This window comes from Lepisosteus platostomus, chromosome 7 (genome assembly GCF_059453375.1).
Source record: "Lepisosteus platostomus isolate fLepPlt1 chromosome 7, fLepPlt1.hap1, whole genome shotgun sequence".
Classification (NCBI taxonomy): Eukaryota; Metazoa; Chordata; class Actinopteri; order Semionotiformes; family Lepisosteidae; genus Lepisosteus; species Lepisosteus platostomus.
Window position 1 is genome coordinate 6,410,494 of NC_142617.1, and position 71,200 is coordinate 6,481,693.

General features: G+C 42.6%; 4 protein-coding genes across 12 annotated transcripts in view; 1 reads left to right on the top strand and 3 right to left on the bottom strand.

Moving 5' to 3' along the window:
* Positions 1-3,818: 3,818 nt before the first annotated feature.
* On the bottom strand, positions 3,819-18,898 carry LOC148658021 (uncharacterized). The gene is made up of 11 exons (XM_088638880.1): positions 18,329-18,898; positions 16,319-16,439; positions 15,620-15,727; positions 15,049-15,085; positions 12,875-14,679; positions 12,532-12,562; positions 10,596-12,379; positions 10,255-10,312; positions 7,955-9,750; positions 7,037-7,073; positions 3,819-6,120 (listed from the first exon to the last, which is right to left on the bottom strand). The coding sequence occupies exons 1-11, from the start codon at positions 18,427-18,429 to the stop codon at positions 4,598-4,600; spliced, it is 7,401 nt and encodes a 2,466-aa protein (XP_088495006.1). The 5' UTR covers positions 18,430-18,898; the 3' UTR covers positions 3,819-4,597.
* Positions 18,899-19,735: 837 nt separating this feature from the next.
* On the bottom strand, positions 19,736-26,753 carry thap12a (THAP domain containing 12a). The gene is made up of 5 exons (XM_088638881.1): positions 26,451-26,753; positions 24,277-24,397; positions 23,949-24,056; positions 23,286-23,322; positions 19,736-23,185 (listed from the first exon to the last, which is right to left on the bottom strand). Exons 1-5 carry the CDS (start codon positions 26,537-26,539, stop codon positions 21,303-21,305), a joined length of 2,238 nt encoding a protein of 745 aa, XP_088495007.1. The 5' UTR covers positions 26,540-26,753; the 3' UTR covers positions 19,736-21,302.
* A 1,133-nt stretch (positions 26,754-27,886) lies between these two features.
* On the top strand, positions 27,887-45,976 carry emsy (EMSY transcriptional repressor, BRCA2 interacting). Of its 7 annotated transcripts, none has more exons than XM_088638883.1 (20): positions 27,887-28,095; positions 29,703-29,811; positions 30,319-30,418; positions 30,694-30,768; positions 31,289-31,464; positions 31,563-31,721; positions 32,208-32,497; positions 32,948-33,182; positions 33,790-34,011; positions 34,371-34,520; positions 35,059-35,268; positions 35,541-35,674; positions 36,305-36,484; positions 36,726-36,930; positions 37,531-37,695; positions 38,218-38,373; positions 39,725-39,921; positions 41,258-41,863; positions 42,123-42,548; positions 43,577-45,976. In XM_088638883.1, the coding sequence occupies exons 1-20, from the start codon at positions 28,093-28,095 to the stop codon at positions 43,772-43,774; spliced, it is 3,996 nt and encodes a 1,331-aa protein (XP_088495009.1). In that variant the 5' UTR covers positions 27,887-28,092; the 3' UTR covers positions 43,775-45,976. The 7 variants fall into 7 exon arrangements, with proteins under 7 accessions (XP_088495009.1, XP_088495014.1, XP_088495010.1 ...); XM_088638888.1 differs by having other exon boundaries at positions 41,258-41,710; XM_088638884.1 differs by having other exon boundaries at positions 39,740-39,921.
* A 25,095-nt stretch (positions 45,977-71,071) lies between these two features.
* Positions 71,072-71,200, bottom strand: part of lrrc32 (leucine rich repeat containing 32) — a 16,286-nt gene continuing 16,157 nt past the window's right edge. For all 3 annotated transcript variants that reach the window (XM_088638891.1, XM_088638890.1, XM_088638892.1), the window contains one exon: positions 71,072-71,200. This exon is cut by the window's right edge and continues 4,350 nt beyond it. The gene's annotated coding sequence lies outside the window, so the exon portion shown is untranslated.

The window sequence follows — 71,200 nt, forward strand, 5'->3', positions numbered from 1 at the left end:
ATTCACCGCCATCTCTCGTACAGGAACCCCCTGCCGAAATGCATCTCCCAGTTTTGTTTATGCGCTCTTCCTGCTGGTGGAAGAAGTTCCAATCGGACACGCAGCCGCATCCGAAGAAATCAAAGCAGCCAGTCGGCCCCGCATTTACTCGCCATAACATTGTGTCACCGCGGCATATACACAGGATTAACTGGTTTACTGGACGGACCACAAAGCAAAGAGGTTTTACAAGCAAGACGTGTCTAGTCTGTGGAGGAGAGAAACGGAGAAGAGCGGAGTTGGGAGGTGGGGGATGGATGAAACTGTCTATAAACTGTCAATCATACCCCATTCCAGTCAAAAAACAGGACAAATCTCAAGCGCAGCAAAAAAAAAAACATTCAATCTTATTCACAGTGGGAAAAAAAGGGATTCCTTTCCGTTTTCTTGCATTTTCAACTGATTAATTGGACCCGATTTCAAAGCAATGAAAAGCTACTGAAAAAGCCACTTAGGATTGTAAAAGGAAACCAAATAGGAATAGCATTTTCTGCCAGATTTCGTTTGAGAGGCATTTGAAAAGAAAATTGTAAGTCTGAGTGTCATGAAAATCACGCGAAGGTGCCGCCTCTTCACAAAGAGCACTACTGCAGGCACCGGCAGACTCATCAGGCGGTTCCCGTCTGGAGACACGGGGACTCCAACTGAGAGACACATGTTGGATATGGGAAGATACTTAAAATATATGGGCCAGTGAAATCTGTGACATAACGTAGATCAAATCATGGGAGGATGCATTAGTTACCGGACCTATGCAGGACCGTTCGAGTCCAACCCTCGCGATTCGTTGAATTTCCTCGTCAGATTAAAATTGAGTGGAGTGTCCAGAAAAGCGCTCTATAAGTGTAACAAGGAATTAATATTACTAAATGCGTGATACCTACACCCGCAACAGTGGAACATATTGACATTTGCAGCTGTTTTTAAACAGAATACATCTGACAGCATTGAATTTAGCAGTAATATTGCTATTACACACTGCGATGAGTTATTCCCTATGAATCCTTTAATCAAGCCATTTGGAACTTTCCGTTATTAAAAAAAAATGCTTAAATTGCATGCTAAGAAAATAAATCGCTTTAATGAAACAGTCAAAGTACATTAATTCTCAGATGTTTCGCACAGATGACCTTTTTTTCTGTCCTTATAAACTCTATTATAATGCGCCATAAATCAAGCAGACCACAGGTATGTACACTGGAATTCTAATGAAAAACGGACTTTCACTTATTTTATGATTCTTCCCAAATTTACTGCGTCTCTGGCAACAGTTCTCCGACGAGACACTTTCACCACTTTCCCTGACCTCCTCACCCCTCCCCACTGTCGGGGACTGCACGCAGGGCCCTTCAAAGGTAAAAGGTCGTCATTTAAAATGCGGACGTCCGAGAACCGATCCAGGTCACACAAAACCACTGAGTGATTGCCTCTAATAAACGTCCAATCAGTGCCTGAAAGAGAAGGAGAAATGGAATCTGCACCGACAGGAGCCCCCCCGCCAGCTATCATCGGACACGGGGGAGACCAAGGCACTCTGAGAAAGGGCAAACCCGAATGACCTCTTTCAAAAACGCACACACCGCTCCGGAAAACAAACACGGACAAAACGACTCGCTAATATTGCAGGAGAAAAGCAAAAAAAAAAAACTTTGCTGAAGGAGGGGGTGTGGGGAGTCCAGCTTGTCTTTGGCATGGGGGGGTTTCCAAGGCTGGCACTGGAATTGTCAGCAGGAGTGACGAAGAAAATCCATCTTCCAAGTTAAAGTGGAGAATGTGATACTCTTGGGGCTCACACCGGTGAACCAGAATTCTCACAAATCGGAACAGCACGGTGCCCTTTCTTATGCCTCAAACTACCCCCCTAGTGCTTAGGTGCTCTTCTCTGGGTTTTATTGTTATTATCAATCTGTTTTGAACAAATGGATCATCCACACAAAGAAAAGCAATCACAACTAAGTCGCACAGTACAGAAAAGGCCATGCAAGTCAATTTAAAAAAAAGTCTCCTTATAATATAGATTACAGCGTGCAGGTCATTTTGCACCTGAGGTAAAATAGCATTGAAAAAACGAACCTACTCAGTACTTCTTCATAATTGGCATTATTTTTACACAACTGCCACTATTCCGTAGTGTAGCAGCACAAGAGCAACCCTTCTATGGGTACGCGTGATACACTTTATAACAAGCTCAAGGAAATTATTTTCCTGCAGCTCAGAGCCATACAGTATGCAGACGCAGATGGTGTGCTCGATGCTAAAGAGTCGGCGTTATCCCATATGTATCAATCATTGAGGTGTCTACCCATCTGGAAGACAAAAGGAACCTCTCTTCTCCATGTTGCCAAAACACTACAACAGCTAAAAACCGGGTGTCACAATATCCGACTAATAAGGCTTAAATGGATTGTGTGAGATCTTGTGTCCAAACATCCGGAGTTTCAATAACAGGCCAAAATCCGTCGGATCATGATTACACTTTTCCCAAGAACAAGCTGCTTGTGTATCCGGGCCAGTTTTTTAAAAACTGGAGTTCCTCATATTCCTGGTTATGCAGCAGTCCATTTTACTCCGAAAAAGGTTACACATCTTTACCCGTGTGAACAGTGTAGTGCTGGGAAGATCAATACACTAATCTGGTGGGTCAAATAATCATCAGTCTCCCTTTGTCGGATGTCTATCCAAAACTCAATGTAAATGAACACTGTTGTTATCTGCCCTGGTAGACGACGGGAAATGTGCATTGGACTGTATGTACTGTAAAAGTTGCCAAGCTTCTAAGAAAGATCAGGTTGCATAAAAACTTGGATTAAATGGAAACATGTGACAGTGACTTTTTGAGGGACAGGCACAAGACAACTCCACCAACTACACTTGATGATGCAGCTTTATAAGGGGATAAAACCATTTACCATGTGGAATTTGTGAAATAGCACTTAGGTATCAGCATCCCATAATGCAGGATCTACACAGGTACCACATTCGGTCATCTTACAGAATGATCTGCCTCCCTTAATATCATGTACATCACTTTGCAGTGCCCTTTCTCATGACTGACACTTAAAGTGGATGAGTGGAATTTCACCATTCGGAGCTCTAAAATGGATCTTAATCACTTCTTCATGGAAAATATGTCAATGTCAGGTTTTCTCAGAAAGCTGATTGAAGTCTAGATCATTCCATTTCTGGCTGATAAAGAGGTCATGTCATAGGCTGTTGTATCATATATCAAGAGAACTCCCTTGAAAGGCCTATAAAACTCAGTGACAATTTGAATGGTCTGTTCTTCTCTTTCAACACCTTCAATGTTACCACTGTTCCCAGAGGGCAAACATTCACATTGTTCTGTGTGCGATAGTAACGGTTTTATTCCTAAAGAAACCACAGTCATCTTCCAAAGGCATCAGCAAAAACATGAGGAAAATACTGTTAGGTACATTATTTTTGATACAGAAACAAGATGCTAAAAAACAACGTTTTAAAAAACTATCAAGAGTGTCGGGTACCCATGTTAATTGTGTATGAAAACAGGCAAAGAAAAAATCCTTTTGGAAAAACATAAAGTGCATGGAAAACAGCTTTTCCATGCACGTTAAATAAGCCAAAGCTATTTCCTGAGCATGCTTCCTAAAAGATAATACCATTTTATTACTGGTCAGTCACTTCACTGTAGAAAGTAAAAGGTAACTGCTCCCTCTTGTGGTTACTTTGGCAAAACCATGACCCCGGAACAGAGCAGAACTTCCCAACTTTCCTGCCTAAGGAAACACAAAATTCAAACGTTCTTCTTTCCTTGTTTATTTGACAAATATAACTGAAATGAGTTGTTTCCTGGGGGAATATTTACACAACAAAAGTTCACACATTCAATCTTACCTCCTAAAGGATAAAACTAAAATGTCATAGGTAACAACAAAGCCCCACAAGGTTTTACATGGTGCGCCTTTAGAAACAGAAATTCTTGTACAACAGACCGGAGAGAAATTTGACTGGCATCCTAGCTGTGTTTCGGCTGTTACAGAAAGCACTAGTGTCCTTTTCATCGACAGCTATGAACACAAACAATTCTGATTACTCTCCAGAACCACATGACGCAGGTGCCTCTCTGGCTGAAACAGGAAACCTGGGATTTCTCCACAAGCCTAAACTTCACCAAGTTTGGTTTTTTTTAAATATGAATGGAATGCAAAACAAAACACAAACGGTAAGATCTAAATCCTTGTGAGTTTATGTCTGAGACCAGTAAGGCACGCAGAATCATTTGGAAGCCCCTAACAGGCTGTTTTTGGCAATTGATTGGTCACACTGATACTCAAAGGACTTAGGTAGTCCATTCTCATTTCAGAAATTAAATGAAAACACTAGATAATGAAATTCAAACAAATATATTACACCAAAGGCTATACAGTTAGAGGTATTTTATTTTAAAAAATTAGTTTCAAGGGTAGAAAAAAAGCTAGCTCAGGCTTAGATAAAGCCTGGTTTTATGTCCATGATGTGGCGGTGACACACTAAGTTATTTCTGCATGCTCAGAGGAGATGCACGGTCAGGAAGAAAGCCTCAAAGAGGATACAGTTGTGAACGATGTCTTTCCCTCTGGAGCATGAATTCCTGAAGGCTCTTTTTCCCTCGTCTTAATGTGCTCTCTGTTCTTGTGACAGGCAAGACGACCAAGACCCTGAGGAGGGTTTCCACATTGCAGAAGAGCCGTATGTCGGACACCTTCAGCGTGTCCAACGCAGTGGCCGGCAGGCACTCCACAGCAGCAGACTTCCATTTCCTCTCCCAGGTCTGCAGTTCAGCGGCCAGGGAGCAGGCGTCCGGGAGATCATCTCTGTAAATGCTGGCGACATCTTCCTCCCCGCCAACAAAACCGTTTTCCGACATGACGTAAGGCACAAGAGTCAGACACTTCAGAGCACTGAGGGTCTTGTCCGAGAAGAGCTCCGCGATTTCTGCAACGCAGTGATCTACAGCCTTGGCCGTCAGTGCGTTTTTGTAGTACCCGTTTAGAGTTTCTTGCAGAACAGGGTGGAGCAATTTTACCTCTAACTGCAGAGCCAGGGCTAAAGCCTCACTGTACCAGGTCTGGTGGTAAAAATCGATATTCTTCTGGATTTCGTTCAGGGATTCCTTGACTGCGGGCAAGAGCCTTACTGCTGACAACACGTCCACGGGCATGCCTTGAAAGTTCTGGCTAAGGCTCCTAGTTAAAGAGGTGATGTTTTTGAGGACTACGATCGTGAAGACAAAGTCGAAATCTCTAACAATGCTATAAAAGACCTGAGCCTGCCTTCTTACATGTAGGTTAGGACTCTTTATTAGCTCACTTAAACAGCTGATGAGCGGCTGCACACCGTCCACCAGGAGTTGGAAGCTGTCGTGATGCCTGTGCCACTCGCCGGCGAGTTTCTCCTTCAGCTCCTGTTGCTTCCCTTCATTGAGCGGGTACTCCAAAGCAATGCTGTCTCCCAGCATTCCCTGCAGCTCTGTGGCGTCTCTGAACCAAGCGAACATCTTCTCTGCAGTGGCTACATGGCGAGAGATGTTGAGGACAGAAGAAGACCGAGCCAGCCACATATTCAGCGTGACGGAGGAGCTGGAGGTTCGGATGGCCAGAGGGTACTTCTGAGAAAGAATGGCAGTGGCAGACTTTATCTGGGACCCTGCATACCCAATGGCTGAGTAGGCTTGCCCTCTGCAGTACTCCATGTTGAGGCCCCATTTCTCAGAAAGAGCAGACTCGATGGCATCAGCAAGAACGTTGGGGTCACTATAGCAAGGGATCAGAGCCAGGGTCTCTTCGCACTGGTTGTCCGTTTTATCCAAGTACCGAACGCTCAAAGGAATGTAGGGCTGACCTTCCACATCAGTCACCTTCTCGGTAACCACAGCAAAGAACTGCGAATCCCACAGATCCGTAAGGATTTCTTCCCTCTCGGACGAGGAATAAAAACTCAAAAGCTCCCCCGGCTCCAGGCTGCTGTTCTGCCCCTGTTCTGGATACTGGTTAAGCATGATCCTCAAGGCTGCCTCCAGCTCCTTAGCCTCTAGAGGGCATCCAAGGTCTGTCTCTTCCAAAGCTTCGGACGCAAAAGAAAAGAGAACAGGCTCATCAAGTTCCACTCAAACAAGAAAAAGCGTTATCTGCCAATTAAACCCTGCCGGCACATTTTGAAACTTTGCATGAAAAGGGCTAATTTTTTTTTACACTTCAGCTGTTAAGCTTGAGTATCTAACATCTTTAATTAAGTCAAAAGAAGCAAGGAATACATTAAGATCTGCTATATTTCAGATAGTAATTGTTATTTATTTTGTCAGTATGAAACTTGCATTTTATAGCTGCACATATAGGTTTTTACTATGGTATGGCGTGAAGCCATACTAAAGATGTACTAAGATTACTCATCAATTTCCAAAGAATAATAAACATTGTTCTTCTATTACACACCTGAATTCAAGCATCCTAGCATGTCTTAGTTAATAAGTTAGTAAATTTAATAACAGCTGCTAAAGACTTCGGTCAACAAGTTCAAGCAAGTCTAGACACAGGGTGTATTTGTGGGAGTAACATGGACTGTCAATACATTTGTATACACTGCTTTCTAAATAAATGCCATCTGAAAATGATATTTTTCTAAGGGAACAATCTATCCAATTTGAACTTTGCTTAACTAAGGGAAAAAATATATATTTATTGTCCTGAAAAAATTATAATTCTAGATTTTTTCTATTCGAGGCATGATAATTCATGCCTCTACTCCATCATCCATGGGAAGTTATGATCTGACCAGTTCATATTTTCATTGAGATGCTTTTTTTGATATACTGTGAACTTGAACAATTCTGAGTACTTCATTTTTGCAAAATTAGTTTTGAATTATGTAATATTTTAAAGCTGTGGACTTCTGCATCATTGGATTTGAAGAAAGTATTACAGCAAGAACAATAATTCTTGCATACAATGGTTAGTTTATCTCCAAGGCAGGTTAAACTTACTGCTTGCTTTCTTCAAGTGGTCCAGGTTTACTTTGACCTAAGAAATAAAATAGTGAAAGCACAGATAAGAATGTGAAATTTTGACAAGAATTCTATAAAACACTACAATTACTTGATACAGCGCTATACAGAATACACATTTAAAAATCAGTATTGTATTAGAGGTATAATAATTAACGCTCATTATACATATATCACTGACTCCAATTTATTATATAAGATACCAAAGAATATAAATACTGCATTTACAAGGGAACAAATAAAGGTTTATTCTATGATGAAAATAGGAGAAAAGAAACACGTTTCGGCTGTGGAGTATCTTCGTGCGACACCTGAAGAAGGCTCCACAGCCAAAACATTGCGTTTCCTTTCTTCTCTTTAAACCTTTAATTGTTCCTTTGCAGCCTATGCATGGTGATGCAGCTGCCTACTTGGACTACTTCTGTATATTCAAGTTTACTTTACCAATTGTAATTGTACTATTTTAATCTACTGCACTTAAAACTTTATTGATATATATTTGATGTATTTCATGCTTTCAGAAATGAAGCATGAGAATTTGGTGACTTTTCTCTGCAGGGTACCTAAAGATGCCACTGGATAACACTTAGGAAATGTGCTATTAATCAGCTTGGAATAAAATTAATTCTAGACCATATCTCTGAGGATACACCAGTTCAGAGACTGCAACACAGAGGTGGGATGTGCCAGCATTTTGGTACGTACTAATTTATTCTAAAACATTCTTTACGACACACCTGAACTCAAACCTCTTTAAAATGGCCAGAAAATGTAAAGAGAGATATGTGTAGTAATTTGACGCACATTTTCGCTACATGGAGCACTTCCTTCAATTATTGCTGGGTAAGGGAATTAGCTATGACCTCCTTACATAAGGCGACGCCTCTGGTTGCTTACCTTGCTTAGCAGAGCTCGCCTCTCTGGATCTGCTTCGATGTACTTGTCAATTACATCATCCAGATTTCCAACTGCTCTCTGGTGCACTTGGAGTATCAGCAGGTCTGGTTTGCTACTCCTGTTCACAGCACTCCTCAAGCAAGCCCTCAGAGAGGTCAAGCCATCTTCTGTGATGGAGGACTGAGGTCTTATGCTTGGCAAGACAGCCAATACCTTCAGCAAAGTGAACACATTGGAATTGCATTCTGACTCTGGATGGAGCAGAGTATCATAAACAGAAGCAGGCAGTGAGACCCCAGACTTCTCTTTCCAAAAGCTCCCCCAATTACTAAGATCCTCTTGGACTGTGTCCGGCTCAGGGAGGTCAATTTGATGGATAATAGGCATTTTCTCCAGGCATTCTGGGACACTGGTACCTGGATTACAGGATGGGACCAGAGCCAAGTATTTCAGCGTCTTCAAATGACTGTCGGAGAACGCATGTCGGATTTCTTCCATGAGAGAGCTCAAAATGGGAATGCTCAATGTCTGCTTGTAGTAGCGTTCAGGGGATTCAAAGCTACAGGAGTCCTGAGGGAAACTGACACACCCACCATTCACCTTATTAGCAAGGTGCAACGCCTCCTCAAACCAAGCAGGATGTACCACGTCAATGTTTTCCAGTGCATTTTTCAAGAAATCAATGGTCGCCACTGCCTTGTCCATTTCACTAACAATGCTGGCAGAATTTCCACATTGGAAAACATGGCAGAAACTGCGCGAGAGGGAAAAGGCCCTTTTCAGAAGTACGAGAGTTACCACAAAGTCGGCGTCTCTCATAACTCCAGACAACAGGGACGCCTGCAACGCCAATCTGTCGCTCCAGGAGCCGCTGGTGTTACTGCTCACCGTGTCCAAACACTTCAAGAGCCCTTCAAACCGGTCCACCAGGATGTCAAAAATATCTTCCCTCTTCACCAAGTTCAGGCAGCTTGTTCTGGGCTCTTCGGCCACGAGTTCTTTCGGGCCGTCCAGCAGTTCGCCCGCAACCTGCGCCACTTCTTCGGGCAGCTCGTGTGACTGGTCAAAAAACAACAGCAGCTGCTCCACTGTTTCCAGCCCTCTGCTGACAGAAGGACAAGGTAAACACCCTGCCAGCCAAAAGACCACACCTGATGAGGAGCAGGGTGTATTGATGGCCAGAGGGTACCTTCCTAAGAAATTCAAGGATGCTTTCTTAATTCCCAGGCTCTCAGCACCAAGTCTCATGTACGCCTGTCCACGACAGTATTTCATCTGCAGTCCCCAGTCCTCAGTGAGAGTTGCATGGAAATTCTCTGCTAGCGCATCACCATCACTTTTGTCATCATATGGCAAAAAACCAATTAGTTCAACCTTCGGTGAGCAGTCGAATAAGTACTTCACAAATGTGGGCAGGTATTTTTTCCCTGCAATCGTAGCTACTCTATCTACAATGAGAGAAAAGAACGGAGATTTCTGAATCTCAAAGAGAACTTCTTGTCTGATAGACCTTACTAAGAGTGTGAGAATCTCATCCATGCTTATGTCAAGAGAATGTTGTTCTCCTGTTGGTGCCCAGTGACAAGTGTTCTTGAGATCTAGGAGCAGGTCCTGTTGTTCTCCACTGGGCAGGTCTGAAACCTGGCAATTTCGTCTCGCCAGCTGAGCAGCAGTCCTAAAGATGGCTTCCAGACCCTGTCTGTCATCCCCAGGATGTCCATTCTCCATCAGGACCTTCAGCGGCTCATCTTGACCGGCTTCAATGGGCTTTTCTACCTTCTCCTCATGATGCTCAACTATGAACGCAAACAAAACAGGATTTATCAGGATGGTACCAAAATAGCAAGGACAAACATGATCCCTCCATTTCAGATTGTGGGAATATCACCCCTAACGAAGTTTCAAAGGTATCAGTCAATCAAAAGCAAAGAGTACCTGCAAGTCAATTATGTAACTATCACAAGGCGGAAGATACTGTTCAAATACTACCTGCAATTCTTCCAGCAAATATTGAAGGAACTCTTAAAAGAATATAATAACTCTGACCAAAGAGTACCCAGGTTTCTTTTTGGGGATCTTTTCGCCAGGTTTTCTATGAATAACTTGGGAATACAATCTTTTGGTGTCTGCACCATAATAAGAACTTACAGATACTCCTTCATTATTTGCTATTGACTTTGGTCACAGAATTAGAATGGCATTTTTCTCAGTAAGTCAAATATAAGATAAACTACAAAATAATTATTAAATAAGAATTACTGGCATCAACTTAGTGACTTTCAACTCAAAAGATTACTTACCCTCCATGCCAATCTCCGTATTCTCTGTATTTGTCACCAGATGTTTAAGACCTTTATCCTAGAAAACAATTACATTCATTGAGTCAAAGTCTATATTAGTCCTTATGTACTAAAGCTTGCAATTCCCAATCTTCATCACGTAAACCACGTTTAATAAGAAGCTTCACATTTAAACCGTTATAAAGATTACTTGCATGGAACAAGCAAGGCCCTTACTCCACATTTGTAAACGTGCAAATGTATTGACTTATCAGTCTTGAATATGGCAGCAACAGCAATAGCGCTACTATCTGAACAATGAAATGGTTTGAAATGACCGACATGAGGTAAACATGACTTACCACACAGAGCACTTCTACAGCTTTAGGAGCAACTGTCATGCAGCGCTCAACCATCCTGTCCAGATCTCTGGTTAGGTTGCACCCAACCTGTAAGACAGCCAAGCAAGATGACCTCTCTTCAGCCACAGCAGTCCTCAGGTACTCCTGAAACTGCTTGTGATGCCGGGCTTCGCCGCAGTACTCCATCGTGGTGCTGGGCAGGACGCACATGATCCGCAGCAGGGTGTTGACGTTCCCGAAGTACTTCATGTCGGGCAGGCGGAGCGTGTGGAAAATGGTGTCCGGGATCTTAACGGAAGCCACTCGCGTCTTCCACTTCACCCTCCAGCAGCAGAGCTCCGTGAAAAAGTTCCCCGGGTCCGGCAGGTCGCTCACGTAAAGGGGAGCCTTAGCCTTGAGAATTTCGAACATGTAGCTCACCGTCATGGAGCAAGGGACCAGCGACAGGAAGTTCAGGGCTTCCTTGTGCTCATCGGAGAAGTGGTCCTTGATGGCTTGAATGAGGTTATCCACGAGAGGGGCGCTCAGTGCTTCCTTATAATAAGCAACCGGCTTTGTCATGGTATCCCTAGACACACCGGAACTTTCAGGCACTTTGATTTGAATGGCTAGGGTTAACGCCAGCGCGCAGGCCTCATCAAACCAGCTCTGATGGAAGACCTTAATGGTGGTTTTCACCCTGTTCAAGGTGGACAAGATCCCGCTGATCTGGCAGAGCTGGGTGGCAGCCGTAAAATGGTCCTTCTGGAGCCCGGCGCTGAGCTCTCTGGTGAAGGAAGAGGCGTTCTTCAGAGCAACCATGGAGATGATGAAATCAAAATCTTTAATCGACCCCAACAGCTTGCCAGCTTGTTCAGACACTGCAGCGCTCCATTTCTGTTGCCTGTTAGCTCTGATTTTTTCTAAACAGTCCACAAGGGGCTCCAGCATCTGCACCAGAACTTCATAGGTGTCGTGCTTTTCCAGCCACTGGGCACAGAAGATCCCCTGTAATTCCTGCACTTTTTCATAGCTTTCCCTGAGGCCAAGTGCGATTACGTGGTCCAGCTGTTTTTCCAGCATTGGTGAACTGCTAAAAAACAAAATAACCTCCTCCACGGTGTCCATTGCCCTACAGACAGCAGGAACGGGAATGGATTTCGACCACCAAACGTTGAAGGAATAGCAAGAGCAGTGAGTGCAGATTGCAAGGGGATATTTTTCCCGAATTTTGTCAGCAAAGGCTTTCAGCTTCCCAGCAACTTTGCCAGAGCCAAGGTAAGCCTGGCCACGGCAGTACTTCAAGTCGAGATGCCATTTCTCCGTGACGGTGGAGTACAGCTGCTCAGACAGGGAGTCAGCATCCAGATCAGCTTCTACAAAGCCCATCAGCTCCAGCCTCATGTTATCAAAGTTATCCACAAACCTCAGGAAGAGAGGGAGGTAATCCTTCTGCCCAAGAGTGACCACCCGGTCTATGAAGAGGGAGAAGAAAGAATTTCCTATCTCTGCAAGGATCCCTGCTCTCACTGCATCTTCGCAAACGGCCAGCATTTCCTTCATTTCAGGTGTGCACATATGATCTAAGCCTCCGCCCTTTTCCGAACCTCTGCACACACCAAGGGCGTCCTCAATGTGACCGCCACAAACCATCTTCACTACAGCCTTCAGGGTGGACTTCAGGGTCTCCTGATCTTTCTCAGGACTTTCAGACTGATGAGGGCTCCCTCCTTTCACATCACCAGTCATTATCTGCGACTCCTCTACCTCCTCCTTCGGCACACATTCTTCACCATCTTCAGGAACTGCAAAATAATTGAAAACATGGATGCAAGCAAGGTCAAACCAGCCCAGAACAACATAATCTGAGAATGAGGTTGGTCATGAATGTGTTCTCAAACTAAGAATACGATTTATAGAAAAAATTCTAGGATGGAAGGCAAAATGAACTTGTTACCTTTAAGATGAGGTTCTGTCAGGTCTTCTTCCTTTGAGGTGCAAAAAGAATGGAGTTAAATTATATATTGGATAACAATGAAGCAATACCTAGGAAAACATTTCACACACTTTTAAACTTCTTTCAACTTCTGCTGCAACATGTGTATGAAATCCAGTTCCAATGCTTGGGAGAAAGTGAATTTATACATCCTACATTTACGTAAACCTGATCCATTGCTTATATTGTTTTTCAGTGCCTGGGAAACTTTGGAGACCGCTAGATCACCACCACTTCTGCACTCATAGATGTCAATCGCTCAAGTTGTACTACAAGTTGTACAGCTCTAGACGTGAGTGCTTACCTTCCGCAACAGCTGCAGAATGTCAGGATGCTTTTCCACGTAGGCATCAACCATGTCTTCAACGCTGAAGTGCACATCCTGATTCACGAAGACGAACGCCACGTTGGAAAGCCTCTCGTCAGGAGGCGTCACCTTCAGGTAGGAATGGAATCGTTCCAGCACCATGTCATACTGCCCATACACGTCCGCTTCCACGTTCACACAGGGAATGGTACCTAGGACCTTCAGCAGGCTCTGCACGTTGGGATAGAACCCGATGTCGGGGATTTTCAACGTCCCGAAGACGGTGGTGGGGAGAATCCTGCGCTTGCTGGCGTGTTTCCATTTCACCTCCCAACAGCCAAGCTCATCGTAAAAAGAGTCTGGCCTGGCCAGGTTGTTCAAGTTGGCATCCGCCACCTTGTCTCTGCGGATGCTAAAATTGTGGTCCGCCATGTAAGAAGGCACTAAAGTCAGCCACCGGAGGATCCTGACCATCTCCGAACTAAACACCTGCTTCACCTCCTGGATGAGGTACTGCAGGACCTGAGTGCTCAGCGTTGCCCGATAGAAGTCTTCCGGAGAGGTTTGGACCTTCCGGCCTGCTCCTTCTTCCGAGGTGTCCAGGTTTTCCGGCAGCGTCACTTCCACTCCCAGCTTCCTTGCCCTGTTGCAGGCATCCGAGAACCACTTCCTGTGGAAAATGGCAATTTCCTGCAGCTGCTTGCTGAGTAGTTTTAAGGCATTGGAGATGATGAACTGCAGCGTGCTGCTGATGCTGATCGTTCCTTTAAGGCTGGGGTTCAGGATACTGACGCAGCAAAGAGTGTTCTTCAAGACGACAAGCGCAATGATGAAGTTGAAATCTGTCAGCACTGGCTTCAGCTTGCCCACCCGCTCAGCAGTAGCCGGGTCGGCGCGTACCTCGCTCATACACCTAATGAAAGGCTCTAAAATGTCCAGCATCGTCTGGAAGGCGTCGGCGCCGTACTCCCAACGCGTCTGGTAGGCTTCTCGGATCCTCTCCACCTCGCCCTTGATGTGCCCATACACCGCGACGAACTCCTCTTCCAGTTTTTCCTGAAGAGCCGCGGAACTTCTCAGGACCGCGGCCACTTCTTCCACGGTGTTCACCACCCTCTGGATGGAGGCGATGGGCATGCAGCGGATCAGCCACACGTTGAAGGCGTAGGGGTCGCTGGGCGTCAGCACCACCTGCGGGTACTCCTGCAGGATCCGGCTGGCGACGTCCTTCATCTTCTGGCTGATGCGGCCGCTGGTCAGGTACGTCAGCCCCCGGCAGTGTTCCATGCGCAGCCCCCACTTGTTTCTGACGGCGGAGAGGAGCATGTAGGCCAGCGTTTCCGCTTCCCCGTCGCACGGCAGGAACCCCATCAGATGCTTCTGGGGGAAGCCGGCGACGGTGACGGACCTGACGAACACGGGTATCTGGTCCCTCCCTTCGATGCTCGCGACGTCCTCCAGGAGCACCGAAAAGAACCGCGCCGACCGCAGGCTGCCGCGGATCTCGTCCCGCATGCAGTCCTCCCCCACCTGCAGGACCTCCCTCGGGTCAATCTTCCCGGCGCACGCGCAGCTCGGACGGGCGAGGCCCGCGCGGCTCTCCGGGGGCTCGCCCGCGGCGGCGCTCGCCCTGATGCTGAAACCGGTGAAGGCCAGAGTTTCCTTAAAGTACAGCTTGAGGGTTTCCTTGGTTTTGGAGATGGAGGGATCCTCTTCCTCGCAGGCGTCCCTGTCCAGCCCACACGCTGCGCTGCTCTCGCCGAGCACATCCTTCGGCTCGAGCGCGGGGCAGGGCTCGCCATCTACAGAGATATTGCAAGAACTTTTTATTATCCCCAGCGCTGTAAAATACATGAATGAAAACAAACCGTGTTCAAAATGTTCAGAATCCACCTCTGGATTTAAGTGAAAACACAACTAAGGGCCTGTGTGACAAAAATGTTTTCAAGTTACCAAGTAATCAGGTGGAAGCCTTATTACAGTATCAGTAAAAGATCAAAAGGGGAGAATCTGAATGTCTTACTAAGGTCCCGCTGTCACTGGTAGAATTTCCCCACAGGCTGGGTTTCAAGATAAAAAGCGAAATCCCTCAAATGCCATACATTACTCACGACTAGGAACTCAAAAATAATTGCAAGCCAAGTGGCGAAAACCCCCCGCCATTTACTGACCTTTTGCTTTCTTCGAGTCCGACGACTCTTCTTCATTCTAAAAACGTCAAGAAAAATGTCTTTCAAAATCTACGAGATCGGATCTTGACAAGATAAGATCTTAGGATGTAATTGGTCAGAGATCAATTCATTTTTTATGGCAAAATCTATTAAAGATGAGATAAACAGCTCATATTCCCCCACCACCCCCCTCCCCAAAATATCACTTAATGGAAGATGAATGGAAAGCTCTTTTGCTTGAAAGAAAAGCTTGGTTCTGGAGAGCTAAACCACACTGGGGGAGAAAAGTATGCCCCCTTAGAACAGGGATAAAATATGAACAAACTATCTTTTTGACTTTGACCTTACAGGATTCCAAGGAGATAGATGCCTATAAGAGCCTGAAGGTGTTAAAAGAAAAAAAAACATACATTGCAATTACAAAATACAAAATAAAACCTGCAACATCTTTAGGTTAATTAAATATGATCATATGCTTTCCGCCATGGGATTTCTTAACCAAGAGTTGGAATCCACGCATTCACGTTACAAATTAGATCACCGGCACCGACAAAATGAATAACAGACTCACAATTTCCCGTATTCTTTTCCTGTTGCGGCTGTTCGGGTTGTTCAGATGGCTTGTGAAGTCGAATATGGTTGGAACAGCATCCTGTTGCAGAACTGTTCTCAGAGTGCTCTAAAAAATTGGGAGTCAACACGCAAAAATGAAAATCTTGCACAAAAAAAAAACCCACTTGGGTGTATTTGAACAGGCACTCCAGGTGGGATTAGGTAGAGATACAATGTGCAGACCCCCAACAGCTAAATATATATACACAGAAATAAGTACAGACTTTAACCGAATTAAAAAAAAACACTTTTTATCCTTCCCCTTATAACAGAATCGCAAGATGACTTAACTATGGCTTTTTACTTTTCTTAGTAAACGCGTTAGAATCATCAAGATTTACGAACCAGTCTCATCTGCAATGCAAAATCAAAATGTATTTCACTCCGAGCACGACAAATGCATTACTGCTTGGGCTTTTTAAAACAGCACATAAAGTAAAGACATCTCAGTCGGATTCTGGCACGGAGATCTCCGGGGTGGGACCGGGTTTTGTGAAAGATTAAGAACCTACGCCTTTCATCAGACTCCACCGGTTCGCAAAAGTGAAACCCAACACTGCAGTACACCTGAGGAACTAAATCCCACACTGGCCACGGTGACTGAAAAAAGAGAAGCGAGACGCCGAGCTCACGAGTCGGGGTGAAAAGGATCACTCACATTCTTGCATATCAGGGAGGGTTCGAAGTGTCTGGCACAGAGCTTGTAGAGTTTGTGCAGCTGCTCGGGGGTCTTCTGCTCCAGATCTGGCCGGCGGCATTTATCCAGCCACTGCTTACATCTACAGCAGGGGGACCCAGAATATCAGAACATTCCCAACTGCACGTCAGGCGAATAAAACAGCAAACTTTGAACGCTTAATAACAGCCACAATCACAAGCACCTCCTCGTACTAAAAATAAGAGTCATTGCAGCCACACTGCAGAAACCACTGTGGACAAAAGATACATTATACCACATTTATGCAGGTTCAAGGCCCCAAAGTGAACTTACGCTTTTAGGAAAAGTCAGTAGAGAGTAGAGTGTAATGCAAGCACGAGAAAGAAGAGCCATACTGACAGCAGTGTTGCAGCCCTATAAGGTGCCTGCGTGACATTTCAGAAACTAGTTCAGGTGGGCAGCTGCGTCAGCATGCATAGGCTGCAAAGGAACAAGTAACGGGTTTATTCCCTGCTGAAAAGAGAAGAAAGAAAACACGACGTTTCGGACGTGGAGTCTTCTTCAGGTGTGAGAAGAAGGCCACATCTGAAGAAGGCTCCACAGTTGGAACATCGTGTTTTCTTTCTTCTCTTTTCTGCATGGAATAAACCTGTTACTTGTTCCATTTCAGGAACTAGGCCAAGCTAGGCCTAGTCAGTACTGCGATGGTCCTCTCAGGTAAACCTAAGATGTTTGCAGCTGTAACTGGTGCTGGCGCCTGCTAGGTGGCGCTATTTTCTCTGGTGCTTCAGTGTGGCGACAGAAGACACTGTGTTGTAGGAGGTGTCTCAGGTGGGGCTGCACATTGGTGGTGGAAGGGAGTCCCCATTACCTGTAAAGCGCTTTGAGGGGAGTGTCCAGAAAAGTGCTATATAAGTGTAAGCAATTATTATTATTATTATCCTGCGGACGAGATGTTACATCAAGTTCCTGACTACTGGATTATTGAAATAAATGCAGGGGCACTACCCCAGGGTGCTGGCTCAGCTGAACTTTGGGCTGGTCAGATCCAACCTTCCTCAATCCCTCACTTCTCTGCCTGATCTGCCCTGCTGTGGGGCACTCAGTGCTCTTCAGTGGAGCATGGAGTGGGCTTCCTCCTATATATGAAGTGCTTTGGGATCCTTTTACAATACCAGGGACGCCGAACTACATTTCTGTAGAGACCAGCGTCTTCTGGCTCTCACACGTAGTTAACTACATAATTGTAAAATATTTATAAATAACCTGGCTGCAAAGTGTTTTATAGGTAACTGTGCTTTCAATGAGGGTCACGTGTTATCATCTGCACAAGTATCCTAAATATATAGGTCTACGCACGAAAGTAATTAGGTTAAACTGACTACGCAGGTTGGAACAAACCCTGAAGACACTAGGCCCTCCAGGAACCGAGCATGAGACCCACCCCTGCACTGTACAAAAGCAAGGAATTGTCGTGTATTATTACTGATACAAACATCTGCCGACATGCTTCACGTTTCTTGAATACTGAACTTATCAATTTAATCCGGGATGTGTAGGTATAAAAAATAAGAATGATGATGTATAACAATGTCTTGTTCATATCAAGTCAGTTACGCATTTAATGTTTAAACTACACAATCTGCTAGAACGCATTTGCTGTCAAATGTTTTACCATAATCATTTAGTTTGCCAACACTAAAACGCGGTTTTTGCGATCGAGTAATTTACATTTTTAAGTCGTATCATACTATTCATACAGTACAAGGACGAGTAAATTTCATATATGAATACAAGCCGCCCTGGATATCGGTTTATGCTAACCATTATAATCACCACTATAATAAGCATGTACTCATCCTGCTGAAAAGACAACATTTATTCAGATAAGGGAACTGCGAAAGAAACGTAGATTCAGAGTGACAGTGCCCCTTTTAATTTGAAATATCTTTACATGTTTTAAAGATCAATGCAGCTAATCGTAGAATATTAAAATATCTTCTGACTTACCGCACTGGGTCTCTCGGAAACCTGAAGAAAGCAATGTTGGACTGGTCTGTACACTGATTGCAGTTCGCGGCGGCACAGATATCGGGCATTTTGGACTGCATGTAGTTTGGAAACACTCGGCGTGAAATCCTAACGCATCGTTAGTTTAATTGTACTCTTCTTCTCTACAGCTTATAATTCGCGCTGAGTGTACACATCGAACTCCCCAAACGCCCCTGCACTAATTCTCAGCATGTTTATGCATTAATGCCCCCCAAAACTTGTATTTAACCGTGATGTAATTCTGGCGACTCGTTAAAACAGGAAGAGCGTTCGGTTAAACGGAAACTGACAATGCTAAAAGGAGACATGCATTGTGCACAGCCATAGAGCCTCACCTATAAAGACCTTTATCCTGTCAAAACTTGTCTTGCGCATTCACTTTCGTACTCCATAAGCGCAAGTCGCAACGTTACCCCTCACTTCACTAAAAAAAAAATACCATACATTAAAACATCCCCCCGCTGCGATTTCGTTGAAGTGACCACGAGGCAGAAATTCTCAGTCGCCAGCTCCAGTCACGTGACGGGTGCTTCCACCTTCACTCCACTCACTGCCCTCAAATTAAGTGTCATGAAGCCAGCGGCAGCCATTTTAGATAATGGCACGGCGAGCGTGATTTCGCGCTCTGCAGGCAGAGCATATACAGTATATATAACCCGCAAAGTACGGTGCTTTTTCTAACGTTCCCTTCTGCGACGTTGACGTTTGTATTACACCCACAATGGCAAATTACAGTTTATAAAGAACATCCCCAGCATTGCACTTGCAGAAGAGTTATGCACAACCCAGTACACGTGCTTCAATGGGCCATGGCAGACTGAAATTTCAACGTTGTTTTTTTTTTTAAAAGCGTAATATAATATAAAAGGTGATATAAAAGACTCGCGTGTGTGTAGCAAAGCATTCAGAACTTAAAACTTAAGTTTTAACTTTGCGTGAACACACAAACTCCACTTTTCCTAATTTGTCTTGCCAAATAACAATTGCTTACACGTATATAGTGCTTTTCTGGACACTCCACTCAAAGCACTTTACAGGTAATGGGGACTCCCCTCCACCACCACCAATGTGTAGCATCCACCAAATGAAACCTCTTTTCAATATCAAGAAGATGCTTATTCCTGGTGAGTGTAATGGCAATATGTAGCCCATGTGACAAACAGAACACACACAAGACACTCCACCTTGGAACCCTAGATCCAAACTAACAACCACTTCACAGCACCGCTCATCAAAATGAACCAGTATTACATAAAATAATTAAACCTCCCACTGCAACACTGTACTGTAGCATTAACCCCAAATAATTTATCTCTACAGTAGTGTATCACAAATAATTCAAAACAAAATCTAAACAAAAAAAAACAATATGTAACTTGCTTTATTTTAACAGATAATGGTACAACTATTCATTAATGCATCATACAATTCATATTTAAAAATGAACATCTTCATCTCCAACTCAGGGAACACAACCTAATCATTCATTGCAATGGGATACTACTCATAATATTCATCAACTGATACACTCTAGGTTTAGGTAAAATATTCAAAAGATATTTGAATATTTCTGCTTTAAACCTTTAATATTATGTGTAAAAACAGTTCATTCTTTACTAAAAAAAAATTTGATTCCAGATTATAAGTGTAACAGTCTTCTTCCTGGTACAACATAGAAGAAAGAACCAACTTTCATACTATGAATCAGACACTGTCCGAAACATTTTTTTCCTCTAATTCTAATACAGCTAACCTAATTTACACAGTATTTTAACTCATGATAGTAGAGATATTCACTGTTTTTTTGTTGGAAAATTAAGACAAGAAAACATCCAAAGAAATTAAAAACCAAGTCTCTCCACATGTTCTGGCTCCTCTTTTTAAGAACTCACTCTAAATAAGGGATTAAAAATGACAAACATCACGATGAAATGTCTACTTATAAATAATATGACAACTATAAAATATTAAAAGCAAGGACAACTGGTCTGTAATTCTTCACCATGTACAATTTTGTTTCCATTTTACAAAGACAACGGAACGCAGAGTGAAAAATTCCTCTATTTCTGGCCGGTCTTTGAGGAAAACTTCACAACTGTAAACCTGGTCTGTCCAGTCCCCATCTAAGAGGGCTGGTAATGTGATGATTTTCTCATCATTAAAGCCGCAGGACCTAAGGAACTGAGAGATGTTATATAAGCAGTCCAATCAAGCAAAACCAAGCAGATTTAGGCTATCAAGAGCCAAGCTGGGAAAAAAACCCTGCAGATACACAAGGCTTTGAGGACCAGATCAGCCGGCACTATGCTATTCTTTTTAATCTTGTGGTGATATCAACAGGATTTCTTGCACAAGTGCACAATTCGGCCTTGGGAGTTTTACATTCCATCTCCAAACTACTTCTCAACTGCAAACCTGCTGCTTTTTTACAACTTAACCAGCTCCCAAGTGATGACATCCAAGGGTGTAACCTGACTGACTTGTATGGTTAGTGCCTAAATTTTAAATCAAGGGTAATGTTATAAAAGACTCATCCAATTAAGATGGAGGGCCTTGCAAAAAAATTAAAAAATATATTACACGTAGAACACAAAGTATATTAAACTCTTGCTTCAGCACAACCGCGGTGAACAAATGAAATGGTTATTGTTGATGTCCATTCACTGTTTCAGCAGATTTTATTTTGTACAAACAGAAAAAATGGCATCTGTAATGCACTATCAAAGAACATACAAACACAGTCGCTAGAATGTACCAGCAAAAATGTATACGACAGTAGCTGGATCTTTAAAACTATAAAGATCAAGGCTTCCACGCGACACATGTTTGCTTTTTGTTTGCTTGTTTTTGTCCTTCGTTTTAATGTTTGTTTTCTAGGTTTCAAAATATACACCTCAGGAAAAAAAAGTGCTTAATGTCAGCAAGCCAGGCCTCACTCTTCTTCCTTCTCTGGGTACATTTTAGTGTAGGTATCAACCATGAAGTCTAAATCATGCTTCACATCGTAGTTGATGTTGAGCAGAGCCAAACTCCTGGACCTGTGGCTTACAGGCGTGTCGGCCAGGTATGCTTTCAAGCGCTTGCGTGCAACTCCGTACTTGCTGTTCTCCAGGTTCAGGACCGGCAGGGTGCACAGAACTTTGAGGAAGGAGTACACGTTGGGAAAAAATTTGACTTCCGAGAGCTGCAGGGTGTCGTAGATGGTGGAGGGCAGGCTGAACTCTTTGCCTCTGTGCTTCCATTTGATCCTCCAGCAGTGGAGCTCAGCAGGAAGAGTGTCGGGGTTGGGAAGATCGTTCTTATAGATGTCCGCGTTGTTCTCTTCCGACGTGTTGAACTTAAGATGCCCCATGACAAAGGGGACAAGCGACAGGCATTTGAGAGCTTTCAAATGATTTTCCGAGAAAACGTCCTTCAGCTCTTGTATGACCCGTCCCACAACGGGGACGCTCAGAAACTCCTTAAAGTAACTTTCGGGTTGGATTTCCAAGCTCGTCTCTGCTCGCTGTTTTCGGAGGTACAGCCTAGGCACCTTCACAGGGATTTCCATGGCGGCGGCCAAATTAATAGCCTCTTCAAACCAGAACTCGTGGTAGACTTCGATGTTGTCCATGACCTCGTTCAGGGAGTGCAGGACCGCCGTTAAGCTGTTGGCGGCAAAGTACACATCCAGGGTCTGCCCCTGCAGATTCTTGCCAAAGGCCCGAGTGAAGGACAGTGCGTATTTCAAGACCACGAGGGTCACTACAAACTCAAAGTCTGCCAACGTCTCCGATATCACGTAGGCCTCAGAGGTGATCCGGTCATTCCACTTCAAATCCTCATTGAAATGGATGCTGTCCATGCACAGCAGGAGAGATTCTAAGAGGTCCACTGCCAACTCAAAAGTATCATGCCGTTCTGTCCAGCTGGTGCGGCAAACCTCTTTGAGCTCGTTTGCCTTGGCCTCGTTGTTCTGATGGAAGATGGAAATGGCGTGCTCCAGCTCCGCCCTCGCCAGAGCCGACTTGCTGAAGAAGGAGTCTATCTTCTTCAAAGTCGACATGACCACCTGAACGCTCGTGAAGGGCAGAGAATTCGCCAGGAAGATGTTCAGGGCGCACGTGGAGCAGGGCGTGTACACCGCCATGGGGTACTTTTCCATCAGTCTGGTCGCGACCGATTTCATTTTGCACACAAACACCCCAGAGCTGACGTGAGCCTGGCCCCGGCAGTACTCCATATTCAGGCCCCACTTTTCAGTGATTTCGGTGAGGAGTCTGTCCGCCAGGGCCTCGTCGTCCCCCTCGCAGGGCAGGAACCCGATGAACTCCTCCCGCAGACAGTTGGTCTGGTCGACGAAGCGCAGGAACAGGGGGAGGTGGTCCTCCCCGCCGATCTCCACGGCATGGTCCGTGACCAGCGAGAAGAAGCGGCACTCCCTGATCTCCTGCAGCAGCTCCTCGCGGATGCAGCTCTCGCACACCTCCAGCATCCGCCTCTGCTGCAGCGCGGGGCAGTACTCCACATTCACAGCGGCCATCTCGAACCTCTTACGCAGGACCTCGTCCCCCGCGTTGATTCGGTACTCCAGCAGGGCCTGGAAGTTGCTGGGGGTGAAGGACTCGCTCCCTTCCTCGTGTTCGGCGTGCCCATTCAAGGGGATGTTCTGCTTCCCGATCACGACTATGATCTCAAACAGGGATTTCAGGTAATCCCGGATTTCCTTCTCCTCGGGGGTCATCGGAGGGGCATCTTCCACACTCTCGCCGCCCTCCTGTCGCTCGCTTATTTCGTTCTCCTTGTTGGTTTCCACCTGCTCGCACGAAGCTTCCACTTCAAGAGAAACACAAACAAACGAGAGAGAATCTGAGCTATTATTCAATATTCGTTGCACAACGGCAAAACCGCTCCAAGTTAAAGTTCTGGAACTTACGTCTCCTCTCTTTAATCTTCCTCAATTCTTCCTCGGTCTGCAAAGAAAAAAATACTGTGCTTCAAGATGTGGATGTGAGCAATTCGCATTTCAAGAAACCCAGGGCTCTTTTTGCAAAGCATCTTCACCGTATTCTCCCCAAAACGCGGACTGAAATGTATCTGTAGGTCACTGCTGCTAATCAACTCGTCTGATATATTATATACACTTTTTGTTACGTATCACAGTACTTCACATTTGTAAAGTTGGGAAAAAAAGCAAGACCTACAAGATGAGATGTATTTTATGTCAACATATTATATAACTAATTTAGAGTCAAATTTGTTTGAACAATGGGCAAGGTGAAAAAAAAGTTTGCTACGAAAGGCTAAGGTTTATATTGCTCAATAAAATCTTTTTCTGTTGCATGATCAGTACGTTGCAATTTCTCCGTTATCCTATTGCCCATGAAAAACCTGGTTCTTCCCTCACTTTTCTTTGTAGGACTGTGAAGAGCCCATTTCCGGATGTTTTTTTTTCTTTCTGTGAATGACTACAGACAAGATTTAAACAGCAAACGTTATCCCTTGGGTTTGAGTTTTATGAGCCTGGCACTACAGAATGGTGAGCAAATTGTGTTCTTTTTCGTTCGAAATAATTAAACGTGGGAAAGGTCAGACATACCAGCTCTTTTATTCTCTTGCGGTGCCGGCTGTGCGGGTTGTTGAGGTGGCTTGTTAAGTCAAATATGGTTGGCACTGCGCTGTCCTTCAAGACAGTCCGGTACGGGCTCTGAAAATAGCGTGCAACAAATAAGGAAAGGCAATGACATTGGTAGTGCAAAAACTAACAACTAACTAAAAACTTTTGAAGGCCTGAAGTAATTGTAAAGCTTTTAACAAGTTTATGAGGTATTCATTAAGTCATCCAATTACATTTAAATGATGTAAACCCCTAACACTTCAAGACAATTTCCTAGGATTGTTTTTTTTCCTTTTTTTAAGAGACTTACACTTTTGCAGATCATGGAAGCCTCAAAGTGTTTGGCACACAGTCGATAGTGCTTATTCAGCTGATCTGAAGTCTTGCCCTCCAGGTCTGCCCGACGGCAGTTCTCCACCCAGAGCTTGCATCTAAACACAGGACACCGCATGGGAGAAAGAATTTCAGGCACACATACGTCAATACGATTAGGACTCATCCCTTACTTCTGCTCAATCATGATCTTCTCCATTACCCCTTCTGGGCCATGTATTATATTCTAGACTGTTTGTGATGTTAGTAAGTTACAATGATGCAAACGCAACTTCATAGTTACCCTAATTACTGAGCCATGCAGCTTACAGCTACCTGCATAATCGCAGTATTTTCTTTAAAGATGAGCAATACTGCTATGCAGAGAAAAAAAAATTAACTTATCATGAATACATTAGGATGCTGTAGCTTCTTAAAAGTGCAAAACTAGTTTCACTATTACCTATAAAATATTAATACAATGCCCACCATGAAAACTCTTGCATTACTTTAAACATTGAGTACTTTTTTGAATAATAAAAAACATCATTTTATTTAGAGCCTTTAAAAGATGCACCTCAAAGCGCTGTACAGTAGGTGTAAAAAAATTATAAGGATATTATAATTATATTATAACAAAGTTATGAGGTTAGCAAATTACAAAATAAGCATATCAGAAACACAAGCAGATAGAGGTGCAGCATTAGAAAATGGAGCAGACAAAGCCATTCTGAAAAGATTGGATTTAAATGCACGCAGGGTAGGTGACCCTCCGATACCCTTGGGGATAGAATTCCAGAACTCCAGAACTTTGGGGTGAAGAAAGAGACGGCCACATCATCCCTAGAGTGTAAACGAGCTTGGGGGACAGACAGGAGATCAGAGTAGACTCAGACTCAGACAGGTATGGAGGTACCAAGCCACACAGAGCCGTATAAGCGAACATGAGGACTTTGAACTCGACTCGAAACCTGATAGAAAGCCAGTGCAAGGACACCAAGACAGGAGTAATGTTATCATTTTCACAAGACCTCCTCAGAACTCTTGCAGACAAATTCTGAACCTATTGGACTTTGTTCATTGTGGATTTAGATACCCCAGCGAGTAGAGCACTGCAGTCATCGATTTTAGAAAAGACACATGCGTTTTCACACAAAGATCAGACGATCATATGCAGTATTAAAGAGTTATGGTAGTGCTTTACATGCAATTTAAAGTGTCCTTCAAACATCTGAGTAGGGATCAAAATTGCAAAAGCTTCAATCAAGCGACCAATTAAATCAATTAAGAGTGAAAATCAGCAGATTTGCGAATCCACAGAACCCAAGCTGGGAAGCCCTAGCCCGAGACTGAGTTTCCTTTTAATTCCTCCATAGCTCAGTCACCATTGAGCTAATTATTTTACTAGATAACTGCAATATTTCTTAACAGGCTCAGGGGTGTTTATATAGGTTGTTTGGAATAACCATCTGTAAAATGCCTTAATAAAACCCCAAGAAATAAAGTAACAAGATTAATTGTTTATTGGAATGCTGAGTTTGGAACAAATACCAAACTAAATCTGAGACTAAATCAGTAACTAAATCTGAGACTCTTAGCATAAGGGTCACAAAGACCGTAATTTTCCAGACCAGGGGTTTAATGCATAGCAGTCTTTAACAGAGTAATCTGTCTCCGGTGAAAACCCCGCCTTCTTCAACAAAAGGCCTAACTTGAGTATTTGCTCTTTCCTCGCTGTTGCGTGCCGGGAGAGCCAAGTAGCTTTTAGAAAGCCAGCTTTAGAATCCACATCATGATTTCATACCTTTTAACAAAGAGAAATCACTCTTAAAAAAAACTATTCAGCTGTTTATTATGGCAAACTTTAAAAAAAAAAGTGATTCGTATAAGTAGCGTGAATGCAGGATGTCTGGAACAGTCCTGCTTTTGTATTACCTGAAACTGCATTTTGAACTCAACTGTTTATTTATCTTTATGTAATAGCGATGCAAGATTATTTTTCTTTCCGCACACCTTATCCTTCCACTGTTCTGTACAAGATTATACGAAGAAACCCTCGTAAGGATTTTGCCACCTTCAAAACGCTTTGTATTTTACTTATTCTTCTCCCGTGCTTTGCTAGTTAATCTACTTGAAATGAAATAACCATACACCTGTTCGGTTAAAACATACCTTGCGGGGTCTCTAGGAAACCTGAAGAAAGCCAGATCTGATTGAGTGCTTTTCCTGGTGCAGTTCGGGGCCGCGCAAAAATTCGGCATTATTCATGAATGGACGATTCGTGCACCTCCAAATTGTTACCAAAATGAAGTAATTTCGCGTTATGCTAACTTTGGTTTAATGGTCGTAATTTATTTATGTGATCTATAATTAGAAATCGTTAGACGGCGGCAGAAAAGTGCGCAATAGTGCTTTGTGTGGCCTGGAGGATTCAAAGCTATCCGTCCGCCTCCGTCCCACAATGCACTGCCAATCCCCCTCACTTTGCACGACACCCAGAAATTTCAGGGTCTGGAGGAAAGGAATCACTCGGCACATTTTCTTCAATAATCTCAAGGCTGCGATCAGAATTGTGATTTTATGTATCGATGTGTGGGGGGGAAAAGAACTGTTTGAAAATATAATTGGATACTTCATTAAGCCATTAAATAAATTAATCGCACGTGTTTGCACTTAATTCTAATTGGTAATTTTTATGAACAGTATACATTTTCTAATAGCCTGTCGCATTTATGAATTTCCAAAAATAGGTATGTTGGATCAAAGTAATTGCATAAGCCGTAACATACATAAGGTGTGCATTCACTTAGAACCGTTATTGAAACTAATCTCCGCCTTTATATTAATTGAATTTACAACCACCCAATTCTGCATGTTGCCCAACACATGCAAATTGTATTTTAAGATATTTTCAGATTAGTTGTAAAATACGGTTTTATAATTAGAAGTTAAAAGTACAAAGGATTTTCAAAGTCTGTATTAAGAAAACTAGCATAAAATAGCATTACCATTTTTTTCCATTTACCATTTCAGAAAGCAAGGGTATTTTCTAGAAAGATAAGGGGATGCTCACTAATATATATATTCACAGGTTTAGGCTAATGTGTAAGAAAAACACCATGAAACCATGAGTGCCATGAAACCAATACGTTGCCAACTTCTATTTATACAGAGGATGTTTCGTACAATAACGAAATTCCTACTGATATTTTAAAAGGGAGTGGTTACAGATTCAACCATGTTTTATTCTGATATAACAACAGGACAAGTCTTTAAACAACGAAAATCTTTTGCTGCAAAATTTCAAAGTAAAAAACGTCCAATATCTATATGAGGAGAATCGGCTACGTGCATCGCCTGAAGTCCCATAGTCCCTAGCCACCAGACAGAACGATAACAACAATGACGACATGGGTCCTTTAACAGGAAATTTAATTTTCTTGCCTGACTGAAAAGTGTACATTTTCAGTACGCTGTCGATCTCACATTTCTTATCGTAACCGACACACAAACGTTAATGTGCATGAATGTAAGGAAGAGTATGAAGGGCTTTAAATTTGATGTGTTTTTTACTTTCCAGGTTTATTTTTATAGGAGTATGGCAGGCTGTCCCAGACGGGGTCCTAGTGTTTTGGCGTCGATTAATCATGGCGGAATCGAAGGGGTGTGAGGGATCCGAAATGGAATTTCAATAAAAAACAAAAAGTACTTTAAATTAATGGATGAAAAATTGATTATCGAAAGAAAGTACAATGAACACCGTCGTCTGCCGGCCGGGATTATAACTAAGACCCTCTTTTCTTTTCTACAGTGAATGGTAATTGGTTCTTGTTTGAGAACAATTTTTGTTTGCTTTATCTGTTTATATAGAAGAGATTTCTGTTTCTTCGTCAGAAGGCTGGCCTTAAAGATATATTTAGACAACGTAAAGTGGAGACTAGTATATTCTCTGACCGGGGTGTATGGGGGGAAAAAAATCTGTATTTCGATGTCTTTGGAGAGTTTTTCTTCAGTGGGTCCGTTATGTTAGCGTTCCGTCCAGCAATCCAGTTGGTTTCGAATCCAAGCACTTGTCCTGTACGTAACCGTAACCGCACAGAAAACCAACGTTTAGAGAATCGTTTAGGATCGGAAGGCATTACATTGTTTTGGGGGGGGGAGACATGGAGCAAGGTTTTTTTTTTTCAAAAAAAAAAGCAAACGATTGCTGTGTTAAACGCCCGGATCATCTGAGAACGCAACAATCAGACTATTCGATGCGTAAAATGTACTGTATTGTATGTTTAATCGTTTATTTTATAACTCTTAAACAGCCTTAGAGCTCCGAATCGGGCTGCTTTGAAAATGCACGGCACTTAACGCCTGCGCGCTGCCATTCGGAGGCTGGCTGCTGTGAATCTCATTGCGCCTGCAGCGTCTGCGTAATTCTGGTGGGCAGAATCAGAGGGCAGTAGCTAGCGCGATGATTATGGAGGACGGATTTGCGCTCCATTAAGTTTTTTTTTGTTGATGCAGTTAGTTTTTAGCCAATATAGAGATCTGTCTTTTAAAAGGCGTCTTTTAAAAACTCCTTGAAATCCTAATTTCAAATACGACCGAACTTAACTCTGAAGCAGCTGAAATAACACAGTTATCATACAGGAAACAGTAGGTCTCCGAATTCATTCGAGGCGCCACCATGAGCAGTAAAGGAGGTGGACAATTCAAGTTTCCTGTTTGATTTTTTTGTCTTATCATCATAGTTTCATCTTTTCAGTTGGAGATGAGAAACTTAAAGGTGCAAAGCATGAGAAAAAAAATCTGTTGCCAAATAGAAGTTTGAATTCAAAATTCATGATCTTGAATGATATTTCATTCTACACATATGACTGCACTGAGCTCTGAAACCATCCGGGATAATAATCCATTAAAAGGAAATAGAATAACTATTTGCATTCATATAGATTTTGTTTATCTTAAAACAAAGCGTTTAGTTCACTCATCCTCTCACATGCAGAGAGCAACAGGGTGATATGTGGCAGTCATACACCAGCAGCCCCAATACATAGCAGATCTGGTACAGGAAGAATTTACTTCACCAGTTGGATTAAGGGGGCAAGGGTTTATGGAGGACTGATTGTGCAAGCCCAGGATGGAATTTCTCCAGGACAAATAGCCTTCCCAAAAGAAACACTACTATCTCATTGCTACATCTTCCCATAGAAGCTCTTAAAAAGCCATATTTAGAACCCAGCACAGCAAAAAAAAAGTCCAGTGATTTTGTTCTCATGATACCATAGTTGTTGTATTTTGAGTAAGGTTAACATTTTTATTAATGGGTGCTTTTATTTTTAACAAGTTCTTTTTATTATGCTGCATGTCAAGCTCATGACCAGGAAGGTGTGAAAGCTGTGCCGGCTGAAATGTGCTTTTTGTCTTGGGCAGTTCATGATCCAGCAGGAGAGGCCCCAGCCAGCAGCAGCCATGCCTGTTGTGTGGCCCACCCTCCTGGACCTCAACAGGGACGAGTGCAAGAGGATTCTCCGCAAACTCGGTGAGCCTTGCTTCCCAGTAGCTGATCAGATGGGAGTGGAGAAGTGGGTGGGGGGTTTGGGCTTGCTTGTAACTGGGAAGATTCCATGGTACTTCACTCCGATGGCAACAGCTAGATAACTGGATACAAATTTTAGGGTACTTTATATAAAGATCTTAGCCAATTCTTGTAATTTAAACACAAAATCTTGAGTATGATGCAAATGTACACAGTATATCACATCACTAGTCGCGTATCCTTTTTGTTGTGATTTTTAAATAAACTAGTTAGGCCTTTAGTAAGGTACAATTACCAATTCCGTTTTTCAATGCTTTTATTTTGTATATTGGAATATTGTAAAGCATCTTGTCGATTGTATTTAATAGTTTAAAATTCTAATTTCGTAAGTACTATATTTTGGGCTACTTTAAAATGATTTGAGTAAGATTTAAAGTGTTTCACAAGCGTACAGTGCGTTTTCTTGCTGAGTTAACTGCAGTGACTGTGAGGATGGTTTGGGTGTTTCAGAGCTCGAGGCATATGCTGGGGTCATCAGTGCACTGAGAGCTCAAGGGGATCTGACTAAGGACAAGAAGGATCTTTTGGGAGAACTTACTAAAGTCCTCAGGTAACTTGGAAGTCCGCTCAGTTTGCCTGCCTCTTTCCTAATGAACTAGAACTGTTTTTCAAGTTTGTTGTCCAGTTTGGTTTGGCCTCATAAAAAGAAATATCACTGTGTAATGTCAAAGAAAGCACCCAGCACATGAGACATTGAATTCTAGATTTGTATAAAACAAAGTTTTGTCCAATAGGCATGATGTATTTCTAAGTCCTGTCTTTTTGCTTTGTCCATGTGATGATCTACAAACTGACCTAAAATGATATTGCTTTTTTCATTCTCAGCATTTCAACTGAGCGCCACCGTGCCGAGGTTCGCAGGGCTGTGAATGATGAAAGGTTAACTACGATTGCTTATCAGTAAGCTATGAAGAATTTGTTTCTCTCTTATACTGATCATCTGTTAAGACTCCTTCTAACACAGCAGAAGAATAAATACTAGATGAGCAAAAGGTCTGCTAAGGGCAATTTTGCATGTATTTCACAATTCAGAAATCTCAGTGCACAGTAATCTGTAAGTTGGTCAACAGTAGCAAGTGATAACTTTTATGTATGTTGAGTACATTTACTAAAAATTAGCCTTAGTGTGAGTGTGTGCATGTTCGTGTCTGTGTGTGATGGACTAGCATCCCGACCAAGCTGTGTCCATTTGCTTGCTGGGATAGGCTCAGCCATGAGTCACATGACCCTGTACTGGATAAAGCTGATAAAGAGATGAATGGATGAATAACCTTTTGTAAAAACAGAGACTTGTTCGAAATAATTGGAACGCTGGTTTGGGAGCAACGAAGAGGTGGCATACACAAGTCTAGGTCAATAATGCTGCCCTCGTATAAAGATGTTGTTCATCGAGTATTGGCGTTGCATTGTCCTCTCCTAGCATGTCGGGGCCCAACAGCTCTTCAGAGTGGTCTATCGAGGGCCGCCGGCTGGTCCCCCTGATGCCCAGATTGGTCCCGCAGACGGCATTCACGGTCACGGCCAACACGGTGGCCAACACAGTGGCCCACCAGAACGCCTCGCTCCTGCTGCCTTCGGAAACCGGCAACAAGGAAGGTCAGCGCGCGCTTTCGGCGTCCCCCGCGGGGGGGAGCAGGAGGCCGGGGGTCTGGGGAGAAACGGGCCCGCGGAATGACCGGCGTCTGTCTTTGCAGTGGTCGTCTGCTACTCCTACACCAGCACCACCTCCACTCCCACCACCGCCACCGTGCCCAGCGGCAGTGCCGCCGCCTCCGCCATCAAGTCGCCGCGCCCCGCCAGCCCGGCCTCCAACGTGGTGGTGCTGCCCAGCGGGAGCACCGTCTACGTAAAGAGTGAGTCGGGCCCTCGCTCCGCGCCGCGCCACGCCCCTCCCGGACTGTGAAACTGCCCGGAGCCAGACTGTGTTTTGGCTTAAAATTTAATTAAAATTCGGATAATGTTTGCTTCTGCCTTCAAATTTGAGTCTGAAACAGCTGTTAAGCTGCTGCTCTTGAGTGGTGATTTTTCAACTGCACGTTGAAGATATTGCAAAACGTTCCATTTGTTAATGTTGTCCGGACTTGCTTGGTAATGCCACTTATTATCTATAGAGTTGCACAAGCCTGAGCATTCATTCTGTTTTACACAGTATTAATTAAAATGTGTCTTTGTTTTCTTTGATTGTATTTCTAACATACCTTTCAAAAGTAGTCAAATTAAGATAATTGGTTTTCCTCTGTATGTCTCACTCTCACCACTAGATGTCACTGTAATGTTTGTTTCCTCAGCTGCCATTGTCATTGTTGAATATGTTTTTTCCTCTCTCGCTCTGCCTGAAGCTGAGAAACCAGCCCGCCCTCTCTCCCCAGGTGTGAGCTGCTCAGATGAGGACGAGAAGCCGCGGAAAAGGCGGCGCACTAACTCTTCCAGCTCCTCCCCCGTGGTGCTGAAGGAGGTCCCCAAAGCGAGCACCCCGATTTCCAAAACTATCACCGTGCCGGTCAGCGGCAGTCCTAAAATGAGCAACATCATGCAAAGCATCGCCAACTCTCTTCCTCCCCACATGTCTCCTGTCAAAATCACTTTCACCAAGCCCACCACCCAGACCACCAACACCACCACGCAGAAGGTATAAGAGAGTTTGTTTACTGGAGGAAAATTCATAGTCCCAGTAACACGTTTGCTGCAGAATCCCGGGTATAATTTTAGTAGAGCCTTATTTTTAAGAACTTTTAGTTCTCAGATTATCTTTGAAACTTTTATGCCTTTTCCATTGTAATATGCTGTGCTGAGCAGCATCAGGATAGACCTTTCAGACTGCAGGGCTGGTAATTCATCTTTGGGTTTGCTATAGTTCCGTTAAGTTCTGTTTCTTTGACTGCAAAATTAAGCCATTTGCCTGATCCTCATTTAAACAGATTGTCAGTCGGTTATGCAGAAATGCAAAAATGTTGAAAGATTGGTTTAGCTCTTCAACGTGTCCGTCCTCAACACATAATATATTTGGCTTCATCATATAGTAGAATTAACCCTTTAACTTTGCAGTTGTCATAACTCCACCCTCACCTTCTGTTAACAGGTAATAATTGTGACAACTTCTCCGAGCTCTACTTTCGTGCCCAACATCCTTTCTAAGTCCCACAACTACGCAGCGGTCACAAAGCTGGTGACCACATCTGTACTGACCTCCTCCAGCCAGAAACAGCCAATGGTCATCACCGCCAGCTCAGCCCCTTCTCCTACGCCCAGCACGGTGGCTGTGACAACTGTGGTGTCCTCTACGCCCTCTGTTGTCATGTCAACTATAGCACAAGGTTAGACACGGACCCCGCAGGGCATGGTAATACAGGCCTCATTACCGAGAAGATCATTGCAGAAGATGTAACTATTGAATTGCTTCAGTCAACAAAGTTGCACTCATTTCTTTTCACTATGTTACTGTAGTGACAAATTATAGCAAGTAGAGATATTTTAATCGTGATAATGTACTATGAAAGGTGTCATATAAAGTAATGGTGGTCATTATTATAAACCACAGTTGGATCATTACAATTAAGATTTAATTTACTGTTAAATTTTAGTTTTAGGCTTAACTGGCATTATAGATTTAACTGTATGTGTAGAATTGCCCCCCTAATCTTTTTGGTCTTTATGTGTGCTGAAAAGATTACCTCTTTGCTTCATGTTCTATACTGTCATTATTCCTTAACATTGTAGTTTTATCTGAGAACATTTGGCAGTTTATATTTTAGTTTAACGTTGTTTAAAAATCATGCTTTCTTTGTTTAACCACGTGCGAGAAACCATGCATGTATTTTAAGCATTACAATCAACAATGTCCCCTTCCTGTAGTTTGTTTTGGCAAGGGCAGTTGGTTCTGCAACTGGCTGTTTATTTGTGACCCTGTGCCTGTTGTCTTAGGTGCCTCTTCTGCTGCTGTTAAAGTGGCCTCAGCGAGACTCCCCTCTCCCAAGACTATGATGGGCTCGCCCACTCAGATTCTGGCGCAGTTCCCCAAACAGCACCAGCAGTCCCCCAAACAGCTGCAGCAGGGCACCCCGGCCCCAACATCTCTGAGCACCCCGCAGGCTACCCAGACCCCTCCTGCCACAAAGCCCACCATCCAGATCAAGCAGGAGTCAGGTGAGCATTGGCTGGAATGGAGAGGCCTGGGTTTGTTCCCAGCTCCGACTGGTTTTTAAATGGCTTAATATTTGTTTTATTGTGATTATCAAGAGAAGGAAACTTGCAGCGGGCTTTTCTTTCACTTCACCTTGTTCCGCAACCTTTGTGTAGTTACTCATGTATCTTTTTTTACAGTGTATTTGAATGTTGACCAGCCAGGCCATCACGCTGCTGTAAAAGTGTTTTATGTGGTGTAAACACGGACTTCAGTGTGGGTGTTGTAAGGTTTATAGTTTCTGAGGAATAACTGCAGATTCTTGTGGTTTCCTCGTGGACTTGTTAGTTGATAAGGTGCCGTTCAACCCCCTCTCCTCCAGGAGTGAAGATAATCACCCAGCAGATACAGCCCAGTAAAATCCTGCCCAAGCCAGCCACTGCTGCCCTGCCCAGCAGCAGCACTTCCCCCATCATGGTTGTGAGCAGCAACGGTGCAATCATGACAACCAAACTCGTTTCCACGCCAACAGGTACGGCCTGTTTCCCTGTAAATTAATTCTCCGTGGTGTAGTCAAGGTCAGAACAGAACACTTTTATGTGGAGTATGCAACAAAGGGAGATTTTTCTGCTTGGGATCATGTTGCTAATGTGGCCAGAATTCCTTTCTGGAGTATGCAGAAAAAGGGAGGTCTCATATTTCCATATTTTGTTGTTTAGAAATACATTAACTTCTGCATAGAAACAATGTGTGTATTAAATTGTATTGATATTGCCATTTAAGCATCTTATTTGATTATTGTCCAGGTCTTAAATGACAAATTTATGAGAACACACTGCACAGGAACCACTCTTACTGTAAAAGACGAAGTTTTGAATCAAAGATTTGTTGTCTGAGGCAGACTGAGACATGGAGAGGCTTGTGCTTAAAGTGAAAGGTTTGCAAGTGTTTCAGCTTTAATTATGAGCAACAGCCAAGAAACCTGGGATTTTTTAAAGCAATTTTTAGCAAAGTCAGAAATGCATTTTTCTGAGTGTTGGATTGATAATTACCTGTGCTCCGCTATGAAGGGAAGCAGGCCTCACTGGCTGTGTGTGCGCGCGCAGGTACCCAGGCCACCTACTCTCGCCCGACAGTGAGCCCCGCCATCGGCGCCCGCATGGCCGCATCTCCCGGGGGCACCACCTACGTCAAGACCACCAGCGGCAGCATCATCACAGTGGTGCCCAAATCGCTGGCCACCCTGGGCGGGAAGATCATCACCAGCAATATCGTTTCTGGTGAGGAGCCGAAACGCTTGGAGTGAATTCTCCTTCAAGGACTGAAATGCCACAGACCTGCGGTCGCTCGTGCCAGCTGGGATTTTAATTGTGTGCTCCATTTCATTGCTTCTGTACGCTGTGGGCGAGATACAGCTCAATATTAACTGAGATGATGGAAGTATATTGATGGCTGGTCTGTTGAAACTATTAAGTGCGATATGGCGCGTAATTCTTCTTTTCCTGCTCAGTCTTTGCACAGTAACAAGTTTCCTCTTATTCTTTCAACCTAGGTACAACTACGAAGATAACCACTATTCCTATGACATCCAAGCCTAACGTCATAGTGGTGCAGAAGACCACGGGGAAAGGAACGATTCAGGGGCTTCCAGGCAAAAATGTTGTCACGACATTGTTAAATGCAGGAGTAAGAAAAACACAATCATTTCACAAGATAAGTGACTAGAAACCAAAAGAGCCCTTTAGGTTATGAGTCCCAGGTTATCGTGTATGTAGTCTGAAGCATTGGAAATTGTCCAAACACTGTTTAAAATGGTTTTTATTAACACCAAAGGTTTCAGCCACTAGAATTAATTTAAAGCACCATAAGGTATAATATTCAAGAAGGTAGCTGTGCCAGCATGCTTAGGCTGCGAAGGAACAGGTAAAGGTTTATTCCATCCTGAAAGGAAAAGAAAGGAGACACAATGTTTCAGCTGTGGGGCCTCCTTCAAGTGGATCTCTTTTCTTCTCCTTTCAGCATGGAATAAACTATTACCTGTTCCTTTGTAATGTATAATGTGTGCATTTGAAGTCCTATTGCTGTATCCTGGGTGTTGGATTAGCTTTATTTAGTGTTTACAACACGGACCTGAAGGGCAGATGATGTGCATTAAGCATAGCAGAAACAATTCTGCAGTTTTCTATTTACCTTTATCTGTCCTTTCGTTAAATGATGTCCGCAAAGGTTTATTTTACTGTCAATTTTATTGCCAGAGCAAATGCTTACATGAAACGGAGTATTTAAGTTGTCTGAGCTTTGCCTCTTCCTTTACAGGGAGAAAAGACTCTGCAGGCAGTTCCAGCTGGAGCAAAGCCAGCGATCATCACAGCCTCTCGCCCCATCACCAAGATGATAGTTACTCAGCCCAAAGGCATGGGATCTGGGGTGCAGCCGGCCACTACCACCAAGATCATACCCACCAAGATTGTCTATGGGCAGCAAGGGAAAACACAGGTCAGCACTTTAACGCAGCTATGCAACCTGACACCACACCAAACAGGAAGTGTTTACATTATCTGCACTGAAACAAACCATCTGCAAGCCTGATTGCAGGATGTAAGAGTCGTGTTGATTTTTCTTTGCTAACGTTCCCGAGTTTCGGGATCCCTGCCAGAATCTAAAAGGGAAAAAGCCAAACAAAGCAAAATGCATTGTGGGTCCGGGTATAACCCCGTGCACGGTGCTGTCTATGCAGGTGCTGATCAAGCCGAAACCCATGGCATTCCAGGCCACAGTGGTGAGCGAGCAGGCCCGACAGCTCGTGAGCGAGACGTTGCAGCAAGTGTCCCGCGTGACAGATGCAGGGCATGCCTCCGCCCAGGAGGGGGCGCTCAAGGAGGAGCCTCCGAGCTACACAGAGAGCAGCTCCTCTTCATCAGAGTCCTCCCACACTTCACAAGGTAGGACATCCCATCCTGGAGATCCCCTGGAGATCGTCGCTCCCCACTTCTCCCACCTCGTGTCCAGAGAGTCACGTAACATGGAGATCTCGTGCACGTCGCCACATAACTCATAAGCTTTCCTGCTAGGGGCTCCCTGGTGACGGCTGGCTTCCAGAAATTAAGAAATTCCTCTTCATTTCCCCAGAAGGTCTTTGGGGAAAATAAAATCATCTCACAGATGGAAGGGAATCCTCCCTTTCCCAGATGCAGGCAGGGAAAACATTTCCCATGTTTTTTTCCCTGCATAGAATAATAGTTGAAATTGTAGTGCCAGATTAGTCCACTAACGCCCTGATTAAATGTGAAAATAACATAAATTGCATATCAAAACATAACTAAAACATTCATCTTCAAAGTGTCTTAACTTAAACAATAAATCAATAAATGATCACATCAGTAATTATGGCTAATAATGGTGAACTGCTGTCCTTTTCCCCTAAAGATCTAGTGAAGAGGGAACAGTTGTTAACTCCAGTGCAAGTGTAATTATGTTATTGTGATCAAGTAGCAAAAGCATGGAGCACTGTCCATATTATACTTTTGCATGCTGTTTTTCAGATTCCCAACCTATAGTTCATGTAATTACCTCTAGAGGTCAGGAGTGGACAGAGCATGAAGTTGCTGTAGAATCCAGTCCCACTATTATTTACCAAGATGTAACTGGGGAGTCCCAGTCCGCTACTTCCACTATTAAGGCTTTGCTGGAGCTGCAGCAGACTACAGGTGGGTATTACCTCAGGGATGGTGTCTTATGCTGGTTTTCCCTTACGTCACAGTTTTTCCAAAGGCGAGATCGTGGCTTTTCCTTTGTAATCCTTTGATTGCACGGCATCATCAAATTTAGGGATGGAGTTAGGCAACATTTAAATCCATCCTGACTAGCCCATGTAAAGACTATACAATGTATAAGTTTCCAAATCGATGTCTGGTTTGTTTACTTTTACTGTGAAAATGGGTGAAGGAATAGGTAAGCCTCCCATATTGCAGCTGTTGATTCCTCAGGATCCTTCAAGCAAAGACTGGACAAAGTAACTGCAGTGATTGGCTAATAGAAGCTCACTAAGCAGGTGGTGTGCTCATTTGAAAATTGTTATATTTTTTTGTGTGCATATTTTTCTGGCAGTTTAAAGATCATCCCGTTCAGCGGCTCTTCCAAAAGGTTTAGGGTCGGCCACTTCTTTGATTTAGCCATGTGTGCAGAGCTCACGTTTATGACTTATTTTGGGCTTTTTCTTTTGTATGCAGTCAAAGAAAAGGTGGAGTCTAAGCCGCGACAGCACACGATTGACTTAAGTCAGATGGCTGTGCCAATCCAGATGGCTCAGGAGAAGAGGCAGCCCTCCGAGAGTCCCGTCATCGCTGCAGTGGAGCCTGATGTGGTTACAGAGTACATCGCTGCTGGTATGTCACCCAGCCAGAGGAATGCACTTTCTCTTGCATTAGCAGAGCTGTGCTCTTGAGCCTTATCAGCAGATGGTTTACTCTTGATGAGCTGTTTTTTCACTTCTTTGTTTCACTTGAACTATTTTCACAAAAGCCATATTGTACTTTGGGATCAGCGCACACCAGCTACCTGAGCCAAAGAAAAATGCTTTCAGCAATATGTTGTGCTAGATCATATATACTTAGGCTTAGAGACCATAATAATAATAATAATAATAATAATAATAAAAATTTTTTATTTTATATAGCGCCTTTAAAGGTGGCTTCTCAAAGCGCTTTACAGGATGACAATAACAATTAATAAGAAGAATAAACCAAGGTCTGGATCCTAATGTTTCTAAGAATATCTACCCCTGGTGTAGGATATTAGTACAGAATACTGATTATTTGCAGTGTGATCACGACCCCTCGTGGGTCTCATGGGCACAGATTCCCATGGTCCCTTTCAAAACCTCTCTTTGGCTGGGCAGTTGTGTGTGGTTTCAGAAAAAAAAGTTACTACTAAAGCTACAGAGATGGCGAGGCTTCAGTTAAGATGGTGTTTTTCTTTTGTTGTGAAGTGCTTGAATGATCCTCATAAAACCCTGTATTAGGAAACTGAAAGCACTGGCAGTGTTGTTATCAGTTTGCAGATTTTTTTTTCCTAACCAGCAAAAGGAAACCAAAAACAAAGTGCATGCCGTGACAAGTCGAGCTGTGAGCTGGTCTTCTCAGAAGAGCTTGCGTTACGCCAAATGGCAATGTCGCTAAGTGATTCAAGTCGATCGCTAGAATAGAATATTAACACATCACCTGGAGACAAAATGCACTAATTTGTCCTTCAGTGAAGATTGAATTTTATTTTGAAAAAAGGGGGCTGTAATTCATAACTGTTGCTCATAGGCAGAGAAGTGACCCTGTCACAAAGCAGTTGAAGCGGTTGTTCAAATCTCCCCAAAATAACGCCAAACACTCTTTTTTCAGATTTTAGATTGGTGGAAATTTCCGTAATTTTGAAGTGTGCTTCTTCAATAAATAATATAGACGCATAAATAATTTCCCTAAGGAGAGATATTTGTGACACCACAGAACCTAGTTACTGGTGTATCTCTTTCACGGGAAAGCGTACATATAGTGGAAGTCATAAACCTACGGAAATTGCATTTTAAAAGTGTAAAGATTGCCCTTCAGACCCGTAGATATCCTGAGAGTCCCGCGAGACATTTCCTTCAGTGATGAAGGAGGTGTGGTGTGAAGCAGAAGCTGAAACCGGGGCGCAGGGAGGTTTAACCTGGCGCCCTCTCAGGCAGCTTGTTCTTTCTCTTTCAAGGCAAACCGAGCAAAGCCGGAGTGTCCTTGGCCGGGCCAGGCGGCGGGGACCTGGCCCTGAGCTCCCTGCTGTCCTCCAGCCAGCCGCCCAGAGCCCAGCAGCAGGGGGCGCCCTCGCAGCCAGCGGGGCCGACCCCCGTGGTGGTGAAGCCCCTCCCGTCGGCCTCCCCGGTCACCGTGACGCGCATCGTGCAGCAGGTAAGCTCCGTAGGGACTCGCGTGGGCCTGCGTGGGGGCTGGATCTCCTTCTTGCTCAGCGGCGAAGCGCGGCCCTGTGCTGTTCCCGTCTGTGTCGCCCAGCCACGGACCGCAGTTTCAGCTGAGGGTGCTCCGTGTCTCATGTGGGCTCCTTCCACGGCCCCGCCCCATCACGCACTTTAGGCATCGTAAAAGGAAAAACAACTCGGGAGTTGTCGGAATTTGTTCGAAGGATTGCAGAAGAAAACATATTCGTGCTGAGCTATTCGCTTGTCAGAAGCAGCCTCTGAGATCAAGAGAGTCAAACTGGAAAGGAGACACAATGGATTAAGCAGAAGGCTGTCTTCCCTTTGGAGATTCTTGGATCAGTTTACTACTACAGCATCCCCAGAGCTCTCCAGAAACACCATGAAACTAACACTCTTATTTTAATTCTCACAAATCTTCTTTAATCCTTGCCTTTTATTTGCAAAGTTAAAACACATACTGAATACTACAAAGCTAATGCCACCCTATGAATTCATTTAAAATCATTGTTGGACGGGTATCCACTGGTGTACCTGGTTTGTTTTACTGTGCATTAAAAGTGATCTTTTAACTTGGCAAATGCAAAGCTGTCAGAGTTGTACAAATAGAAATCATTCCCTAGTGGGAGTTTCCTTGGACACCTCCTTATGTTAAAACAGAGGACTGAGTTGTAGCAGTGACACAGTATGAACCAAGAGTCCACATGCTTTAGTTTTCATGGATTGTGCTGTAGCTCCTTTTGTTGTATTGCAAATGTCGTTCTTCTCTAAATTGAGGTGAACTCTTTTGTAGATGTATGATAGTGCTAAATTGCCCACTTTTCTTGCACACTTTATGTCCTTAACTACTAGTAGCACTGATCATGTTTTCCACCCCTGTACGCAGTTGACATATAGGAGGGGAAACCTCTCCACTTCACTTGCGCCCCTGAAGTGCAGCCCCTTCCTGAGTGACATTTCTTGCCAGCTGCCCCACTCCCCAGCTCAGGCTGGGAACTGGAATTTGCTTCACCAGTCGAGTAAAGGAAGAAATTTGTGGGCCAGATAGGCAATCACTTAGTATTCAGGACCTCGATGTAATGTCTCTTCAGGAGCATGGCTACTCCTACAGCACAGCGTCCCCTGTCACCACCCTCGAGCATTAGGGAAGATCGCCTCCTACTGGTCTGCCACCTTATGGCAGCAATTTGGTTTTCCAGTCACTGCAAACCAGTCCCAACTTTCCTAGGCTTCTAAGGTATGATAGATCAAACTAGAAGGTTTCGCTTTGTGCAACTAACATCTGTATTCTGATTCCTGCTGTGTGGTAGGCTGTGGTGAGCCAAATGACACACGGCAAGCAGGCGGAGGAGCTGGCAGTGGAGGAGGGGGAGCTAGAGGGGGACACTCTGGACCCGCAAACTGGCTTGTTCTACAGGTCCTCTCAGCCTGCAGCCCAACAGCAGCAGCAGCAGCAGCAGCAGCTAAAGCAAGCCTCACAGCAGCAGGAGCAGGGTAGACACTTACCCCACCCCACTCAGCAGCAGTTGCAGAGCAAACCTGGCAGTGCTGGCAACCAGACTGTCGGTCAGCCCTCCTCTCCCAAGCAAAAGGTACTTGGACTGTTCCAACAGGAGCAGCAGCAAAAGCCAGCAGCCCAACAACAACAACAACAACAACAACAACAGCAACACCAGCAGCAGCAGCAGCAGCAGCAGCACGTGGTGTTGAAGGAGAGGCCCGTCTCTGGGCCAGGGACCCAGCCCTCGCAGACTGTGGTGCAGGTGATCGCCGTGAAGCCACCTCACACTCCTCAGCTCCCCAAACTGCAGCAGGCTCCCACCACCCAAAACCGGCCCCTCCACACCCAGCTTTCCCAGCCCCCACCCCTGCAGGCCCACCACCCCGTGGTGTCGGAGAAACATCCTCCGAGCCAGGTGAGTAGCTCCATTCGGATCTGCGGGGAATCGCCCGTCGTATGCAGTCCAAGGAGGCTGACAATTAACAGAGCAAAAACCTTTACCGAGCCTCCCGGCGCTCTGGAATAGAGGCAGTCACGATGAATTATTTAGGTGGCAGAACCTGGTGGATTTTGGCAGATGGATGTAAAGTAGTTTCATTAGATAGTATAAAAATGCTGTTGCCCACTGTGAGGAACTGGTTCCCGTTACTGAGAGGTTTCCTCTGTCCCTCAAGGTGCAGCAGCCCATCATCACTCAAGGAGCCACTGTAACGAAGATCACCTTCGGGAGTCACCAGGCCCCCGCGGTCTCCAAACCCGGCAGCGGAGAGGCGGTGGCCAAGCTGGCGCCGGCGCCGGGGCTGGGCTCGGGGCCCGGGCAGCCGCCGGAGAAATCGTCCGTATCGGACATCTTGAAGATCTCGATGATGGAGGCTCGGATCGATCCGAGCGTGGAGCCCATGGTGCTGGACTCCTCCAGCGATGGCAGCCCCTTTGGCAAAGGCGTGGGGGGGTCGCAGGGCGCGGTCCCGGGGCAGCTGATCAGCAGCTCGGCCGCCGCGCTCCTCCACTCCGGCCATTCAAAGCAGCTGCAGCACGGCCCGTTCTCTCGCATTCAGAGCCTGGCTGGGCAGAAGAGCAAGGACGTGGATGTGATACAGGTAGAAGAATTGCTTGTCCTTAACCTTCTCCAATGAGTTCCTTCTTCCTGCTAATTGTCCCCCCCTCAGTGAGTGAGTCACCCCCACTTTAACTTCAATAACAAACCACTATTATTTGGTGGCTGCAAATGTATTGAGTTATATACTGAGTCATCATTTGATTCAGTATTGGATAGGAGAAGCATTACACAGATACGAGCAGTAGAACAGGATATTCCCTCGTTTCTGTTATGAGAATCTTCGTGATCAGGTCCGAATTAGTCACTGTTACCCTTAAGGCTTCTTTAATGTTCCATGCTTGCAAAGATGAGTTTAGAGAAAATGAAGTGTCATGTGAAGTTGTGGTTAGGGCTCCATGGCCATATTCCTGAAGTACTTAGATGAGGGCTCTGGGGTCGGATTTGTAAACTCTTACTTGAGTAACTGCATTTTAAGTGGAAAACAACTGAAGTGGGGGCACTCAGATAATTTCATACTTTTCTTAGCAAGGTCCATTGTTCTCATCTTAACATTCAGACTTCAAGGAGGTATCTTTAAATTGGTTTATTTGTGAGCAAATACTGTTAAACTTGGACTGCACAATAGCGTTGGGCAATTCTAACTTTAATAAGCAGCTTTGAAACTTATTTGGATTTAATTTCCCTGTTTCATCTTAGACTATGTTTGCATTACTCAATTTCTGTAAAAATCTAGCTTGATATTTTTATTTTGGTGTGATTTCTTTGCCTATTTTGCTCACAGAGAAGAACAGCAGTATAGTACTACCTATAGTAACCATATGTTTATGATAAATAGTTGTTAGTCTCAGAAAAAGCCAGTGTTGCTGCTCTAATTCATTCATGAATTAGACCATCACCATTTCTGCTTTTTTGTGTTGTTTTTTTTGTATTATTTGTCAGATTGTTGCTTCCTTGGTTGAGTAAACCTTGGATTGGTTTATACGGGCATTCTTCAGATTTTTCCAGTTTGGGACTGGGAAGTTACAGGAAGCTAAGCTGAGTAATGCCTTCTACTCCTTCGGCTTCCAGGTTATCCCGCAGTATTCCATAATGCCCGATTCCAGCCAGTCCAATGTGGTGGTGGAGCCCAGCGGTTTCCTGGAGATTACCAACTACACCAGCCAGCGGCTGGACGAGGAGACCGTCATGGAGCAGGAAGTGGACAGCAGCAACGACGAGGGGGCGGAAGTCAGCCCGCTGGAGGGCTGTGCCGACCAATCGCAATGACCCACTGTCGCCAAGGGGAGGAGCAAGTCCGAGACCGAGCCGGAGTGGTGCACGCGGTTTTAAACCTTCTAGTTTTGTTTTGTTTTTTAAGGGCCACACGTTCCCAATAATGTCTGCTGACACAGAGAAGAACAACAACAACAAAAACTTACACGCTAAAAGCAACACTGCCGGAAAGGGACAACAGGGGCCAAAGCGAACTCTTGAAACTGCTCATCTGGGAGAGACGACCGCAATACTTGGGTGTTGCAGATCAAAGGAGTGGTGAATCCTGAGGAACCACATCAGTGAAAGCAAAGCAAAATAGACAAAAAAGTAGCATTTTCCTCCTTTCATTTTTTTAACACATGTAAATAGTAAAAGCACATTTTATGTCTTGTGTACATGATACTAAACTTAAAACAGAAAAATACAGCCAGGAGGTATCTGTGAAGTTTCAGGGTTTTTTTTTTGCATTTGAGAAAGTACTGTCTCCCTGGACTGAACCTTAGCATTGTTTTTTGTAAACATCACAAGAATCTAGAGTGATCTGCAGACGATAGGGTTTTTAAAATCCTACGCAGCGGACACCTTTCGTTTTTGTATTTCCCTAAAATGCAAGCAAACCTTTTGTCATCGTATGGGGGGGAAAACACCAGGAAATGCCCTGCATTGTAACAGCATCCACAAGACTGCCTTCTGTTCTGCCTGTACATTGTTTCAAAAGATGACTTAAGCCAGAGAAGTAGCAGAAATTAGTTTTGTCAGGGGAGGGGAGCTACCAAACCTTTTGACTTCTTTATCGCAGTGTACGTGGAGAAGGTTTTAAAAATCACCCTGAGTTATTAATAATTCTTTGCAGGATGTTTCATGAGCTTTTAGATTTGAGTGATAGCGCTTTGACTATTGAGGAAGAAGGAGCAGTATGTTTTCCATTACACTTGGAACATGCATTCTGTACAGAGAAGATGACATTCATAGGGACTCGGTGTTTGTAACTTTGGCTCAGTTGGCGCCATTTTTGAATCTTATGCCGATCATGTAGTTAAATCACTTTGTGATTTCTCCGTCACAAAATGAGTGAAATGTAAAAATTATATGTAGTAGTCTAAATGTTTAATTAAGCCCGTAAGCTTTAGCACTTTGAAAATAATATTCATTACTGTATTTTAATTTGCAGACAAAAAACATCCATTTGAGCTGCTTTTATTTCTCTGGTTTATTTAACTGGTTAAGTGATTACAATTTCTGAAATTGCAACATTTCCACAAAAAATAACCCAAAATGACAGCAGCATTGAGATTTCCATTTGTCAACTCTACCGGAATGCAGTATTACACCTGATTTAGAGGGATAACAGGCACTGAAATAAATGAGGTCAAATTACTTTGGTGTTGAATGACATTAGTCCATAGTGTCACAGTTACAAAATAAAACAAAGAATTATAGTTTTCTTGGATAAAACCCTCATCACTTTTGTTCTTTGAAAGGAATAATGCACTCAGTTACACTCTCTACATTTGAGAGATGGTTGATGTAAAAATTGAGAGGTTTTAAAAGAAATAATTCTAGGCATATCTGGACGCGAAATACACTCTTCCTGTAAGAAAGTAGGGAAGTAAACCTGTACAGGTAGTAATATAAATGGAAGGAGATAATGAGATATGTAATATCTCCTAAGGTTTCTCTCACTCCAAGATACTTTATGACTATAAAATAAATACTTCCTCAGAATTAGGACAGCAGTAAGGACTTTAGTACTGTTTGTAAGTGTATTTTGAAGTTTTATGTTCATGCCAAACCAAGAAGACGGCCTTCAAAAATCCAACTTGTGATTCATCATTTTAATATTTTGGGATGTAACTCCTGTTAATTATCCTGTTCTGCACGATTCAGAGTGTGTCGCATGCTGCTTTAAAGAAGCAGAATTGAACTCCCAATAAGTTATTTCAAGTGAGTTTGTGAATAATCTGACATTAATTTTCTTTTTGCAAATGTTGTTCTATTAAGAATGTGTATTTTCTTTTGGACAATTAAATCAGCCCAGTTAGTTTTCAGGATGCCTGCATCTTCCACATGGGGCCGGTACCAAGATACAGAGAAATTGCATATGCAGTGATTTTTAATGGATTTGCTGCAGTATCTGTTATCTCCATAATACCAATACATTTATTTCTTCTTACATTGATTATGATTTATATTACAAATAAAAAATATTTTTAATTCTTGGGTCACCTATCTTTGAACAGTTGAGACCAGTTTGATTATTAATACATTTTGACAGGACAGCAGTTTCTCAGTGTCAGGTTGACGATTGATTTGATTCAATGTACATTTCTCTTTGGCATTTCCATACTCGTTTGACAGAAATAAATCCTTTGAAGACATATAGGGTCTTTGAAGCAGATGTTTCACTAAAATCTCTCTCGGAGATAACATACCATGGATCATTTGGCCTTGGTTGCAATTATAACCCTGCCTGTGAATTTCTGTTATAAAGATGAAAGAATTAAATAATTCTGTACATTGAAATCCATGACAAGTCAAATCTCTTACATAAACATTCTCTGCTCAAATACTGCCATGCAGGAGAATTGCAATTTAATTGTTTTTCAATCGGCCTTTTTTAACTGGATATCAACATATAAGTTATTGGATGATTCTTCTTTATTGCCTTGTAGCACAGATAGAAATGGACTGATGATTCTCAGTGAGTAGATATGAGCTTAATATATGGAAGGGGTGTCAGACTTTGCTTTAGCAGTTTGCTCTCTTAGGTACAAAAAAGCTTCCTTTTGTCTTCAAAGCCCCTAAAATTGACTCGCGGAAAAGAGTTGGTGTCAATGATTGCTATTGCTTTAGCCTTTTCAGAGGGTGCTTTTAGAAAGTTTCCCATGCGAATCTATCCCACAGGTTACCTGAGCGATTCCTATAATGCTGCATTAAATCCCTGGGACTTTCCTTTGGAGATTTTCTTATCCCTGCTATCAGCTTTGCATATCCCAATGGGAGCATGCAAAGACCAAGCAAGCGTGTGATCTGCTCTCTTTTCACACAGCCCATTTTCTCTTGCATTATCCTCTTCCACTCCAGGGGAGACGATAGCATCATAATTCATCTATTGGTAATAAATGCGTTACAGATGAAGATAAACTCTGAATCAATGGAGGGATTTTCATGACTGCATTTTCAGAAACGGAAGGGAAAAAAGAGATACCTGAAGACTTTGAAGTGTGTTTGTTTTCTGTCTTCCTAGAAGACTTGGCGCTTACTGTAAAATGTTCCACATGGCAAGACAAGTCTAACATCAGATGATGTATTCAGGAACTACTGTATGAAAAAACAAACGAGAATAATTTCACATTTTAGGATTACAATATTTTTTTAAATAGTTGTATGTAGCTGTAATCTCCTCAAATGCAATCCTACCCAAAGCCCTCATAAATCCTTATCCTAAAGTCCTGACCTCTGGCTCTGCTCTCAGGACACTTAAATGAAGTTAACACTTCACTTGCATTCCTTGTTACTGCTCCATCTATCCAGTCTCCATCCTGGCCTGCGCAGTTGCTCCCTGGATCACTTCCCTGGGGGAAGTGAGCTGCAGCAAGTATTGCAAATATCTACCAATAAACCACCGGAAAAGGTTAAGGTTTTAAGGTGTTGTCCAAGTTTCCCAAAATTCAGTTTTATATGTGACTTTGGTGGCCAACGTACAGCTGTTGTGCAATGGTGGCGTTGGGAAGGACTCGTCTTTACCTCACTGAAAGGTCTTTTATTTTGGTAGGACCCAGGCAGGAATTGAACCCAGGACAGTTGGAGCTGTGAGGCAGCAGAGTTATCTGCCTTTGACGGTAATGACAATTAGTCAAACATCAGAGTAGTAGTCAGGCTGGGGTTGTTTTACTTTCATTTTAACACAGACAAAAGGGCGATCATGCAAAATAAATTGTACCTGGAAAACCCCATGTTCAAATTAAGAATGCCCATGTTCTACTCTTTTAATCTCTGTTAATCCACGTAACAGTTCTGCAAACACAAACCCTGCTATTGCATGTGAGGTCATCACAATTTGATTAGGCAATGTAAGGTAAATGCACACATTGTGGGTTAAACATCTGGATAAGTGTATCACAGGTACAGGGGTGACAAATACATTACACAGTCTTTCTTAACCCTAATTCCAGACCCTTAATAACATTGCTTATGTTCTTAACTACAAATTTAGCAATCTCTGCCATAGGAATTTGCTACAGAAATTAATAAATTTAAAACAAGTTGTCATGCACATACTGTATTATATAGTGATTGGTGCTTGAGCACATTATTTCTCTTATACCTAAATAAGAGATATCATTATATCTATAGTAAATGATAAAACATTTTAACTGTTATCTCTAAGACAATCAGTTATCCAATATATATATATAATATCCTATAATATTCTGAACAGTACAAAGGGAAGAACATCTCTCAATTTTCATTTCTTCAATTTTCCATTAATAAACATTCAAAACCTGAAGTGTAGCTATAGGGCCTGTCCCTATTGATGCCACCCAGAACAAGGAAATATTCCTTTACCTGAAGTGTATTTTTTAAACCAGGAACAGAAAGCACTTTTGCTAACCACTCTACTCTTTCACCATGTGTGTGATGTAGAGTAACTATTCCTTTGATCTGTAGAAAGTGTAGAATCAGAGTGCCTAACATGTGCACTGATTGCTCTCCTTTATCTCTGTAAAGGTGTCATCATAAACTTGCAGAAAATCCAATTAAAGAGCCACAACAAGAGACCGCACACTCTTCTAAAGTCAAACATTGTGGCAGGAGCAAAACTGAACTATCCTGCAAGACATGGTGGCGAAATTAAGTTCATACAGTATACTTTGGGCAGCTTTGCACAGCATTATGCACCTAAGAAGAGTTACAAAAGTGGTGGAGGCCAGTCACTCCATCTAACTTATTCAGTTGATATTAAGCTACATGAAGTCTCCCAGGATTTCATCCAGTCATTTCTTGAAGCAGGCCAGGCTATCAGCTTTGACAACGTGGCTGGGTAATTTGTTCCAGACTCCCATAACCTTCTGAGCAGAAAGAACAGCTCCTATTCTCCGTTTCAAATTCGCTTTCCTTCAGATTCCACTGTTCCTCGGTTCGTATTCTGCTGCTGACACAAGTTCAAAGGGCTGACTTTGTCACTGCCCTGTGGGATTCTGAATCCTTGAATCAGGTCCCCTCCATATCAAAAAGAACGCAGTTCTCTCACCCTGCCTGTTTAAGACATTCCTTTAAACCGAAGACATTATGTGACGGCTCTTCCCTGGACTGGATCCTGAGCAACAATATTTTTTTTTTCTTACATGGTGACCAAAAGTGCTCACAATATTTTAAATGAGGTCTTATTAGTGCATTTTACATTTTCAAAATGAAATCCTTTGATTTAAATCTTGCATGTATTTGTATTCCTATTTATAGGAAGATATATTCCTATATTCCTAACATAATTTTTTATTTCTTCACAAAATACATAAGGTTTTTCTCTGAGAAAAAGACAAAAAACCTTTCCCTAGTAAAGATGACTTAAATATTAAGTCCGTGCATAATACTGAGTAGAAAATTACGCACATTGTGACATTTTGTGCTTGAGGAGTCACCCACACAGCCTCTCACTTCGAAAGTCTTATTCTGAAACTCCCCAAGAGTTCACTTACCTCTTTTTTAATTCTGTGATTGCATTGAATCTGAAATGGACAGAAAGGCTTTCTGGCACACCGGGAGATACATTGTTTTTTTCATATCGGCAAGATGTGGTTTTTCCAGGTCATTTATTTCTTCCTTGTAGTTCAGATGCATCTCAGTTTAATTTCTGGCAGCAATGCCAGTCTGATTCAGGCCTTTGACATATGGTTTTGTTTAAACGCATGCTGACTTTACATTATTTTCTGCCCCCGTGCGCAGTCCTCATTCAGTGATTAATGCGCTAAGTCACATTCGATGACATTACTTTCCTCTGACCAGTTGCTCATACTTGCTCATAGTAAAAAAAAAGACACGATAAATCCCCATCTGGTTTCAGTCTTTTCTTCCCAATAGAAATTTTAATAGAGCAAAAATTGATACCAGACTGTGAGCCAGCTACCCCCTACCCCAGGCCTGACTGTCTGTGTATTAGTATGCAGACGAGTTTCTAGGTAATGGTTAGAAAAACAACACTGGGATCAGCTATGACATCCGTGTTTGTTTGATATTCTCCGAAGAATTACTAATCAGCATGTAATTCCAGATGTGTCTCAAAACTTTCTCGTCCGTGAATCGGGTCCATTTCGCTCGCTTGTCTGTCACTCGTACACTGGCTACGGGTCCCAAAAGGGCAGATTTTAATAGTGACTGCTTAGTGAAGCGAATCAAACTGGTGAGCCTACTGGACAGCCAATCTGAGAGAAGGGCAACGCTTTTCCTTTAGTGTGGTGGTGGTGGTTGCCACCAGGCTTTATTTCAGCCTGACTTTCATTCAATTATAGCATTAGATTTTAGAATCGAACCATTATCTGCAAACTTGATATATTTGGACTTCAGGTTTTACACAGGAAGGTATTTGGAAAGAGGGTGCTGGTGTGCACAGTGGGCGCTGTCTGAGGTACCTTGTGATATTGTGGTGTGCACAAGCTGGGGTTGATCTCGGAGTGTGATTGATTGTAACAGACATAACCAGTTGGCATCACTTCCGTAAGTTCATTTCGACCTTTCAGGGAAGAGCCCAGGCAGGAGCACGTACAGGCGTGGACCCTGGTCTGAGCGAATCTCCTCCCCGCACTGTGCTGCAGCTTGGGCAGGGTCCTGACACACGGCTAAGCCCGCACAGTAAGGGCGCATAAGAAAATGGATCAACCTGCAAGGCGATAGTAGCTTGGCCTGAGATCTTCAGATCCAGTTCCACATTGTGATTGAAAACCCCTGTGTTCCTTACGTTAGACGGTTTTGGTAGAAGAGAAGAGAGAGAGAGTCTTGTCAAGAGCAGGGCTGTGGGCCTTTGCTCCAGAGAAGACTGCTGGTCTGGCACCCCCCCCTGGCCCGCGTCATCGGAGTGAGAGCAGCTGGCTGCACAGCTGACACATCTGTGAGGTGAAATGGTGAAGAAACTGCCCCAGCGTGCAGCAGGCAGCTCCTGGACTTCCTGTGCCAGGAGATTGAGGCGCAGCAAAATGACCAGGTCAACTGGAGCCAGGACCCCTAAGGTTCTGCATGTTTTTTTGCTTTATTTTTCTTTAGAAACATGCATCATCTGTGGCATTGGCATGATGTTTGAATAAAGACCCAGTTAATGATATTTTCCTAGATAATAAAAGACACTAAGATAAGATCACTTTATTGGCCATGTACAATTTCTTGAATTAGGAATTTGTCTTTTCGCATACCCCAGCTTGCTCTCCATGAGACACACAGACAGGGAATGAAGCTTGGGGTCAGAGCACAGGGTCAGCCATTTATATGGCACCCCTGGAGCAGTTGGGGTTAAGGGCCTTCCTCAGGGGCCCAAAGGAGTAGGATTCCTCTGTCGGCCACGGGATACGAACCGGCAACCTTCCAGCCACAGGCGCAGATCCTTAGCTACAGAGCCTCCGCACTGCCCCTAGTGACTAAGATCATTTGATCCTGTAAGTTAAATTCACTCACTGTTTTTCACACTCTTCATGAAGGTGATCCTCCTCAGTTTGTTGCAGGATCTGCGTGGCAGCCCTGAAGCAATGACAATGACTTCTGTTTTCCAGATGTCATGGATATGTGCCATCAGTCCTGTTTTTTTAATGGCTCTTTCAGGCTGACCCTTGTAGAGACTAGTTTGCATATGCCCGATTGCTTTGCAGCGAAGAAGCCTTCATTTAGACTGACTGGACTATGAGAGATGTGTAACCACTGGATGTTGTGAGGCCTACCATTCTGGGATTTGGAGATATTCTTTCATTGCTGGTTGTTAAATACACATTTGTTCCAATATGCTCTTCTATCAGTGGAGTGTTTTGTTGTTTTAAGGAAACACGTGAGGCTCTTCATGCTTACTCTAGATTCAAAAACACACCGCACAATGCCTGGGTTCTAGACCGAAGCGAAGAAGAGAACTCCTTGATCAGCTGTCCTTAGGGCCCTGTGTAATAAACTTAGTTCAAAGCCACACTGAACTGCATTGTGGCTTACAGTATTGCATCCCTGCACGCTGAAAAAAGTGCCAGACCCCCATTGCATCTTCAAAGCTTTTTTCCACTTTTCTGAAGGGAGCGGCAGTCTTCTGGAGCTCAAACCACCCGGTTTGTCTTTAGTTAAATCCACAGACTAATTAAAAAAAGAATTCAAGAAGATTTATTTTATTCCTAAAGAAAATAATTCAGAAAGGACAACCTTTAAAATAAAAGGGAGGTCATAATTCAGAACGTTTTATGTTCCTATACATCACACTCCTACAGCTGTTGAATAACTAATAAAAGCAGCTTTGTAGTTAAATAGAAAATCTGGTGGAGCTGTAATGGGTAGTGCAGCGATATTTCCCTGAGGGGTGTATTCTAGGAAAAAAGGACTAATAGTTTTGATCCTAACAATCCTTGGCTATGACTCTGGTTATGACACATGAAAACAATTTGAAAACACAAACCTAATTGTTGCTGTTCGTTTCATATAGAAAGGTGTATAATACATTCCTTGGCACTCAGGAATTGTGTATGCTTATACCCCGATGTTAGTTGCTAAAACTCACTTTGCTGGCCTCTCAGGAATATAAAATATTTCAGAGCTCTGCAACGAAGGTTTTGAGTTGTGTGTCTCTATGCGTCTTACAGGTTGTTTGAAAACAGTTCCACCTGTGATCATTTTCTGGAATGCACGAGTAACGCTCGCCACAGAAAGTCTCTAATGACTTGCATGAACGTGTGGAAAAGTGCTTGATGAAATAAGATCGTCCACAAATGATTTTTTGTTGTTGTGGATCTCCCTTTTGAACGCTGCTGTTCAAATACTGCTGAGTCTGATGGTCTCGGTGTGCACTCACTGCCCAGCTTCTACAGTGCTTCTGAATACAAAGGGGTCCCTCCGCAACCTAACACTTCAGCACACTGACAGAACAAAATCCCAACACTTTCTCCACTGTCCTCATGCTTGTGGCATTTGGTGAGTAATGAATTCCTTATCTGAGCTTTGAACTTCTGACCACTGGGGCTGCCCTGGGTTGCAGGGCTGGAGTCTTACTCTCTGAAGACCACAAGCCTGGAAACTGTAGGCCCCAAACACACACCCTGGGAAGGGAAGGAATTCAGAACAAAAATAGCTGAGATTGAGGGCCACCTTTGACCTCTCAGTTACTCAGATTCTTTCTCAAAGATGCACAGTTCTCGCAAAGTGGTCCTTTCTGTCTTACAGCTGCTCCATTCAGCAGGAAAGACGTGTCAGCTACGTCTTTCTGTCATGCAGCTTGTCGTGAAAATCTCCCTTGTTCAAGAATGAAGAGATTTAGCCGCCCATTATCCTGCCCATACATGACAATGCTTTGTGACCAGGAATTACTCTTCTGTCTGTTCTCTGAAGAGTTTTTAAGGCTTTAATTTCCTTTTTGTGTTTACCAGAACAAAAAACAATATTTTAAATGAGGTCTTACTTGTGCATCTTAAAACTTAAACTTAACTACCCTGGAAATACACTCCACACAGTTTCCTATTATACCCAAGTATTCTGTTTGCTTCAATTATTACTTCCCTTCAGTGACTTAATGAGGAAATATTAGAGTCTGTATAAGAACCCAGATGCCTTTCAGGAGTAGTTTCTTAAAGCTCAGAATCACTCACATGATACATGTAGTGTAAGATCGTAATTCCAGAATGGATCGCTTTGCATTTATCCCTGGTTTTATGAGCTATATTCTTAAATTTTGTCTGGCGGGATCTGAATATACCTTTTCCGTTGTCATTGGATCATAGCAACTGGATCGACACCAACTTTGTCCAGGACCCTGTCGAATCACTCAGCTTCAGCTACTCAGTGCTCAAAGCAGACAGCACACCAACCAAGACCCCCTGTTTCTCAAGCACAAAGCTGCTGTCTATACCACTAACACCCAAATCCCCAAACATGACTGCCACCCTTTTACTCAGGTGAGGTTGGCTTTAACCCTGACTTCCACTTCAGGAATGTCTGGTCTTACCTTTCAAGATCTCCTTGATTCTTCTCTCATTCCAGGACTTGGAAATTGCGATACGGGATTCCAGGTTCCATTTTTCTGTATTGAAACCTGCCCTGAGCCATGCCGTGAGGTCTGTGGTCTCCAAAACAGATGACTTTTTGTCTATTTCTTTTAATAGTCACCCTCGTGGCCCAAAGGTGAGAAAACTATAACCTGTGCCAAGCACTCTGCAGATTTTTCGCCTCACCTTTTGTCATGTGGATTAAATTAAAGCATTCCCTATTATGCAAAGCCTTCAAATTATGTAACCACTGTTTTGGTGTTCCCTTTGTGAAACAAAGGCATATTGTACTGCTTTCTCATCTTAGTGCAGAGTTCAGATGAGTTACATTACATCTTAGTGATAAAGTACTTGTCAGGAAGGCACTAAAGAAAAGTCAGCAGGTACCCTGGAGGAGCTCGGCTCGACATCTTGAATTAATTACTGTTTCCCTCTCAATGCTTATTGCGAGTTTGTTCCATTTCACATGATGAATCAAACTAGCATTTTCAAAAGTCCTTGATGTTTTTTTTGTAGGTTTTGTGATCTGTACTTTGTTGGCAGCAGTAAATCGGCATGCATGAGGTAAGACGACAACGTGCTCCAGTGCAGTCTCCATCAAGCCCTTGTTCATTAGCTGCCCTCATGGCAAACGTAGATTTACAAGAAATGTGCGGCCAAGGAGGAAATCCCCCGAAGGAGACCAGACACTTGAGGGACAAGGTCTGAATTTCGGTTTTCCAGATCCAGAATAAAAGGTCAAACTTTCCCTTTCACCTCATTATAGAAAGTGTCTGAGAATCTGATCACTTTTCTCCCATATTCCTGGCTTCTCTGTGTGTATGGGTTGAGTAAGGTCAAAGTCCCTCAGTTTTATTTACATGCCTCATTGTCAAGGGATGGAAAGAGGATCGATGTGCTAGCGTTCACAGTCTGTTTACACAAATGCTGGACTTAATTTATGAAACTGGAGAAAAGCATGGATGTCATCCCACTGCTTTTCATCTGGGAGACGAAATCCAAGGCCTGCTCCTTGTCAGAGGCACACGCGGAGAGGGTCTGCTGTACCTCTCGGGTGCTGGCTGTTTTTGCAGGCATGGGAGGAGATCCAGCGCGCACGCACGCACACACACACACACACACACACACACACACACACACACACACACACACACACACACACAAGCGCTCTGAACGGCTGAACAGTGCAGGGGTCTCAGTGTGACCTGCTCCCTGACGGAGGTACGCTTCTTCTCAGATCTCCTTACGGAAAAGACACCTGTCAGTTTAATAAAACAGAACGTCCACGAGAGAGACGCCTTTCTCAGTACAAACACCCAGGAGGGGCAGTTTCAGTCCTGGGGGGCAACAGGCCCCTCTGGTTGGCATTCCATCTCTTAACCTAATTGTTTAATTAAATTAATTGAATAATGATGCTTATTCAGCTGCTACTTGGAAGAACCTCTGAAATTTCCAGCAATATCTGGCCCTGAAGGACTGGAGATCATCATCTTGATATACAGCATATGCACATATACATTTTTATACCCAAGACATTTGTTTAGCTAAAATATGAAACAAGAACGTGATAAAATACGGAATGATCTGTTGACCTGAGAGTTCAAGATTGAGTCACAGAGAGAGAATTTTTATAATAGTCTAATTAAGCCAAAACAAGGAAGTTGTTTTTTTTTTTGTACTTGTTACAAAAAAAGCTGTGATTCATGTAGAGAATAGAAGCAATGGGTACTAATTGATTTTTTTTTTTCAGCTGAACACTTCAGACTGACATTTTCCCTTCTGCGGGTTTGTAATTTTTCTAAGGAAACCGGGAGAATAATAATGTTTTCTCTGGCTAAGAAGGCTGAAAAACAAGGGGATGTTGGGCTAAATTTAGTTGGTCATGGTCTGGTAAATACAATCAGCTCATAGTGAAATGGCTGATAATGATGAATACGCCGAAAACGGATGTAAACATCTCAGGATAACAATTCAATTTAACTACATGTGATTTCACATGGACTGAAATATCTAACTTCATTATATTTTATTAGTTTTTCATTTGAAACAATTAAGGACAGAATTTGTTTGTTAATAAAGTAAAAAGAAAAGCAATTTAAGTTTAAAAAAAGTAAAATATCAATCTGATCCTAGGCAAAGCATGTAGTTTCTGCCACATGAAAGGAGGAACCTAAATTTTATTTTATTTTTATTTTGTAGAAATGTCTTTCTACGAAATAGAGTAAGACTATTGATAACCAATGACATCCTTAATTTTTAGGATTATCTTAGAATTTTCTTCACCTTCACCCTTGCTGAAATAATTTTCCACAGTCCACCTAAAGTCCAGTACATGTGTATATGATAAAGAAAAACTCTATGTTGTAAAATCATGCTTGTACTGGAAAAATCAAATGTGACAGCAGGAAGGTAAGTGTGGTTTTATTAAACCATGGTTGTCTAAAATAAACCATGATAAAGGCCAATGAAACCACAATGATTTCTGTGTAAACCCCACATGCCATTTCTGAAATCGGAGTGTGCTCTTTCTAGAAGGAATAAACAAAAAGATTGTGTTAATAACTTTCAAGTACGATTTTAGTGTTTAGTTCACACTGCCTGTACTAACAACGAAAATTTTAAAAAGCTCACCAATGTGACTGAGCAATATTTCTGAAAAGTATATATGAGTGGGCTGTAAGCCACTGTAAGACTTCCTGCACTTTACCATATTAAGCAATGAATATTGCAGGCACATTTGAGTGAGTGATTCAGCTTCTTAAGGTATGTGAGGCCATGTTTAATTATACTACTAAGCCGGGAAGCATCTGTTTCCGTTTAAAACGGAGAGTAATTAAGAAGTGGGGTTGTATACACCATGAGTGTTAATCAACTTATAGTAAATCATGCCTTACCCAGCTTTGAAGAAGGCAGAAGAAAAACATTTTAGGGCACAATCACTAGTTTCTGCTTGGCACGGGAACTCCCTTTTCCCTTTCCTGCTCCAATATTCACTGGCTGATTTACTTGAGTAGTTTGGCTTTTTACCGTCCGCTTGCGGCAGTCTTCGGCACCAGTAGGGGCCGAGAAACACGCAACAAGCTCAGAGAACAAAGTGGCATAAGAACACCGTGTTTTAATTTAGGTGTTGGCATTCCGGTATTTGTATGCAGAGACCTGATACTCTGTAAACTTCATTTATTGTACTGTGAAAAGGTAAAATACGTTTCAGACTAGAAAAGTTTATTCTTTGTCTTTGTCTCTAGGGTCTAGCTAGCAGATAGGAGGCACAAAAAAGGGAGGATGAAAGACGCCGGCCCTTCAGATTGCAAAATGAATCATTAACAGGATCTCAAGCCTGATCTGCTCCAGGGTCTTGAACTGTGAAAGCAAATATGACTCCCCCCGTCGTCTGATTCCCACTGGGAGTGTGCTGAGAGGACTCTACACAGCCTCAGTCTACCTGGGAGGTCTAATGTACGGTACTGGCTTGGGAGAGGCCCGGCTGGCTGGTTCCGAAAGTGGGAGACCGATTCCTCCGGCGTCTCGCCGGTGCGCGATCGGGAACGATAAGGCTCGGAAGACGTCTGTTTGACGTCAGCCCCAGGGAGCGGGGAGGAAAGAGCGAAACCATTCCTGTGCCTGTCACCCCTCTCATAACCTCCACCCCCTCACCCATTAGGAGACTGGGGATCGCATCACTCACGACCTCCTGCGTGTTACTGGGAGGAAATCGAGTAGCTTTCTTCTTCTTCTTTTGTGATTTGTCATACCCCCTTCTGCAAGGGAAAGTAACAGAAACTATGGAATGAGTAATTGCCACCCGTCCAGTGCTTCTTGGTAAATACCACAAGAAAGAATGTCAGGCACTCGCACTGTAGTGTGTGTATAATATGTCAGCTGGACACTTCAAAGCATCCCAACGCGCTTTCAAAAGAACTCGATGTTCCTGTCTTATATTAAAATAAAACAAAAGCACTAATTGGAAACGAGAACAACTGTGTCACTGGTAACAGCAGGGCTTTGGTCAACATCATCGCTTTTGGATGTTAATGAGAGAAATGAGAAACGGGTTTCCTGACGATGGGCAGAGTACGTTCATAAATTGACACCTGTACATTCATGAAAGTCACGGTGTCACACCTCCGAATTACTGTGTCAAACAAATTCACCATCTGTCAGCTGGCCCATCAGCCAATATCTTTGTTTAAAAACAGTAAGTTACAAACAAGGGGCTATTTGGCCTCTCTCGCTGATTTGATAGCTGGAAAAATACCCAGGGTATCATTTTGAATACTATGACCAAGTAGTTTGTTTCAGACTCACTCAACATGTCCCCTGTTCTTAATTAAAAAAACACTCTCCCTCAGTTTTCATTTGTCTCTTGTGGTTTGTGTTTGACTGTTGATTGTGAGGAAGTCCATTGCGTTGATTTTGTCAGTGCCTTTGAGGATTTTGAATGCTCAGATCAGATCCCCTCATGATCTTCTCTGAGATGAAAAAGATTTAGTTCTTTTAGCCTTTCAGAATAATGGCTTTCCCATGAGCCTGGGAATGTACCACTTTTTCTGAGAGATTCCCAAGCAGCAATATCTTTTTATGACTTGGTGGCCAGAAGTGTGCACCATTTTCTAAATGGTCTTTGTCGAGTAATGTAAGCCATATATTCTAAAATTATGTTTGCCTTTTTATTATGTATTGGCTTTTGTCATCCTTTTATAATGGACAGATACTACATTAGCAAATTTTCAATGACGGAGGTGTTACCCGTCTTCTGGAAGCATTCTTAAAGGGACATTTCTGCCTCTTCTATACTTGAATTGTTTAATTTCCAACTTTCTGTCTCTTTTCAGCCTGTGGCATGTTGCTGATTTCTTCTGTGGTGAACATCTAGAGAAATATTCATTTAATACATCAGCCATGCCTCTTTTATTGTCTGATGTCTGATTGTTGCTTTCATTTCACTTTTTGAGTCTCTTTACTTCTGAAAATGTAGTACCGAAAACATTTAAAATTTATTTTAGCTTACATTGCAATATATTTTAACCCTCCCTTGGCCTTTCAAATATCATTTTTACATGTCTTTGCAATTCATTATAGTCATCTACTGCAGAAAGAAAGTATTCAATTTATTTCATGTTCATTTATAAAGTACTGTACTTTCTACTTCTATATATTTTCTTAATTTTGATTAAACAATTTGGGCTACTCGTCTCTTGCCTGGAATGTGCATATTCTTATGATGAAGCATTCCTGTGCCTCAAGCTGAATATCTTTAAAATGTGGCTTGGTCCATATCTAGCCTATCACATTCTCCTTCTCAATCTCTGTCTCATTTTCCAGTAGTCTACTCTCCTGAAATTGTAAGCCTTTGTTTTAAACGGCTTCAAAATATACAACATTTTGATTGCTCTTTGCAAACAGCTGTCTGACATCTGTTTCTCACACTCGATTTTCCCTCCTGTCGTGATTGTTTGAAACACTACACACTGACAAACTGCGAAAGGAAGCAATTGTTAGCTATGCCAATCATTTCACTTTCAGAACCAAGCGTCCCTGGTGGTTTTTCTCAATCCGTGTAGAGAAAATTAAAATCTCCCATGACAACCACTTCTTCCTTTATACAGACTCTACTTCTGTGATCGCATTACATAACATTGCATTAAAATGGACATGTATTAAGTGGACTGTAGCTCTGACACTATGCCCTTTGAATGTTTTTTTGTTCTTATGTTTGTCAAATATTCTGATTCTGATATCCTGGTTTCATCTAACTTCGTATGCCAGAAAGCTCTTTATTTGGTAGAATGTTGGGCATGTCCTGGCTTTCTGTTACTCTGGAGGGCTTGATTTCCAAGATGGTTGTGTTTGTCACCATCACCTCTGTAAATGTAATCTCCTGTAGTTTCTCCCTTTCACAGTACTCTCTCAGTTCCTCCAACAACGTCTGTGATGTAGGTGGGTTTTTCCGGGAGAAAACGAATTTTGTGGTAGTTTAGACAAATGCGACCTGGCTGTTGGGTCACTGAAAAGCGCTTTGAAACTTATTATTTTAAAAAATGAATCCCATTTTTTTTCAGTACATCCAATAAATGTTTTTGCAGCTGTGTTTTTGAGTCACAATAATAAATGTATAGTAGTTTTCAAGGGACCGATCAGGAGCCGGGGCCACTGATGGACTGATCTGAAGGCAATGCCTACAGTGTCCCTGCACATTTATTTGAACAGGTATTTTTAGTTAAAAAACAGCTGCCTGCTGTTACTCAGAAAGGGAGTTTTTGTGCGTGGTGAAAAACCTCAACCATTCCATTATGCTTTGTTTACAATACAAATGATTATAAATGGCTTTGATGGGGTCATCTGTTCTGTATTGTTGTAGAGCTTTCACAGTCTACCCAGGCTTCAATAAACAAATGTAGTCAGAATAAAGGATTTGTCAGACTAATTCTTTAGGAATTTTCCTCTATTCCCACCCCCCAAAAAATATATTTTCTTCCTTCATATTCATTTAAGGAAATTATTGTGTAGTAACTCCTTTTAATGCTAACATTAATTTTGCTTAAGGGCTGAATTTTAAGAGCACGTAGAGCTTGGCAAATTCCCCTCACAAAAATCAAGAAAGTTAAAATAATTTCCTCCCAGGGTGTCGTATTTGAAATGCAAGATTAAGAAAGAGCAATGGCGTGTGTTCTTGCCAACTTTGACTAAGGACCTTTTCCATTTTTCAAAAACTGATACCAAAGCTATTGCTGTGGCCCAATGCCTAGGTGTGTTTAGACTCAAGAGGTACAAGATACATTTCTTTCCTCTCATGCCGTGGGCTGAAAAGCATGAGGCCAATATTAGCCAGTTATAACAAAGGAACATTGGTGCAACCTTGTTTTTTTCAATGGATGGCTTCTTCAAGATGCTGCCAATGACATTTTTGGCACAGAGCGTAAATCTTATTTTAAGTCTTTATTTACCTGCCAAGAAGAAAGTGAGGGATAATATAATAATAATTATTATGACATTCCTCCCTGTTGTATTATCAATTGTTGTAATAATATAACAAGTAATCCTGTATATTTTTGTTTATAAGCTCATCTGTTATAATTACGTGCACAAGGTGCGTTTGGTTTTCCTATCTGTTTCTTGGTGACTTTCCCTTGTATCAAAATAAGAGAGGGGGTACTTTTTTGTGCGGTGCTGTCAGTTTTCCTAACAACCCACAAGCGTTTTCTTTATGTTACATTTAATCCCGTCCATTTAAAAAAAAATATACGTGTCTGCGTTTGTTGAAGTTATCTTCCAAAAACGTCTGAAGACATCTCAAATCTTCTTCAGTATTTTGTACAGAGAGGTAATTTCAACCTGGGAGCTACTGTTGTCCACAGCGAACGCCATTGATGAAGATTCTGATTTAATTTTTTTTTCTGTATCTCTTTTTAACAAACATCTGATTCAATAATCTTGGGTGCTCTGGGGGGTCACTGCTGATGTGTGGACAGTGCAAGACGAGGAGAAAAAAAATGACCACTTGTTCGGTCGGATTCTAATAAGTGCGATATAGAGACGAAATGGTTTGTTTGGCTTTAACTCTCCTACAGTACCTGGTGAAACGCCACTCAGCCGAAACTACCATGCTAGCCGAGTCCCAGAACATCGATAAAAGATTTATACGAGCTAAGGTTGTTTAGAAACACAGTAGGCGAGAGTGACTTCCATCTCTGACTGGAAACGCCGAAAGCAAGAGACACAAAGGTAAGTTCCGGAGGAGAGATATCTATATACAGTACATAAGAAGTGGAAGCGGACGTTAATGTGACTAGATTTGACCTTTTCCCGAATTTGTCTTAAAACTCCGTAATGTTTATGTCGTGAGACACTTTCCATTAAGTCTTATCTTTAGTTTGAAGTGCAAAGTAAAAGAAAACAGAGTCATAAAAAGTTAAGCATTGAGGTGTGACATCACACAATTGTCAACAACATTTGTTTTTAAGTCAGACATTCTTTTTTTTTCTTACAAGTGCATTTTGTTTTGATCTCAGACCTCTCAGACAGTATTGCCCCCTTCCCCCTGGACTATTGACTGTAGTGCGATATTTCTACAAATAAAACCGGGCAAAGCCAAGCCAAAAGGTGACGTGCGAGAAGAAAATGTTCACCATGGAAGACTTCTTGAAAGCAGCAGCAGAGAAAGAGGACAGTAAAAGCAGCCTCTGACATGTGACACAAGTGCTCAGCACTGTAAATAAAGAAGAGACACTCCTGCTTAATGAAAAGAGACACTTCCTTTTAGAAATGTAGCTGTCATGTGGGGAATATGATCATACGCAAAGAGATGTGTTGAATAAAGAAATTCCTACGCCCCCTCAACATGACACCCACAGTTCTTCTCTCTTTGCTGTGTCTGCACAGACCAGGCCAGAGAGATCAGACGATTGAAATCTATCCCGTTTTTTTGGATGAAGTAACCTCTGGATTCTTTTTCGTATTGTTTGTTTTGTTTAGTGTTTTCGTTCCCCTTTATAAATAATTCTCAGCCTGGGAATAGCAGTTTGTGAAAGGAGCCCGATATCCGCCCACTCCCCAGACACCCCACACAGATGGAAAAAGCATCATGTCAAGGTCATTGGTGGAGTCTTTTATATACAACTTTCCACACATGTGGGTAATTGAGGCACAAGAGAGGCAGTAGTGAGCTGTCAGAAAGGGAGGATTGCTGAGCCTTTAGGCCTTCATCAGTTTGAGCTGATTCTTCATGTTCCATACAACTGATTTACAGGATTGAAGAAGAAGAAACTGTATACATATACATGTTTCATTTTTTTATCATCATTCATTGCCTGCCACTGACTAACTATCCAATGGGACTAACACTGGTACCCTGCCATACAGCGGGCATTTTATGGAGCTGTCCGAATAAATTACCGTGCTCAAAGGCACATGTCCATGGCCTTCCAGTTATGAGCCCAGAACCCCAACCACTCCTTCACAAAGTAGGGTAACTGTGTGATCTTGAGGAAGGGCGCATTTCAAAAGTAGAGGACCTATCCATCTAACAGGGGGCATCTTTCAGCATTGCTGTGTCATTCAAACGCGAAAACCCGCTATGAATTATGGGAGCGTGAATATCAATTTGTACTTTCTAGTAGTGCTAAAAAGCAGAACGACCTCACCAGACTTCTGCTTCTGCTATGCACCTATGAATTCAAAGCTAGCAGCTGTGCACAGCTGTTCGCTCTTATTGAGACTCATGAGTGTGACTTCAACCAGCGATGTCAAGCCCAGACAGTAAGGTTGAAGACAGTCTGCCTCAAAGACAAGTCACTTTTATAATCCATGTGTATATAATTCATATACACACACAGAACATATATCGCAATTTAAGCTTTATTTTTATAAGGTATTATAACTCTTGGCCTGTAGCCATGCTGAGCTATGGAACTGACGGTGGGGAATGATGAAATGTAACATTTGGTATTAGCAGAGCACGGTAAACAAGATTAAACTGCAGTTTGGTAGGATATTAAACACTGACTTACGTTTGGACACCTGTCAAAACACAGTTGCTTCAAGAAAATGTTTTCATCCAACAAAGGCTAAGAGAAAGGGGTCTCTATTGTCTGTCTGTCTGGGTTCTGGCCACAGGAGGCAATGCTATGGAAGAAAAATAAATCAGGCTGCTGTGTAAAATCGTCCTCTAATTGACACCACTTGTGCTTGTAAATTCTGTAACTCCATTTCACAGCAGGGAGTCTTGTTGTACAACCTAAAAGGCAGACTTTACCCCCTCGCTGCATCTTGGAATGTTAAAAACGCTAAAACAGAATCCTCTGAGAGAGCATAAGCCATATTTGCCCCTACTGCATTTGTTTAATATTTTTACGCGATGTATTTTAATAGGACATTGTGAAAAGCTGGCTTTCGGCTGAACACGTTGCATCTGTTTTCAATCAGAATGTGGATTTCTGATTGCCATGTTGACTGGTGTCGGTTATCAATGAAGCATATCGATGAGATATTGGCTTCAGATTTCGATCAGAGTGTTGTTATTGTCCATCAGACTCAAGGTGACGTTATTGTCAATACAGACATAGTAGTGACGCAATGGTGAACTGTGATAAAGTCCCCACATGGTTTCAGAACACACCCCCAATGACAAATCAAATGTCAGCTACGGAAGAGAAGTTGTTTCAGGTATCAGGAAATATCACAAAGTACAAAGAGCCTGACATAGTTCTACGGTTTCATGTGGTATTGAAAAGTGGTATCATTTACCAATGTAGTATGGTCAAATTGAAGCCTTTTGGGGTTGAATAGCTGGATGAAACGGACGCAAAATATTTTACACATGAAGTTTTATTAGGTGCAATCTTTCATTTGAAATGAATCATGCTGAAAGGCAGGTTCGAGATGAAGTGAGTATCGTGAACAGTCCCCATGAACTTTGCATGCAAGAACTGCTCGGAGGAAGCAGTTCTTTTATGTTTCCCGCAAGAGTCATTCGGCCAGAAACCACAACGCCTGTGCCTCGCACCGCGACGTCCGTCCGCGGCGTGTCTGTGGTGTTTACAACTCGGGACGCGGCTTTCACTGAAAAGGGAACAGAATCGTGGGGCAGTTTTTCTACTGGGATAAACAAGAGGAGTGACTAATTGACCACTGTGATGTGTTTGGCAGCAGTGGGCTAGTGACAATGTGAAGAGTGCTTGGAAACAACACACTGAGCAGACGCACAGCTCGGTCTTAAAGCTCTGCAGGACTCCAGAACTCCACAGGAGAGCGTTTTTTTCGATTCGCTCAAGGTGTACTGCTTTGTCCGAGTGGTGCTGGACCTAGAGCCAGCACCACTGGCTCCAGTGTGACACATGGACAGACATAAAGTACATGTAATTACAGGAATAAAAACAGCACCCAACACTGGAATCTTTGTGTGTATAAACACTTTTCGAACAAAAACAAGACAATTAATGGCTTACTGTGTAGATGGATTATAATTTTTCAGTATACTTTGGTTCAGGAGTTGCAAATGACTCTGAATGCCTAACTAGGTAGGCGTTTGCTTTAAATTATACATGAATAAAAGCTTTTCTATGAGAAAAGTCTGAACTTTGGTAAAAAGCATGTAGAAGTTATTACCTTACCAAATTACAGATGCTGCATTAATGTCCTGTTAATATAGCACAGGTAAATTGAAAAAAGAATTTGCAACCTCCAAATATAAAGCATCCGTAATATTTAAAGCATGGAAAAGAATGTGTCATATACGTATAATGTGTGTGTGTCATATAAGTAGTATTGTGCCCAGGTCTGCTGTGCCCGATCCTTTGAACATTTGACCACCAAGGCCAGCTGGGAGTCCTGGCCAACCAGGAACCCCACATTATAGATCCCTCCTGTAGAGGGCGCTCCAACCCTTTTTCTTTGTGTTCCCCGCTTTATTTGTCCCAGCTGTGTCCCTTCCCCTTTTCCCTATGTAAGACCGGCGTCTCCGTAGTTCTGGGCTCAGCTTTGGAAGATGGACGCCCAGAAGCCCACCTCCCTGCCGGGCACAGGAGTAGCCCGAGGGCGTAGGCTTCACCACGGCGTCCTGACCTACTGAGGTCTTGTCCCGTCAAGCTTTTTACTCTCCGTGTTCCTTGTTCCCTGTTCCCGAGTTCATCTCGGATGGATCTCCCGGCCACCTGGACTTTGGACTGCGCCCTGATTTCCCACTTGGGACTTCCTTTGGACTCGTTCGCCTGCGTTCCCCCCCCCATGCACCAGACCACGGTCTGTAATAAATGATTTGTTCCAGTGTCGACCTTCTTCATTCCCAGCTATATTGGCTTCTGAACTGTGAAGCATTTTGACACCAAAAGTTGGTTGAATTCTAAATGCCGTCTTAATCTCATTCCAGAAATTCATAGGTAGGCACCCACGTCAATCTTCCTAACCACAATCCTTTAGGCCCTCACCATATCTGGAATTTCATTGTATCGTGGGAATCGGAAAAGAAGGGAGAAAATTAAATAAAGTGCCACAAGTGCAGACCGCTAATATTATCTTCCTTTTCATCAACAACAAAGAATCTGTGTTTGACGCTGGTGCTCTGCCAAAGAAAACAGTTATTAAAAGCTTTTCTTGGCGGTACTAACTTCACTTATTCCTTGGGATTACGTTTATAAATCATTTTCTAAAAAACTGTAAACGTTTGTAGACAGTGTTTTCCTGAAATGATAAGCAAGGATCACTGGCGCATCAATAGTGCCGAAATACTGCCAGCAGGCGCATATCAAACCTACAAATCTCTAAGACGTCTCATATCTCTTGTCGCTACATGACTGCAGGCAAGGAATAGACCGGCTAATGTAATATAATGTCACAAAGGTTTCTGGAGCAGTGTCATTCAAATGCTCAATATGCTTCTCTGTACATTACAGAGCTGGGTACGTAAAAGTCATCTTTAAATAAGTGACCCAAAATGTATAACGGAATAAAATGTATCACAGGTATAACCTTGGAAACACCAATATCTTTTACTCATTCAACAGAGGAAATCTAACTCTAAATTATTTACAATGTTAAAGGAGAAAGTTCCTTTCCCTATCTTTTTCTCTTTTGTAGACTCAAGGAAAGGTGTACTAGATTCAGACTCCTGGGAGGCAGGACACTCCTTTTCTTCATGAATAACAGATGGCGGCCACTGGGTCGCGGCTTATTTTCACAAACAGGTCACCAGATCTGACCTTGTTTGTTGCAGCTGTTTTTAGAAGATGACTTGGGATCACTACTGGGTTACACACGGTGTAGGTCCTTAAAGTTATTTTAATTGGGCACATCGGGCCTGAAGGCAGGAGAGTAACTAATGTAATCACGGAAACAATTCACAAGGGTGGGACAGTCAGACAGTCAAGGGGAATCGGGGAATGATCGTTTCTTTGGGTGAACAGCAGTACGGTTTCCTATTTTCTGATACACTTAGATACGCAAACAAACAGCAGTCTGGAAAATTGTTATAGGCTCATTCTTATCTGATTGTTCATGGCCCTAGTACTGAAGGATGTGTATTATCTTTACTTGTTCGTAAACAGTTTCAGAATCTGGTGCCAAAGACTCTTTCAGAACTGGTCAGTTTTCAGCTGCTGTTTTCGTGATTTAATGGTTTTGTTTTTACATCTTCGCTATTTCACAAAGTGACTTTTCCTCATGGGTTAAGGATTTTGGTAAAGCTTGCCAGTTTAAGCTGCCTCCTACAGTACGTCCTGTTTTGAACCTGCATTCCTCTTTCAAAGCAAAAGGGCTGCTCATAATTCATTATACCCTTTGATTCATCATATATCTTTATACAATACCGATTTCCATTTCTGAATTGAATCCCAAACTCTGTCTCATGCTTGCCCTCTTTAAATTAGGAAATAGTAATGTCCTGTGTCCCAAGAGTATGGGTCTATATTCAGGGACACCCCTGCACAGGCTCATCGTCGAAGTAGGAGCGCTGTCAGGGCAGACCTTTATCACTGTTCACCTCTGTTCAAGCACCTGTTGTGTCACAGAGTGTTTATTTTCTCTCTGATGTACACACAAAGCTAAGGAGCTCTAATAGCGTTAGTGTACCTAAATATCCTGAGAACCCACTGCGGATACTAGTTTCATCACAATGTGAAGGACTTCATCCACACAATAAACAAATAGTACTAGAAAGGTGAAATAGAAGCTGCTGGATCAGGGGTCTTTGTGATTCGCCTTCAAACCCTTTTAAAACATCTTTGAAATCCTAATCTTTTTGTGTGGCCTGAATGTTTTGATAATGTTTTGACTAAACTCCTGGACCTTTACTAACAAGAAAACTGTTTCACACACAAAACAAATGCAGAGGCCCTAACCTACTCTGTGACATCGTCTCCCAGGCATTTCCTTAAAACATGAAAAGATGCTCTTTTATCAGCCCTGTCAGTAAATTATTTTACTGCTTTTCTATTCATAGGATGCCTGGGAATCACATGGCCTCAGTCTGAGAGCCCAGTAATGAGAGCCTCACCAGCCCCCACCCCATCTTACCCTTGTTTCCACAAGCTGCTGATTTTGATAGGAACGCAGAACCTGAAATAGGAGGTTCACCCCTTTTCCAGAAGGCTCTATTCCAGTTTGAAACATCAAACTGCAATTTATATAAAATTCTCTGCAGCTGTACTAATGATTACCCAATATTACAAGAGGAATGTGAGGTGAACACATCCGCCATAAATATTGTCAAGGCAGATTCTCTGTGTTAAAAAAAAAGATGATTTAACAAATTCCTAGTCTTGGGGTGAAGGAGCTTAATTTAATTTCTGTTTCCTAGTGGACTACTGGACCCCCGGGGATCGCTGGAACTCTGGTTTTTAAATCTGCTTTTCAAATGGTGAAAGCTGTTAGTGCAGACGTCTGAAATATCTCCATTTCAATTCAACTCCTTTGTATGACACTTTCTTGCAATTTCCGGAGACACTCTCAGCTAAAATCATTTCATTTTAAAATAGCATTTGTTTGTTGTTGTTTTTTTGCTTCAGAAGACATATCAAATATCATTTCCCATACAAGTTAAAATCTTTAAATTTCTATTTGAAAATGTCATAATATGATCTAAAGCGTTCAGGGGAAATTTCAGTTCTTACACTTTGTGACTTGAACATGCTATACTTACGAAAGTACAAGTTTCAAAGAAGTGTGTGCACTGCACAGCCAAGCACATTCGCAGGCGGTCTGCAGATCAAACGGATATTAGGATTCGGGATGACTTTATATGTTGAATCACAGTATATTCACTGCACCACCAGTAGTGGTGATGAAGTACATATGTATGATACATGAGTTCTCCCAGTAGCATTCAGGAAGGTGACTCTATTCAGAGGTATTTGATTATCTCTCAGTATGACATGGGAAGATAAATATGATGGTTTATTTCTGGTCAAGTATAAGAGAAGAACTGGTTAGCTTTTGCTACTACATTATTTCAGAACATGTGAAGACTAGTGGTTTTGTGTTGTACGTGCCCCATCTTAAACGTTTTAGCCTCCATTTATATTGGATTAACCTTAAGCTTTACTGAAACTAACTGCACAAAGAAGTATTTCATGAGGCCAAGGAGGAAACTAAGAGTGTCTCCAAACAATTTTTGTTTTACTGAGAAACCACTGCACAAACAAATCTTTTCAAGAAAGCAGAGGCATTGTTAATTTTTTTTGTAAATGAAAGCCTGTTTTTACAGTCACAATCTCCAGGTGTCTCACCCAGTCTAAGAATGGCCTCTATTGTTGGCTGTTATTTAGACAGGACAAATCCTCACCTGTTCCTTCATTCTGTTCTTGAACTTTAAAACCTCAAAGAATGGAATTATTGTTGAAGATCTTCCACAACAATTTAAAATGAGGAATAGCTTTACTAAGGGCAAATCATTTTATCAATGGATTTTATTCATAAATAACCCTCTAATTGCTTTTTCTTTGTTCAACAAAATTACTTTTCTTACATCACCCAAAGAAACGGTCACGAATGTGGTGTGTTATTGCTGCAACTCAGCCACAAAAATCCTTCACTCATGGAAAAAATTATAAACAGTAAAACCTTTCCTTGCCATTTTTAAAGGCAGTAAATGTTATTTTCCATTATTTTCCACATTTTGTTTGTTTGAAAGATCTTTGTCTACAGTGCACTGTATAGTGCTTTTGATATCTTATCAAAGAGATTATGAGATTTGAGATCATGATATCTCCCAGTACTGTACTGTGTTTGATTTATAAAAGTCAGGGATTAGGGAGTATGTGGTCAGTTACTCATTACCAGTCACTGAAGTAATGTTTATGTTTGTTTTTCATCCAGAGTTGTTCTGTAATATTATGGGTTTTGTCCGAAATGGTGTGTCTGTAATTAAAATAAACAGCTATACTGATTTTTTTCTTTAAAATGCAAACAATCAACCTCACTTCCTATAATGCAGAGCTACTGAACTTGTGGCCCCTCCAGTCCATTCCTTTACTGCACTAACTCACTTCTTTCTTGCTGTATCAGTCCTTCTTATTATTAATGAAATGAATAGAGTGCTGGTTCTAGGAAACTGTGTAAGGAAGTGGATTGGAGAAGACACTGCATGTTTCTGCAGTGTTGAGCAAGCAATGCCTTTTCAGTAACGTAAATGCTGGACCATGGTGAATTCTGGCCAAATCCTGCAGTATCAAGAAAGTGATTTTAGAAAAATAAAGGAAGGTTTTTTTTTTACCTGCCCAAAGAATAATAATTATTTCATCAACCGCCCTAAAAGCAGACCGCAATCAATAGTCAATTGTGTAGTCTGCTTTTGAAAGAGAGCCTGTGGGGATGAGGGTTTATTTTTAGTTTTGAAAGGTGTTCATTGTGGTTTTATGCCCAGGAATTTTTATGTTGCCAAGACGATCCTGTCTTGTGTGTTGTGTATAAACACCGCTGTTGGGTCCTGGTGTTCTGTAATGTACAGGAAGGAGATGACTTATTTCTTAGGGTATTTTCCAGGCAAATCATGGTCCATTCCCTCTGACAGGGTGTACTGGGCTTGTCAGTTCAGCTCAGGACCACCTCACTGGCCACAAAGCAGTCATCCACCAGGACAAGACAGCACTGCAGGGGAAAATGGCAGTATACTAAGGAAACCAATCTAAGACTGGACTCGTCGCTGCTACTACAGTCTCGGTAATAGTCTTTAGTCAGACTTTGTTCCAGTAAAAAAGAGTGATTTACTCTTTTTATTACTCTTTTTTTTCCTACTCATTATTTTCACAGGAATGCTAAAACTGTCCAAAGGCCTTTCCTGTGAGCCGACATCCTGTTTTCTGGAGTTGGTGGAGTATTTTTGAATTTTTGCCAACCTAATGCATTTTGAGTTGTGGTTGTTTTTTTGGGACAAAATAGAGACAGTAACTTATGTGATGCTGTGTCACTTTTAATCTGTCAAAATGTAGTACTGTCAGGATATACATATTCAAACAGGTAAAAGGCAAACATAATCAGAAAGCCTTTTCCTGGGGGCCATATCAATGGCAAGTTCCCATGAAACTGAGTCATATTATAATCTTAATAAATATTTATTGAGAAACAAATGCTTGAGGATTAATAATAGGAAAATTAATGAAACAACACTACATAGTTTTCCCTTTTTTATTACTAACAAAAATAAATATGAAAAACATAGATAATACAGAACAACAACTGAGATTTAAAGATAATTTACTTTTAAAATACAAAACACATAAATACATTTGTACTGTGAAAA

Coding starts and splice junctions, on each gene's coding strand:
- thap12a (XM_088638881.1), bottom strand. CDS start 26,539: ATGCCGAATTTTTGCGCGGCCCCGAACTGCACCAGGAAAAGCACTCAA. Junction 24,057..24,276: donor CTTCCATGATCTGCAAAAGT/GTAAGTCTCTTA, acceptor CGCTATTTTCAG/AGCCCGTACCGGACTGTCTT. Junction 23,323..23,948: donor GCAAGAGAATAAAAGAGCTG/GTATGTCTGACC, acceptor TTTTCTTTGCAG/ACCGAGGAAGAATTGAGGAA.
- emsy (XM_088638883.1), top strand. Junction 31,722..32,207: donor GAGCACCGTCTACGTAAAGA/GTGAGTCGGGCC, acceptor CTCTGCCTGAAG/CTGAGAAACCAGCCCGCCCT. Junction 41,864..42,122: donor AGAAACATCCTCCGAGCCAG/GTGAGTAGCTCC, acceptor CTGTCCCTCAAG/GTGCAGCAGCCCATCATCAC.
- LOC148658021 (XM_088638880.1), bottom strand. CDS start 18,429: ATGCAGTCCAAAATGCCCGATATCTGTGCCGCCGCGAACTGCAATCAG. Junction 16,440..18,328: donor TTTCCGAGAGACCCAGTGCG/GTAAGTCAGAAG, acceptor CCCCTGCTGTAG/ATGTAAGCAGTGGCTGGATA. Junction 15,728..16,318: donor CCTCCCTGATATGCAAGAAT/GTGAGTGATCCT, acceptor CCAATTTTTTAG/AGCACTCTGAGAACAGTTCT.